The following is a 72,089-nucleotide window of genomic DNA, read 5'->3' as shown; positions in this document are numbered from 1 at the left end:
GGTAACACTTTTCTGTGTAGCTTTCCGTTTTTTTAAACAGCTTTTGTCCCCCCTCAAGATTTGCCATTGACAATGAACGGAGAAATGACGTCAGAAAATAAATAAATATGACGTAAATTAAACATTAAACGCCGTTGACGTTGAAGGGAAAATGTACGTCATGTGTAAAAGCAAATCAGCAAACCAATCACAGGCAACAGGCATTTTGATTGGCCAGTATGAGATGATGCATCATGATGTACGATGATAAGAGCGCCCCTCACTTCACACGGGTGTGATTATTTTTTTTATTTTTAACCAGAGACTGTAAGAACAATACGTCACTGAGGGGCGTGGCTTCTCTCAGCACAGCCAATAGGAGCCCTAGAGAGGGGCGGTGCTTCTCTCACTACAGCCAATAGGAGCCCTAGAACTTTATCATCAATTTAAACATTTGTGGGACCATAATTTACAAAACCACATATCTTAACCCTTTACATATTAAAACACATTCATCGCCTGGGGGGTATTAAGGACTACAAAATCAGAGGAGGTAGGGTTAAGGACTACTAAATCAGAGCGCCCAGCGATTTACAGAACGGAGCACATTTAGCGACGCACCAGGCGCTATCCCAGATGAAGCTGAAGTAGCTAGATGTAGCCAAAATACACCCGAGGCGATCGACAACAACGGGAGATATGAATCATTGTACTGCGACTAGCAACTGGACCGCGGTGGGCCACATAATCTTTGCTTAGAATTGGACGGAATGATTTAGATCAAGAGTTATTCACGTTTTAAGATTTTCGATCTCGTCGGCTAAAATGGGTGGAACATTTGCGATGATGTCCCAACTGGAAAATAACATTGAATGTTGTGCAACAGACACTCCCAGCCTGTGGAACGATGCGATCGGTTTTGATATCAATAAATCTTCGTCCTTTTATTAATCTCCGTCCTGAGCACTGGGCGTTACTAATTGAGATAACGGAGAACTCCGTCCTTGCGACCATGAGACCAGTTTCTGAAACGGTCTATACTGATATGGTATTTCTAGGGTTAAGGTTTCATATACAGGGTTACATTTCTACGACATTCTGAACACACCGCTGGGCAAAATGCTAGCATTCTGAACACATCGCTGGGCAAAACGCTAGCATTCCGCATGTGTAGCTTTTTTCGTACTTTTCACACATTTATACGTGAAACATGTCAGTTGTATATTTAATATGTGAATATCAGGCATTGTATTGTGCATTGTTTGCATAACTTTTCAGAATGAAAATTGGATAAAGCCAGAAGTCATCATTCTTTATCTATAGTACAGATATATTATAGATACAATAATCATTCTTATTTCATTTTGTTCATGTTTAAAACGAGGAAATATTCAATATCTATAGGCTATGTCAGGGGTCGGCAACCCAAGATGTTGAATGAGCCATTTTCGACCAAAAAAATTAATTCAAAATCTATCTGGAGCCGCAAAAAAATGTAAGCCTTAAAATGCTTATATAATGAAGACAACAGGGCTGCAAGTGGATATTAGCCTATCTATCAAAATAAAAAGTGCGCTATGGTTCAAGCCCGTTCGGAAATAGCGCACTGTGCAATGCAAACTAATAGGCGAGTGCGCTCCCGGTGCGCATTTCCGAACGCAGTCAACGCACCCTCCATTATTATGCCATGTTTTTTGCATTGTGTTCTTACCCGTTTAATGTGATTTCTGTGTGTGGACATCGCTGGAGAGCTTCTCAACATTGGGCATGTAAAATGTCACTTTAATCTTCACACACGACTGCAAGCTCTCATCGGTGAGGCGTGTGCGGTATTTGGATTTAATGTAGTTCATGTTTGAGAATATCTGCTCACAAAAGTACGTTGATCCAAAGATGGATAATACTCCAAATGCGAGTTTCTTCATGTTCACATAATTGTCTGGAAGAGCATTCCATGTTTTCCACACAAGTGTGTGGGAAGGCAGAAGGGAGCAAACTTTTAAGAAGTGGATCGCAGCTTTAAACTCCACCACTGCTGGCTGCTGCTTTGCTGTTTCGTTGCAACCCGGGAGATAATAAAACGTCTATATGACTCCTTCATATAGTCACCGTCTGTGAATGGCTTGCCACGTTTTATTTATTGTTTGATAGTTTGTCACTGCAGATTTAGCCATGGTGCGTCATGGCAACTGCAGCCTGTTTTACGCAATCGCTACATTTACATTGTAAACATGTACATAAACATTCAGATTCCAAATATAAAGTCCTCGCCACATGTGCCACGGGTGTTAGAATGTTGCTGGTACAGCGATTAGCATTGCTGCATCCCGCGTTGTTTAATAAAAAGCATTTTTATCCGAGCAGTTATTTACTGGCCATTGGCTTTCAACTACGCGCCCCCACCCGGTGTGCAACTGTTTCCCAACCCCGTTTGAGAAAAGGGGCGCTCGGATAAAAATGCTTTTTATTAAACAACGCGGGAGGCAGCAATGCTAATCGCTGTACCAGCACATTTCTAACTCCCGTGGCACATGTGGCGAGGACTTTATATTTTAAATCGGAATGTTTATATACACGTTTGGACTGCGATTGCGTAAAACAGGCTGCTGTTGCGTCATGACTGACAGTCATGTTTCAGGGCTATACTGCAGATTAAGCATACAGGCAATCCATCATAATATTTATTCTACACACTTTTTCCAAAATTGGGAAACTTAAGAATGTTTCTGTCACGTTTGGCCTCCTACAGAAACCATAAATGAAAAATAAAAATGTGAAAAAATAAACATTATACATTTTCATAGATTCTTTTGTAATGCTACAGGGAGCCACTAGGGGAGTGCTCAAGAGCCGCAAGCGGCTCTTGAGCTCAAGAGCCGCAAGCGGCTCTTGAGCCGCCGGTTGCCGACCCCTGGGCTATGTGAACACGTTTTAAATGCCAAATTCTGGTTTTATTTTTTATTTGTTGTACCTTTTGTTGGGGGTCCCCCAGGTCAAATATGATCATTTTGGGGGTCCCCAGGTCAAATATGATCATTTTGAGCCATAGAGTCAATGTGGGGGTCCATATGCTGATTAGAGTCGATGTGGGGGTCCATATGCTGATTAGAGTCAATGTGGGGGTCCATATGCTGATTAGAGTCGATGTGGGGGTCCATAGAGCCGATTAGAGTCGATGTGGGGGTCCATATGCTGATTAGAGTCGATGTGGGGGTCCATATGCTGATTAGAGTCAATGTGGGGGTCCATAGAGCCGATTAGAGTCGATGTGGGGGTCCATATGCTGATTAGAGTCAATGTGGGGGTCCATATGCCGATTAGAGTCAATGTGGGGGTCCATAGAGCCGATTAGAGTCGATGTGGGGGTCCATATGCTGATTAGAGTCGATGTGGGGGTCCATAGAGCCGATTAGAGTCAATGTGGGGGTCCATATGCTGATTAGAGTCAATGTGGGGGTCCATAGGGCTGATTAGAGTCGATGTGGGGGTCCATATGCTGATTAGAGTCAATGTGGGGGTCCATATGCTGATTAGAGTCGATGTGGGGGTCCATATGCTGATTAGAGTCGATGTGGGGGTCCATATGCTGATTAGAGTCGATGTGGGGGTCCATAGAGCTGATTAGAGTCAATGTGGGGGTCCATATGCTGATTAGAGTCGATGTGGGGGTCCATAGGGCTGATTAGAGTCAATGTGGGGGTCCATATGCTGATTAGAGTCAATGTGGGGGTCCATAGAGCCGATTAGAGTCAATGTAGGGGTCCATAGAGCCGATTAGAGTCAATGTGGGGGTCCATATGCTGATTAGAGTCAATGTGGGGGTCCATAGGGCTGATTAGAGTCAATGTGGGGGTCCATAGGGCTGATTAGAGTCAATGTGGGGGTCCATATGCTGATTAGAGTCAATGTGGGGGTCCATATGCTGATTAGAGTCAATGTGGGGGTCCATATGCTGATTAGAGTCAATGTGGGGGTCCATAGAGCCGATTAGAGTCGATGTGGGGGTCCATAGAGCTGATTAGAGTCGATGTGGGGGTCCATAGGGCTGATTAGAGTCGATGTGGGGGTCCATATGCTGATTAGAGTCGATGTGGGGGTCCATATGCTGATTAGAGTCGATGTGGGGGTCCATATGCTGATTAGAGTCGATGTGGGGGTCCATAGGGCTGATTAGAGTCGATGTGGGGGTCCATATGGCTGATTAGAGTCGATGTGGGGGTCCATATGCTGATTAGAGTCAATGTGGGGGTCCATAGAGCTGATTAGAGTCGATGTGGGGGTCCATAGGGCTGATTAGAGTCGATGTGGGGGTCCATAGGGCTGATTAGAGTCGATGTGGGGGTCCATATGCTGATTAGAGTCGATGTGGGGGTCCATAGGGCTGATTAGAGTCGATGTGGGGGTCCATAGGGCTGATTAGAGTCGATGTGGGGGTCCTTGACATGAAACAGTTTGAGCCTCCGAGTCTAACTAACATAAATTACATAATGTCATGTAATGTAAGAGCTGGGACTCGATTAATTTTTTTTATCTAATTAATCAGAGGCTTTGTAGTTAATTAATCTAGATTAATCGCATTTTAATCGCATATCAATATTTAACCCGAGAACAGTGAGAAACCTTTTTTTTTCAAATGTTTTGTGTATCCCAGTGAATAGTGACTACGGGATTCCACTAATTTTCAACATTTTACTGTCATTAATATACCTTAGAGTTGTTGTGTGGACATAATAAGAAAGTCCCCCCATTCTGTGTTGCCTAGAACTGGAGGTCTGAAATAGAATCAGTAACATTATGAAGTACATCTCAGTGATGAGTCAATCTCCAAGACATTGGAGTAGGAACTGATCTGTTTAAAGTGTTTCCGTCTGGTCCTCTTTTAAACGTTGCACACCCGGATGCTGATGCTGATGTTGTTGTGGAAAAAACTTTAGCAAAGACAGTGATTTTGCTGCTCATAATAAATGATACAGTAGCAGGAATTATGTTACATATATTGAACCGAGCCGTCTTGTCTGAACGAGCGGGTTCATTTGGTTCCATTGCCAAAGTTAAAATACGTCACGTGTCTCTACAGCCATAAGAGCCATTAAAGCAGCGAAACTAAAGGGACTTTTTATTTAATTTTTACCAACCGACAAACCAACCTGTTCTGAGACTGGAACAGTCTTAAGGTCAGTTTACACCTTTTTGATGAATTGAACATGGTGGACCCTCTTGTAAACAAGTGTATAGCGGCTATACATACGCGAGTCAGAACCCAATGGTAGTAAAGTTTCTGACATGTTTAAGACTTTGGGTCGGCAGATAGAATGAGCTGACCCGGGGGGGAGGGGGGGGGGGGGGGGGCTTTATGGTGTCGTCCACTCACAGTTAACAGTTTCTGTATTGAGTTGTGATTGGAATGTACTGTAATTCTGCAAACTGTTAATAAATACTATTGCTGAATCAATCAAAAAAAAACCGTCATTCACACACACACACACACACACACACACACACACACACACACACACACACACTGATTGATTGATTGAAATATTTATTAACAGTTTGCAGAATTACAGTACATTTCAAGCACAAACTCAATACAAAGACTGTTAACTGTGAGTGGACGACCCAATTAAGCATTACGCTTGGGTCCACATTGTTCAATTCATCAAAACATACATACAAATAGACACTTCTATGTAGCTCACACTCACACACACACACACACACACACACACACACACACACACACACACACACAGAGAGAGAGACCGTTCCATTAAGGTCAGTTTACACCTCATTCACACACAGAGAGAGAGAGATAGAGAGAGATATTCACAGAGAGAGAGAGAGAGACCATTCCATTCAGGTCAGTTTACAATTTACAATTTAGGCATTTAGCAGACGCTCTTAATCCAGAGCGACTTACATTAAGCAAGAACAAAAAAGCATGGGAATACATCACATAAAAAGCATTTATCATGAAACATGCGTAAGCTAAAAAGTAACAGTGGAATATCTATATAATGAAACTATACATATAAACTATACATATATACTATACTATGCTATGCTATACATATGTACTATGACGTGCTATGACTACATACAATGCAATTATAGTGCTGTCTTCAAAACATGCTATAAGTCTGTATCAAATGCTACCCAAGTCTACAGAAATGCTATCTAAGGGGGTGGGGTAAGTGCTATGGGCCATGATGGAGTCTGAAAAGGTGGGTTTACCTCAAAATACTCCACTTTATCTCTGAATGAGTCACATGTTCAGTCAGTGACTGAATGAACAGTGAATTAATTATCTATCATTTCTGAGTGTGAAATGAATACAGTATGTTCTGTCAACAATGAGTAGTAGCCTATGAATGATTATACAGACTGTGTGTGTGTGTGTGTGTGTGTGTGTGTGTCACTCCCAATCTTCCGCCGTAGCCTGAAAACCCACCTTTTCAGACTCCATCATGGCCCATAGCACTTACCCTAACCCCTTAGATAGCATTTCTGTTGGCTTAGATAGCATTTGACACAGACTTATAGCATGTTATGTAGACAGCACTATAATTGTATTGTATATAGTCATAGCATGCCATAGTACATATGTATAGCATAGTACTGAATATGTATAGTTTATTATGTATAGTGTATGTATAGTTTCATCATATAGATATTCCACTGTTACCTTCTTAGCTTACGCATGTTTCATGATAAATGCTTTTATGTGATGTATTCCCATGCTTTTGTTCTTGCTTAAATGTAAGTCGCTCTGGATTAAGAGCGTCTGCTAAATGCCTAAATTGTAAATTGTAAATTGTGTGTGTGTGTGTGTGTGTGTGTGTGTGTGTGTGTGTGTGTGTGTGTGTGTGTGTGTGTGTGTGTGTGTGTGTGTGTGACTGTGTGTGTGTGTTACCCTTTTACAGTCTATGGTTACCTCAGTCTGAGCAAGTAGGCAAGGCAATTTTATTTATATACCACCTTTCATACACGTTCAAACATTCAAAGTACATTACAGCTCATTTAAAGCCCAGATTATATCAGGCTATCTATCAAGCCTAGTTGATACTAGACTAGCAGCAATTTGCAACTCTAGATTTTTTTATAATGGGATGAATCTAGAGTTGCAATACCCTCCATTGACTCCCCATTTATCCAATTTGCGTTTGCGATCTGCTTGTATTAAACGACATTAAACTCACCAACATTGCAGCTCTAGGCCAAGCTTGAATTATCCTCTTTCAATCTGCCGAGCTTGTGTGTCATAAAAATCCACCATAGACATGTTGTTATGAGACATTCTGTGCAGGTGATTCTTTTTCCAAGTGTTGCAGTTTGGAAGCACTCGTTTTTATTAACGGGTTGCGCTGCTGCCTCCTGCATTATGTGCAAATTCGAAACAGGTGGTACGCAGGGTGACTTTGACGTGCGCTTCCAAACTCCTGCACAGAATTTCTTGAGTATTATTGTACAAGTACACTGTCTTACTGTCCTGCTGTCTCTCCTCCTGCAGATAAACCAAGATGCGAGCGTAGTCAGCGTACAAATACATGCAGGAGTTGTGGCGCAAGAAGCAGTCGGACGTGATGCGTTTCCTGCTGCAGTACCGCCAGCTGTCCAATCTCTACAGAGCTCCCCGACCCACCAGGCCCGACAAGGACCGCAGGCTGGCATACAAGGCCTAGCAGGGTGAGTGTTTACTGGGTCTGTAGGCTGGGATACAAGGCCTAGCAGGGTGAGTGTTTACTGGGTCTGTAGGCTGGGATACAAGGCCTAGCAGGGTGAGTGTTTACTGGGTCTGTAGGCTGGGATACAAGGCCTAGCAGGGTGAGTGTTTACTGGGTCTGTAGGCTGGGATACAAGGCCTAGCAGGGTGAGTGTTTACTGGGTCTGTAGGCTGGACTACAAGGCCTAGCAGGGTGAGTATTTACTGGGTCTGTAGGCTGGCATACAAGGCCTAGCAGAGTGAGTGTTTACTGGGTCTGTAGGCTGGGCTACAAGGCCTAGCAGGGTGAGTGTTTACTGGGTCTGTAGGCTGGGATACAAGGCCTAGCAGGATGAGTGTTTACTGGGTCTGTAGGCTGGGATACAAGGCCTAGCAGGGTGAGTGTTTACTGGGTCTGTAGGCTGGGATACAAGGCCTAGCAGGGTGAGTGTTTACTGGGTCTGTAGGCTGGGATACAAGGCCTAGCAGGGTGAGTGTTTACTGGGTCTGTAGGCTGGGATACAAGGCCTAGCAGGGTGAGTGTTTACTGGGTACTTAACCCATTCTGACCGGGCACCCATTTTGGTGTTGGCATCATGTTATGCTTTAGCTATTGAAAAATAGCAGATCTACAAGCTCATAGCGCGCCACCGAGTGGCGCGATACGAGCTTGTAGGTCTGCTATTTTTTGAAAAATCGAAGAACGACTGACATTTTTAGAATCTGATCTCAGGTCAGAATGGGTTCATCAGACCAGTGTGTGTCCGGCGGAAACCTCGTATGAATCTGATCTCAGGTCAGAATGGGTTAAGGACTGTAGGCTGGACAATTACAGCTCCTTTTAACCCATTCATGACGGGAACCTCTTTTGGTGTTTTAAGGATTATATTATAATTTAGCTATTGAAAAATTGCAGATCTACAAGCTCATAGTGCGACACCGCGCTATGAGGTTGGGGTTCCTGGAGCGACATATTTTCAGATAGGGGTCTGAAAGACTCACCGCTGAGGTGAGTCTGACCCTAACCTGGGATAGTGTACAGTAGTAGTGTGGACGTACACACAGCCTGCAGTCCACCGCTGAGGTGAGTCGGATCAAAGTTAAATCTGTACATTGAAATGGGAAAGAGACTTTGGACACTCCCACTGCAAGCTTTGGCCATTAAAACATTTTTCTCATACTCTGGTTTTGTGAGGAAACTAGACAAGACAAACTGAAGGTTTTATTATAGTTATTTTATCAGTATGTGACGTATCAATGATTACATCTATCTAGAACACTCTAATAGAGGGTGTGCCCAGCTCCATGCCAAAGCTTTTTCCTGCAGTAAACACTGATAGTATAGTATAGTATAGTATAGTATAATATAGTATAGCTCAGCTCTAATGCCTTCATTAGAGCTATGGGTGGGTCTTCCTGCGCTCGCATGAAATGCAGACCAGCCTCTCCTCTGTTGCGGAAATATAAATACGTACCTATACTTACCAATACAAAGGCGGCTTGTGTTATTACTAGAAAGCCTACTTTCCACTCTGAGCTGTATAAAATGCATTCTTTTTGGCCAGAAAGGGATTCTTTTTTATATCTGCAGGGGCGCAATGGAGTAACAAAGTATTTTTAATCTTTTTCCGGTAGGAAAAAGATTCCTTTCTGGCCAAAACATGCATTTTCTACGTGTGATGAGGGGCTGATCCAAACGATATCCTCTCCCTAAAGACGGGGAGGAACTGTGATCATCTCCGTGCAATCAGTACATTGGCCCCCTTCAGTCTGCATACCAGGTGGACATTGGGTTTGATGATGTCATCTATTCTACATGCTAAACAATGCATTCACACACTTTGACACCCAGGGCAATACAGTTAGAATCATGCTTTTTTTAAACTTCTCCAGTGTCTTCAAAACTATCCGGTCACAACTGCTTGCAGAAGCTTGTGTTGAAGGGGGGGGGCATGGTTTGGTGGCATGGATCTAAGAATCTCTGGGGCAGACTGCAGTATGTGAGACTGCAGGGTTGTCTGTTCGGAGGTGCTGGACGTGTACATCACAGGCACTCCCCAGGGCTCAGTGCTGTCACCTTTCCTGCTCACCCTATAGACATCTGACATCCACTTCAACTACAAGACATGCAGTGGTCAGCTGCATCTCTCCATCTCAGGGCACAGCACTGTGTGTATGTTTCAGTGTGCTGGGTGCCATTTACGTTAGTTGAAGCGTTTTCTTTTTTACAAATGTGCTACATTTCATGATCTAGAATAGATTAACGTATGAGTAAACTAAGGCACCAGTACTTGTTTTAGATGTTAGGTATATGTATTTATGACATTGAGAAATATTTTGTGGTGCCGAAATCAATAACAAATTTTACAAGCAAAAACAGCAGCACTGTGTTCCATTCCAACAGGCTACCTCATTAGCGTATGTTTACGTCATTAGCATATATTTTTTTGTTTCAACAGGCTACGTCATCTATCGTATCCGTGTGTGCCGTGATGGTCGTGAACGCCCCGTACCGAAGGGAGCCACCTACGGCAAGCCCACAGAGTCAACCAGATCAAGTTCGCCCTGCAGCCTGCAGTCCACCGCTGAGGTGAGTCTGACCCTAACCTGGGATAGTGTACAGTAGTAGTGTGGACGTACACACAGCCTGCAGTCCACCGCTGAGGTGAGTCTGACCCTAACCTGGGATAGTGTACAGTAGTAGTGTGGACGTACACACAGCCTGCAGTCCACCGCTGAGGTGAGTCTGACCCTAACCTGGGATAGTGTACAGTAGTAGTGTGGACGTACACACAGCCTGCAGTCCACCGCTGAGGTGAGTCGGATCAAAGTTAAATCTGTACATCGAAATGGGAAAGAGACTTTGGACACTCCCACTGCAAGCTTTGGTCATTAAAACATTTTTCTCATACTCTGTTTTGTGAGGAAACTAGACAAGACAAACTGAAAGTTTTATTATGGTTATTTTATCAGTATGTGACATAAAGCCTGTTGTAGTCGATTCAATGTTAATGTTGTGCATGGGAAGGTGTTGTAGGGCACAGCCTGTTGTTTCACCTGGGCATAGGCAGGGAATCGGGGCACAGCCTATTTGGGGATACCACTCTGTCTCAGGTGCACAGCTGCAGGGAAATGGGGACGCCAAGGGAAGCCAACTCTATAACATTGGAAGGATTAGACCCTTCCTCACCCAGGAGTCAGCCCAGCTCCTCATCCAGACATCAGTCAGGTCAAAACCTGACTATTGTAACGCCCTCCTTACTGGCCTACCGGCATGCACACTTAAGCCTCTCCAATTGATCCAGAATGCCACAACACGCTTGGTCTTCAACGAGCCAGAATTCTCACATGTCACTCCCTTTCTCCGCTCCCTCCATTGGCTCCCGGTCGCTGCCCCTCCCCCTTCTCCGCTCCCTCCATTGGCTCCCGGTCGCTGCCCCTCCCCCTTCTCCTCTCCCTCCATTGGCTCCCGGTCGCTGCCATCAACATAATGCATAATGTGATTTCTAGGTTGTCCATCATGGGAACGGACCAGATCCCTGCGAGGATCAGATAGCTGAGAGAGGAAGGTAACTATTACCCTAAACACTAACCCCTAAACCTAACCCTAACCTCTTTTTATTGAATCTTTCACTGATGGACATCTCAGGGGTAGGTACTGTAGACACAGTAATGATCATCATCTCAGATCCCATTCCTTAAGTAACATGACATATTAAAGCTAATACAAAAGATTCTATTTTTGAGGGGCGCTGGCCCCTCCTATGTTTAATTTAATTAAGTTTGTCTTGTCTAGACAAACATTCAAAACGCCATTGACAATGGACAGAGTTTAATGTTTGTCTTGTCCATTGACAATGGACAGAGTTTAATGTTTGTTTTGTCACTAACACAAACATTAAATGCCATTAACACCCGAGCGGCAAGAGTTCTCCGTCCTATCAATTAGTAACACTCGTCGCCCAGGACTGAGATTAATAAAAGGACGGTGATGTATTGATATCAAAACCGATCGCATCGCTCCACAGGCTGGCGTGAATATAAATCTAAATAATTCCGTCCAATTCTAAGCAAAGATTATGTGTTAGACGGCCCACCGCTAGTCGCGTTAGAATTAATCATACCTCCCGTTGTTGTCGATCTACAGTATGTCAATGGTGCTCAACTTTTTTCATGTCAAGGACCTCCAGAATTATCTGTATTTGGCCGCGGGACCCCTATCTGTTCCAAAGACCCTCCAGAAGCAAAGATTGAAGTTAAAAACGTCCACTGGGAAAGAATATATATTGAAAGATTCACGCCACATTTTCACGATTTTTCTACAAGCTCGTATTGCGGCACTTGCCGCACTATGAGCTTGTAGATCTGCTATTTTTCAATAGCTAAAGTATAACATAATCCCAAAAGGGGTTCCCGTCCTGAATGGGTTAATGGAATAAATACCCCCGGGCGTTTAACTTAACAATGAACAGTGTGTGTTTTGTCTGTCACTGAGCAAATCGGCATATACATGTTATGTTATGATATCGTCATGATGTGAGATGATAAGGTTTGGTAAAAAGCCCCTCACTTCACACGGGAGTGATTTATTTCAAACAATGCGATGCTGCCTCATCAGAGTTGGTGTTGTGACTTTATATATTGTCAGTTACTTGCATTAGAGGGGGAGAGGTGGAGTTAGCTGCTTTAGCAGACAGTTTGAGATAGGGAGAGGTGGAGTTAGCTGCTTTAGCAGACAGTTTGAGAGGGGGAGAGGTGGAGCTAACTTTCTGTTTCTATATCTCAGACACGAGGAGCTGCCATGTGGATGAAACAGCAGACGCAGGACATCGACTCTGCTTCGGACACACAGAGCAAAGACCTGCAGTCTGCGTCTGTGAGCCATCACCAACACCACTGAGGGGAGGAGATTGTGTTTTCAGCCAGGTTGGCATTTAATGCTCCTCCCACCTCCGGTGAACTCACATTTCTGACGATAAGGCACAAGAACACTTTGTTCACTATATGAGTATATTTATTGGTTTTACACTTGGGTGACTTTGTGAGTGTGTGTTGGTGTTTCTCGCTTATCAAATCAAGGAGACAACAAGAGAAACAAGACTACAGATGTAGTAATGCCCCATTTAGACTGCAGTCACATCCAGTCAAATCTGATTCAAATCTGATCGACCGTTCACACTGCATCTGCAAGTGACCAGATGGGATCTGTCACAGATCTGTGTTCAGATTGGCAGCTGAATCCAGTCTGAATCAGATCTGTGCCAGATTCAGATTGGAATGCGATCTGTTTAAATAAGTGACTCTAAACACAAACAAGTCACATGGAATCAGATTTATTTTGCGTTCAGACTGAGACTGATCTCCTGAATGAGATTTGAATCAGACCACCTCTGAATGTGGCTCAAGTCGCATTTGTAAAAATTGGATTCCACTTGTTTGTGTTTAGACTTAATGTAATCTAATCGGATTCCAGTCTGGATGTTTCACAGATCTGATTCAGATTTGTTTCTTCTCAAAAACGTTTGAAGCGCAATTTGAAGCGCCTCTTTGTTAGAGGTTTGGCTTGTGTTAACAACCTCATGATGTTAACTCCAAGTGTTGGTGAGATTCATACCTCCAAATATAGTTGCTCTGTAGATTTATTTTTTAATTCTCTCAGTGCTCAATATTTCATGTCAAGGACCCCCAGAATTATGAGTATTTGGCCGCCGACCCCCATCTGAAAATATGTTGTTCCAGAGACCTCCCCAGAATTGATTGATTGAAATATTTATTAACAGTTTGCAGAATTACAGTACATTTCAAGCACAAACTCAAGACAAAGACTGTTAACTGTGAGTGGATGACCCAATTAAGCATTACGCTTGTTTACAACAGGGTCCACCATGTTCAATTCATCAAAACATTTAGAGACGTACAAATAGACACTTCTATTTCAGCTATGAACATTTGTTATTTTAAATAATAAATGTTTTATTTATTTAAATTAAATAAATATTTTATTGTTGAATTAAAGAATATAACATTATTTAAATAAATAATGAGCATTTCTAAGCATAAGATAAATTGGGCTACAGTACCGTTCAGTGACAAGCACTTTGTTATTCTATTTTGCTTTCCATTCAGTCTTTTGTCGAAGCACTTCAATCTATATTTGCTTCATATTTAATATTGTAAGGCAGTGATGGTCCCCAGCTAACCCTAATGGGACTGATCGAGGGTAGCTACTGGGACGTAAGTCGGGACTTGATCACCCCGGCTGGGTCACCTGAGTGATGTGATCAAACTAGCAATATAATACTAGCAATAGAATCTCAGTTAAATGTAATAAAAGCAACCTTAATGCCTCAAATCTGTGATCTCTTCAGCTGGTCGGCCTAAAACATCATTACATCTTTAGATTTAGTTATGCTTTATTGAAACCCCAACTTCACTTCCTGCTGTCTTCTTCTGTGGTGTTAAATAAATGGTAAATGGTGCATTTATATAGTGCCTTTATCCAAGGCGCTTAAATATCCTGACCGTTGTTCTAATGCTCTATGTTGTGATTAGGGATGTCTCTAACGGATAATTTTCCATTCGGTTACCCCATAGCTAATTAACGATTTTATTTATTTTCTTTTAACCCAAAATGTATGTAATCTTATCTAGTGTTCTCTTGCACCTCCCTGAGTGTTTAGAATGATGACATCTCTCCATAACTAAATAACACCATCAGTAACATACATTTATTATTTTTAAAGTTAACCGTGAAGCCCATCATTATATTCAGATTTGTTTTAACTGCTATCCGGTTAGCCATTGACATCCCTAAGTGTGTATCGTCTATTTTCAGCATAGAGGGAAGAAAGAGCAGACCACGTACCAAACAATGCATTGCACTGTGAGCTTGTAGATCTGTTGTTTTGGCTGAATGTTTATCAGAGCTTGTAGCTCGGTTATTTTGGCAGAATGTTCACACTGAGGAGATGTTCTACACACTTCAGCCAGCCAGAGAAGAAGGCCTCGTCTGTGATCAACAGGTACAGCATTTATGATTGATTGATTGAAATGTTTATTTCACAGTATGTAGGTACATTTCAAACAAAAGTATACAGGTCAATACAAAATCTACTGCTACGACGATAAAACCAGAAAAAACACTTGTTTACATTAGTGTTGATTTCGTTGACTAAAACTAAGACGAAAAATGTTCGTCGACTACCTTTTTTCACTGATGGAAACTAAATGAAAACTAAGCTATGATTACTAAAACTGATGACTATATATACTAACAATTTTGTCAACAGATAAAAACTTTTAAATGCTATAGGAAGAGATCCAGTATAAGTCATTTTACACTTGATTGCATGCTGAAAATAGCTGAGATCTACAAACTCGTGTGTCGCAGCGCAACACGTGAGCTTGTAGATCAGCTATTTTCAGCAAGTGTAAAATCAGTCATTACGACGGCATCACGGCTCACCAAAGTACATTTTAGTCTACTAAATCAACTGTGGATTTAGTCGACTAAAATCTTATGATATTTAGTCAACTAAAACTAGACTAACACTAAAACATTCCAGGTGACTAAAATGTGCCTGAAACTAAATTAAAACTATTGAGAGAGTACGAGACTTTGACTAAAACTAAAATCAAAATTTGCTGCCAAAAACAACACTGGTTAACATCAGGGTCCATTGCAGCTGTCCGTAGGTGCTCTTTTTGAGAGCGGGTTTGAAGGAGTCTAGGGATTCACACCTAACTTTATATGGCATAGGAGTGAAATGCATCACAGTTTACAAGTAAAAAAAATGGGTGAAGTTTGTTTTTGTGCATAGTTCCAACATTGTCTGTCTGTCCACCTATCATTAATTCATTCATTTAAATTAAACAATTATGAATAATTCATATTATATTTGTAATGCTTATGAATATGGTCCTTGACTATTTCTAGGCTATGCATTTTATGTATTACAATGTGTTCTTGCATAATGTAAATCACTGGATAAAGCCTGATAAATGGATTAATGCCTGATAAATGCCTACATTGTAATATAAATACTAGTTTTGGTTTAAAGTTAAAGTAATATAAACTACTAGTTGTAGTTATATATAATTTAACATTATACTAATTTAATTCACAAACATTAATTTAAAGTTTGTAAATGCTGTCATTAAAATGCTTACTATAAAAAAAATACTAAAACAGCTAAAATACTAACATTCATGGTCATAAGCTCATAAAACATAATGCATAGTGATTCCATGATTCATAATAAAGTAACAGAGCAGGCTCTGAATGAGAAGAGCCGCCGGGCGAATCCCCGTCATTAAGAACGGACGCAGAACGGATCGTTCACGGAAGTGACCGGATCGGTTTCGTTCACCAAAAAGAACTAGTTCTTTTGATTCGTTCGTTCATGACCGACTCATATCTACGCTACACTGGACCATTGATTGATTGATTGATTGATTGAACACAGCTGGTGCAAACAATTCGTCTCACTCAGGACTCGGGAGTCTGTACACTACTATAATGTATTACTACATAGCCTACATAGTTACTGTACTATACTATAACTCTACACTTGCAGCTTATATTGTCAGTGTTTAGTTATTTATAATAATTATTATTATATATCGCGGTGCTGTAGTGTGGAGCCATGGAAGGACAGACGCTCCAACATTCTGAGAACTTCAACAACTCCAGAAGAACAGAACGGGGTTTTCCACAACAAGAAGTAAATGTAAAGAACGAGAGGCCAAACGGGTAATAATAATAATAATAACAATAGCGGTCAATGTAACGAGGTATTTTATTTCAGAGTTCTCTGTGTTGTGTTTACTCTGACGAGTTCAGCTGCGCATTTCTATTTTCTATTTACATGTATGTGTGTTTGGTCAGTCTAATATTGGACCGTTCAGCTGCGCGTTATTTCTACATGTTTTTCTACTGTATCATACAGTAGAAGAGCCTATTAGCCTAATATTACTGACATACATACAGTCTGTATGTATGTCAGTAATGTTGGGCGCGTTCTGAAATGAGCAACAATACAAACTAATAGGCGAGTTAATGCTTTAGCTCCGAGAGGAGGGTCCGTGTCAGGATATCCCTGAGCAGGTAGAAATGGAGTCGAGCCGTACTTAACCAGTGGGTTAAATATCGTTTCCCTCAAGTAAAGGTATCAGAACCGGGGATGAAACAACCTAACAAAGCTCATGAAGACAAACAGGACCATGTTTTCACAATGCAATCTTACGGAAGCAGAACTGCGCATGCGGACGAGGGTTGACTGGACTACATTTTCATTTAAGTCTGATTTAAGCGCTTGTTTCACCCCTGACTTAATATTTTACATTCCTGTGTGAAGTTTACCAACTCTATCTCTGTTCTGATATGTTTACTTTTAGATAACGATAATGTGAACCAGGTTTAATCCATTGTTTGTGGACGGCTCGACTACAGGAACCTCATCTCGGCTCGACTGTGTGTGTGTGTGTGTGTGTGTGTGTGTGTGTGTGTGTGTGTGTGTGTTTGCGCGTGCCTACACGTGCGCAGATGATAAGGTACAGTGTAAGAAAAGAGAGAAGTACTGTCACTTAATTTCAGCTCCATTTACAACATATAGAAGAAAATATAGGCTTTGCTGCCACCTAGTGGTGACAATGGACAATCACAGAATGATACATCAAGTGATGTATGCGGTCTGCAGATTGTGTGTATGGTCCTGAATAATTATGTTACATTTCAGCAATGAGAAATTCAGATCCTTCCTTCTTAGGATATCATCTTAAAGTGTACATTTTATCCTCAATAACAACACTCCCCCCACCTATCTCTCTCCCCAGCCCCGTGTGCCCCAGTGAGTGTTAGTGCCAGTCTGGTTTGTTCCAACTCAGCCAATGTGAACTGGCAAAGAAGTCCCAGTGCCACATCTTACAATGTGACTGCAGTGGGTCAGGATGGACACATACATGGCTGCTCCACCAACAGTACCAGCTGTCAGATACCCAACATGCACTGTGGCCAGAACTATACCATCACAGTGACACCATAATTATGCTGACTTATGTGCTGGGAATCCCAGCATTCCTCTTCACTTCAGTGCAGGTACACAGGGAGAACAAAATATGTACTAACTAGAAAGGTGTAATTTTGGGAAATTGAAAGTGTGGTTGCATTGACACAAGTCACGAGGAATCCACTGGGAACTGAATTCTGTCTTACCATTATATATTTAATACATAATATAATATTATATATTGCGATATCATGTGAAGCATGACAACAGTGACAACAGTCAGTGTGTGATACATGAAAAAGAATTCCGGACCGAGAACAATAGTGTGTTTCCTCTAGCAACCACACTAATGCGACTAAAGACTATGTATTAATATGAACAGTCTCCAACAGACTAATTTGATAGACTAATTTGTACTTTTGTTTGATCAATTGAAGCACAAATTAAAGAGAATAATCATTCTTTCTCTCCACTTCTTCCCTCCATCTCTCCAGGTCCCTGCGCCCCCAGTAATGTTTCTGTTTCTGCATCATGTGGGGCTAGCACAGTGTCCTGGTCCCCTGTTTCAGGGGCCAACATGCACATAGCAACAGCAACGGACACGAACACACCTGTAACTCAAGCACTGCAAACACCTGCTCTTTCACTGATTTACACTGTGGTGGAAACTACTCTGTCAGTGTTGTAGCTGTTGACAGAGGTTGTCACAGTGAACCAAGTTCAGCTGTGGAACTGAAATCAGGTGAGAAGATGTTCACGAAAAACACTAATGCTGCTTTTGACCTGTTAGGTTTATTCATGTTCTCTTCCGAAAGATTTATTTGGAATGAATGGATTCGAACCTAGGTTGGACTTAGTGACTTGATTGCTAAATGAATAAACAAATACATAATATAGTAGAACATTTTACTTGAAAACGTTTCTGAAAGTGTGTGATTTCCTTTCGAAATTAATTTAATTCCTTGAACATCATTATGATATAACAACATGTCAACATTGTGTTTTGCCTTTGTCTCTTCTCAGTTCCGTGTGCCCCAGTGAATGTTAATGCCAGTCTGGCGTGTCCCAACTCAGCCCATGTGACCTGGGTAGGAAGCTCCAGTGCCACATCTTACAATGTGACGGCAGTGGCTCAGGATGGACACATACATTACTGCTCCACTAACAGTACCGGCTGTCAGATACCCAACAACATGCACTGTGGCCAGAACTATACCATCACAGTGACACCATATACTGACTCATGTGCTGGGAATCCCAGCACTCATCATCACTTCATTGCAGGTATTCAGAGAGAACAAGATTTAAAATCTTAAAGCTATGCATCTGAACAGTCTTCAACAGACTTTTAGAACATTGTTTTTAATCAGTTTTTTCTCTCCACTTCTTCCCTCCATCTCTCCAGGTCCCTGCCCCCCCAGTAATGTTCATGTTTCTACAGAATGTGGGTTTAGCACAGTGTCCTGGTCCAATGTTTCAGGAGCAGATATGTACATAGCAACAGCAGCAGCACATAATGGACACGAACACACCTGTAACTCAAGCGTTGGAACCTCCTGCTCTTTCACTGATCTACACTGTGGTGAAAATTACTCTGTCAGTGTTGTAGCTGTTGACAGAGGTTGTCACACAGAACCAAGTTCAGCTGTGGAACTAAAAACAGGTTAGAAGATGTTCACCACAAAACACTGCAGTGCTGCTTTTTACCTGTTGGGTCGTTTTAATTAGGTGTCGATTACATTATATTAAATGGCTTCAAATCTAGATATAGATGAATGCATGAAATTAAATGATTAAGTGGAGGAAGTCAAAAATAAATTAACTACCACACAATGTAAATTAATTTAAAATTATGTTTCCACTCAGAAAACAATCTTTTATTTTATAACACATTGCCATGTTTCCCCTTAATAATTTGCAGGTTCAAATCTTAATTTACAATTGTCTTAATGGTAGTCTGGAGCCCTGCTACATTTATTTTCTTGTTACTTCATTATTAATGCTGCTGTACAATGTTTAACTCTGTATCCGTCCTCTCTTTGCAGTGCCATGTGTTCCTACCAGCGTCTCAGTAGCACCTGACTGTATCAGGAACACTGCTGTTGTGTCCTGGTCTGCCAGCAAGGGGGCAGTACAGTACTCTGTGTCTGCCTGGAGTAGTCAAGGCCATGCCTCGAATACCACCTGCATGTCCTCTGATCTCAACTGTACTCTTACAAACATCACCTGTGGCTCCAACTACACTGTAGATGTAAAGGCTATTGATGGAAACTGCTCCAGTGACCCGAGTCAGACCCTGACATTCAGCTCAGGTAAGACATGGAGAACATATACTGTATGTATGCACAACAAAGGCCAAAGGCAACGTAATGCTGCTTTTGGATAGTCTCCACTTAAGAAAGATTTAAGTCGAATCAATGGAAGTGAATGAATGAATGAATAATTATGTTACATTTCAGCAATGAGAAATTCAGATCCTTCCTCCTTAGGATATCATCTTAAAGTGTACATTTTATCCTCAATAACAACACTCCCCCCACCTATCTCTCTCCCCAGCCCTGTGTGCCCCAGTGAGTGTTAGTGCCAGTCTGGTTTGTTCCAACTCAGCCAATGTGAACTGGCAAAGAAGTCCCAGTGCCACATCTTACAATGTGACAGCAGTGGGTCAGGATGGACACATACATGGCTGCTCCACCAACAGTACCGGCTGTCAGATACCCAACATGCACTGTGGCCAGAACTATACCATCACAGTGACACCATATGCTGACTCATGTGCTGGGAATCCCAGCATTCCTCTTCACTTCAGTGCAGGTACACAGGGAGAACAAAATATGTACTAACTAGAAAGGTGTAATTTTGGGAAATTGAAAGTGTGGTTGCATTGACACAAGTCACGAGGAATCCACTGGGAACTGAATTCTGTCTTACCATTATATATTTAATACATAATATAATATTATATATTGCGATATCATGTGAAGCATGACAACAGTGACAACAGTCAGTGTGTGAAACATGAAAAAGAATTCCGGACCGAGAACAATAGTGTGTTTCCTCTAGCAACCACACTAATGCGACTAAAGACTATGTACTAATATGAACAGTCTCCAACAGACTAATTTGATAGACTAATTAAGATGCTCAGCATACGTTTTGTACTTTTGTTTGATCAATTGAAGCACAAATTAAAGAGAATAATCATTCTTTCTCTCCACTTCTTCCCTCCATCTCTCCAGGTCCCTGCGCCCCCGGTAATGTTTCTGTTTCTGCATCATGTGGGGCTAGCACAGTGTCCTGGTCCCCTGTTTCAGGGGCCAACATGCACATAGCAACAGCAACGGACACGAACACACCTGTAACTCAAGCACTGCAAACACCTGCTCTTTCACTGATTTACACTGTGGTGGAAACTACTCTGTCAGTGTTGTAGCTGTTGACAGAGGTTGTCACAGTGAACCAAGTTCAGCTGTGGAACTGAAATCAGGTGAGAAGATGTTCACGAAAAACACTAATGCTGCTTTTGACCTGTTAGGTTTATTCATGTTCTCTTCCGAAAGATTTATTTGGAATGAATGGATTCGAACCTAGGTTGGACTTAGTGACTTGATTGCTAAATGAATAAACAAATACATAATATAGTAGAACATTTTACTTGAAAACGTTTCTGAAAGTGTGTGATTTCCTTTCGAAATTAATTTAATTCCTTGAACATCATTATGATATAACAACATGTCAACATTGTTTTTTGCCTTTGTCTCTTCTCAGTTCCGTGTGCCCCAGTGAATGTTAATGCCAGTCTGGCGTGTCCCAACTCAGCCCATGTGACCTGGGTAGGAAGCTCCAGTGCCACATCTTACAATGTGACGGCAGTGGCTCAGGATGGACACATACATTACTGCTCCACTAACAGTACCGGCTGTCAGATACCCAACATGCACTGTGGCCAGAACTATACCATCACAGTGACACCATATACTGACTCATGTGCTGGGAATCCCAGCACTCATCATCACTTCATTGCAGGTATTCAGAGAGAACAAGATTTAAAATCTTAAAGCTATGCATCTGAACAGTCTTCAACAGACTTTTAGAACATTGTTTTTAATCAGTTTTTTCTCTCCACTTCTTCCCTCCATCTCTCCAGGTCCCTGCCCCCCCAGTAATGTTCATGTTTCTACAGAATGTGGGTTTAGCACAGTGTCCTGGTCCAATGTTTCAGGAGCAGATATGTACATAGCAACAGCAGCAGCACATAATGGACACGAACACACCTGTAACTCAAGTGTTGGAACCTCCTGCTCTTTCACTGATCTACACTGTGGTGAAAATTACTCTGTCAGTGTTGTAGCTGTTGACAGAGGTTGTCACACAGAACCAAGTTCAGCTGTGGAACTAAAAACAGGTTAGAAGATGTTCACCACAAAACACTGCAGTGCTGCTTTTTACCTGTTGGGTCGTTTTAATTAGGTGTCGATTACATTATATTAAATGGCTTCAAATCTAGATATAGATGAATGCATGAAATTAAATTATTAAGTGGAGGAAGTCAAAAATAAATTAACTACCACACAATGTAAATTCATTTAAAATTATGTTTCCACTCAGAAAACAATCTTTTATTTTATAACACATTGCCATGTTTCCCCTTAATAATTTGCAGGTTCAAATCTTAATTTACAATTGTCTTAATGGTAGTCTGGAGCCCTGCTACATTTATTTTCTTGTTACTTCATTATTAATGCTGCTGTACAATGTTTAACTCTGTATCCGTCCTCTCTTTGCAGTGCCATGTGTTCCTAACAACGTCTCAGTAGCACCTGACTGTATCAGGAACACTGCTGTTGTGTCCTGGTCTGCCAGCAAGGGGGCAGTACAGTACTCTGTGTCTGCCTGGAGTAGTCAAGGCCATGCCTCGAATACCACCTGCATGTCCTCTGATCTCAACTGTACTCTTACAAACATCACCTGTGGCTCCAACTACACTGTAGATGTAAAGGCTATTGATGGAAACTGCTCCAGTGACCCGAGTCAGACCCTGACATTCAGCTCAGGTAAGACATGGAGAACATATACTGTATGTATGCACAACAAAGGCCAAAGGCAACGTAATGCTGCTTTTGGATAGTCTCCACTTAAGAAAGATTTAAGTCGAATCAATGGAAGTGAATGAATGAATGAATAATTATGTTACATTTCAGCAATGAGAAATTCAGATCCTTCCTCCTTAGGATATCATCTTAAAGTGTACATTTTATCCTCAATAACAACACTCCCCCCACCTATCTCTCTCCCCAGCCCTGTGTGCCCCAGTGAGTGTTAGTGCCAGTCTGGTTTGTTCCAACTCAGCCAATGTGAACTGGCAAAGAAGTCCCAGTGCCACATCTTACAATGTGACAGCAGTGGGTCAGGATGGACACATACATGGCTGCTCCACCAACAGTACCGGCTGTCAGATACCCAACATGCACTGTGGCCAGAACTATACCATCACAGTGACACCATATGCTGACTCATGTGCTGGGAATCCCAGCATTCCTCTTCACTTCAGTGCAGGTACACAGGGAGAACAAAATATGTACTAACTAGAAAGGTGTAATTTTGGGAAATTGAAAGTGTGGTTGCATTGACACAAGTCACGAGGAATCCACTGGGAACTGAATTCTGTCTTACCATTATATATTTAATACATAATATAATATTATATATTGCGATATCATGTGAAGCATGACAACAGTGACAACAGTCAGTGTGTGAAACATGAAAAAGAATTCCGGACCGAGAACAATAGTGTGTTTCCTCTAGCAACCACACTAATGCGACTAAAGACTATGTACTAATATGAACAGTCTCCAACAGACTAATTTGATAGACTAATTAAGATGCTCAGCATACGTTTTGTACTTTTGTTTGATCAATTGAAGCACAAATTAAAGAGAATAATCATTCTTTCTCTCCACTTCTTCCCTCCATCTCTCCAGGTCCCTGCGCCCCCGGTAATGTTTCTGTTTCTGCATCATGTGGGGCTAGCACAGTGTCCTGGTCCCCTGTTTCAGGGGCCAACATGCACATAGCAACAGCAACGGACACGAACACACCTGTAACTCAAGCACTGCAAACACCTGCTCTTTCACTGATTTACACTGTGGTGGAAACTACTCTGTCAGTGTTGTAGCTGTTGACAGAGGTTGTCACAGTGAACCAAGTTCAGCTGTGGAACTGAAATCAGGTGAGAAGATGTTCACGAAAAACACTAATGCTGCTTTTGACCTGTTAGGTTTATTCATGTTCTCTTCCGAAAGATTTATTTGGAATGAATGGATTCGAACCTAGGTTGGACTTAGTGACTTGATTGCTAAATGAATAAACAAATACATAATATAGTAGAACATTTTACTTGAAAACGTTTCTGAAAGTGTGTGATTTCCTTTCGAAATTAATTTAATTCCTTGAACATCATTATGATATAACAACATGTCAACATTGTTTTTTGCCTTTGTCTCTTCTCAGTTCCGTGTGCCCCAGTGAATGTTAATGCCAGTCTGGCGTGTCCCAACTCAGCCCATGTGACCTGGGTAGGAAGCTCCAGTGCCACATCTTACAATGTGACGGCAGTGGCTCAGGATGGACACATACATTACTGCTCCACTAACAGTACCGGCTGTCAGATACCCAACATGCACTGTGGCCAGAACTATACCATCACAGTGACACCATATACTGACTCATGTGCTGGGAATCCCAGCACTCATCATCACTTCATTGCAGGTATTCAGAGAGAACAAGATTTAAAATCTTAAAGCTATGCATCTGAACAGTCTTCAACAGACTTTTAGAACATTGTTTTTAATCAGTTTTTTCTCTCCACTTCTTCCCTCCATCTCTCCAGGTCCCTGCCCCCCCAGTAATGTTCATGTTTCTACAGAATGTGGGTTTAGCACAGTGTCCTGGTCCAATGTTTCAGGAGCAGATATGTACATAGCAACAGCAGCAGCACATAATGGACACGAACACACCTGTAACTCAAGTGTTGGAACCTCCTGCTCTTTCACTGATCTACACTGTGGTGAAAATTACTCTGTCAGTGTTGTAGCTGTTGACAGAGGTTGTCACACAGAACCAAGTTCAGCTGTGGAACTAAAAACAGGTTAGAAGATGTTCACCACAAAACACTGCAGTGCTGCTTTTTACCTGTTGGGTCGTTTTAATTAGGTGTCGATTACATTATATTAAATGGCTTCAAATCTAGATATAGATGAATGCATGAAATTAAATGATTAAGTGGAGGAAGTCAAAAATAAATTAACTACCACACAATGTAAATTCATTTAAAATTACGTTTCCACTCAGAAAACAATCTTTTATTTTATAACACATTGCCATGTTTCCCCTTAATACTTTGCAGGTTCAAATCTTAATTTACAATTGTCTTAATGGTAGTCTGGAGCCCTGCTACATTTATTTTCTTGTTACTTCATTATTAATGCTGCTGTACAATGTTTAACTCTGTATCCGTCCTCTCTTTGCAGTGCCATGTGTTCCTAACAACGTCTCAGTAGCACCTGACTGTATCAGGAACACTGCTGTTGTGTCCTGGTCTGCCAGCAAGGGGGCAGTACAGTACTCTGTGTCTGCCTGGAGTAGTCAAGGCCATGCCTCGAATACCACCTGCATGTCCTCTGATCTCAACTGTACTCTTACAAACATCACCTGTGGCTCCAACTACACTGTAGATGTAAAGGCTATTGATGGAAACTGCTCCAGTGACCCGAGTCAGACCCTGACATTCAGCTCAGGTAAGACATGGAGAACATATACTGTATGTATGCACAACAAAGGCCAAAGGCAACGTAATGCTGCTTTTGGATAGTCTCCACTTAAGAAAGATTTAAGTCGAATCAATGGAAGTGAATGAATGAATGAATAATTATGTTACATTTCAGCAATGAGAAATTCAGATCCTTCCTCCTTAGGATATCATCTTAAAGTGTACATTTTATCCTCAATAACAACACTCCCCCCACCTATCTCTCTCCCCAGCCCTGTGTGCCCCAGTGAGTGTTAGTGCCAGTCTGGTTTGTTCCAACTCAGCCAATGTGAACTGGCAAAGAAGTCCCAGTGCCACATCTTACAATGTGACAGCAGTGGGTCAGGATGGACACATACATGGCTGCTCCACCAACAGTACCAGCTGTCAGATACCCAACATGCACTGTGGCCAGAATTGACACCATATGCTGACTCATGTGCTGGGAATCCCAGCATTCCTCTTCACTTCAGTGCAGGTACACAGGGAGAACAAAATATGTACTAACTAGAAAGGTGTAATTTTGGGAAATTGAAAGTGTGGTTGCATTGACACAAGTCACGAGGAATCCACTGGGAACTGAATTCTGTCTTACCATTATATATTTAATACATAATATTATATTATATATTGCGATATCATGTGAAGCATGACAACAGTGACAACAGTCAGTGTGTGAAACATGAAAAATTATTTCTATGTACTAATATGAACAGTCTCCAACACTAATTTGATAGACTAATTAAGATGCTCAGCATACGTTTTGTACTTTTGTTTGATCAATTGAAGCACAAATTAAAGAGAATAATCGTTCTTTCTCTCCACTTCTTCCCTCCATCTCTCCAGGTCCCTGCGCCCCCAGTAATGTTTCTGTTTCTGCATCATGTGGGGCTAGCACAGTGTCCTGGTCCCCTGTTTCAGGGGCCAACATGCACATAGCAACAGCAACGGACACGAATGATGGACACGAACACACCTGTAACTCAAGCACTGCAAACACCTGCTCTTTCACTGATCTACACTGTGGTGGAAACTACTCTGTCAGTGTTGTAGCTGTTGACAGAGGTTGTCACAGTGAACCAAGTTCAGCTGTGGAACTTAAATCAGGTGAGAAGATGTTCACGAAAAACACTAATGCTGCTTTTGACCTGTTAGGTTTATTCATGTTCTCTTCCGAAAGATTTATTTGGAATGAATGGATTCGAACCTAGGTTGGACTTAGTGACTTGATTGCTAAATTAATAAACAAATACATATTATAGTAGAACATTTGACTTGAAAACGTTTCTGAAAGTGTGTGATTTCCTTTCGAAATTCATTTAATTCCTTGAACATCATTATGATATAACAACATGTCAACATTGTGTTTTGCCTTTGTCTCTTTTCAGTTCCGTGTGCCCCAGTGAATGTTAGTGCCAGTCTGGTTTGTTCCAACTCAGCCAATGTGAACTGGCAAAGAAGTCCCAGTGCCACATCTTACAATGTGACAGCAGTGGGTCAGGATGGACACATACATGGCTGCTCCACCAACAGTACCAGCTGTCAGATACCCAACATGCACTGTGGCCAGAACTATACCATCACAGTGACACCATATGCTGACTCATGTGCTGGGAATCCCAGCATTCCTCTTCACTTCAGTGCAGGTACACAGGGAGAACAAAATATGTACTAACTTGAAAGGTGCAATTTTGGGAAATTGAAAGTGTGGTTGCATTGACACAAGTCACCAGGAATATATAATATAATATATATTATATTATATTATATATTGCAATATCGTGTGAAGCATGACAACAGTGTGTGAAACATGAAAAAGAATCTCGGACCGAGAACAATAGTGTGTTTCCTCTAGCAACCACACTAATGCGACTAAAGACTATGTACTAATATGAACAGTCTCCAACAGACTAATTTGCTAGACTAATTAAGATGCTCAGCATACGTTTTGTACTTTTGTTTGATCAATTGAAGCACAAATGAAAGAGAATAATCATTCTTTCTCTCCACTTCTTCCCTCCATCTCTCCAGGTCCCTGCGCCCCCAGTAATGTTTCTGTTTCTGCATCATGTGGGGCTAGCACAGTGTCCTGGTCCCCTGTTTCAGGGGCCAACATGCACATAGCAACAGCAACGGACACGAACACACCTGTAACTCAAGCACTGCAAACACCTGCTCTTTCACTGATTTACACTGTGGTGGAAACTACTCTGTCAGTGTTGTAGCTGTTGACAGAGGTTGTCACAGTGAACCAAGTTCAGCTGTGGAACTGAAATCAGGTGAGAAGATGTTCACGAAAAACACTAATGCTGCTTTTGACCTGTTAGGTTTATTCATGTTCTCTTCCGAAAGATTTATTTGGAATGAATGGATTCGAACCTAGGTTGGACTTAGTGACTTGATTGCTAAATGAATAAACAAATACATAATATAGTAGAACATTTTACTTGAAAACGTTTCTGAAAGTGTGTGATTTCCTTTCGAAATTAATTTAATTCCTTGAACATCATTATGATATAACAACATGTCAACATTGTGTTTTGCCTTTGTCTCTTCTCAGTTCCGTGTGCCCCAGTGAATGTTAATGCCAGTCTGGCGTGTCCCAACTCAGCCCATGTGACCTGGGTAGGAAGCTCCAGTGCCACATCTTACAATGTGACGGCAGTGGCTCAGGATGGACACATACATTACTGCTCCACTAACAGTACCGGCTGTCAGATACCCAACAACATGCACTGTGGCCAGAACTATACCATCACAGTGACACCATATACTGACTCATGTGCTGGGAATCCCAGCACTCATCATCACTTCATTGCAGGTATTCAGAGAGAACAAGATTTAAAATCTTAAAGCTATGCATCTGAACAGTCTTCAACAGACTTTTAGAACATTGTTTTTAATCAGTTTTTTCTCTCCACTTCTTCCCTCCATCTCTCCAGGTCCCTGCCCCCCCAGTAATGTTCATGTTTCTACAGAATGTGGGTTTAGCACAGTGTCCTGGTCCAATGTTTCAGGAGCAGATATGTACATAGCAACAGCAGCAGCACATAATGGACACGAACACACCTGTAACTCAAGCGTTGGAACCTCCTGCTCTTTCACTGATCTACACTGTGGTGAAAATTACTCTGTCAGTGTTGTAGCTGTTGACAGAGGTTGTCACACAGAACCAAGTTCAGCTGTGGAACTAAAAACAGGTTAGAAGATGTTCACCACAAAACACTGCAGTGCTGCTTTTTACCTGTTGGGTCGTTTTAATTAGGTGTCGATTACATTATATTAAATGGCTTCAAATCTAGATATAGATGAATGCATGAAATTAAATGATTAAGTGGAGGAAGTCAAAAATAAATTAACTACCACACAATGTAAATTAATTTAAAATTATGTTTCCACTCAGAAAACAATCTTTTATTTTATAACACATTGCCATGTTTCCCCTTAATAATTTGCAGGTTCAAATCTTAATTTACAATTGTCTTAATGGTAGTCTGGAGCCCTGCTACATTTATTTTCTTGTTACTTCATTATTAATGCTGCTGTACAATGTTTAACTCTGTATCCGTCCTCTCTTTGCAGTGCCATGTGTTCCTAACAACGTCTCAGTAGCACCTGACTGTATCAGGAACACTGCTGTTGTGTCCTGGTCTGCCAGCAAGGGGGCAGTACAGTACTCTGTGTCTGCCTGGAGTAGTCAAGGCCATGCCTCGAATACCACCTGCATGTCCTCTGATCTCAACTGTACTCTTACAAACATCACCTGTGGCTCCAACTACACTGTAGATGTAAAGGCTATTGATGGAAACTGCTCCAGTGACCCGAGTCAGACCCTGACATTCAGCTCAGGTAAGACATGGAGAACATATACTGTATGTATGCACAACAAAGGCCAAAGGCAACGTAATGCTGCTTTTGGATAGTCTCCACTTAAGAAAGATTTAAGTCGAATCAATGGAAGTGAATGAATGAATGAATAATTATGTTACATTTCAGCAATGAGAAATTCAGATCCTTCCTCCTTAGGATATCATCTTAAAGTGTACATTTTATCCTCAATAACAACACTCCCCCCACCTATCTCTCTCCCCAGCCCTGTGTGCCCCAGTGAGTGTTAGTGCCAGTCTGGTTTGTTCCAACTCAGCCAATGTGAACTGGCAAAGAAGTCCCAGTGCCACATCTTACAATGTGACAGCAGTGGGTCAGGATGGACACATACATGGCTGCTCCACCAACAGTACCGGCTGTCAGATACCCAACATGCACTGTGGCCAGAACTATACCATCACAGTGACACCATATGCTGACTCATGTGCTGGGAATCCCAGCATTCCTCTTCACTTCAGTGCAGGTACACAGGGAGAACAAAATATGTACTAACTAGAAAGGTGTAATTTTGGGAAATTGAAAGTGTGGTTGCATTGACACAAGTCACGAGGAATCCACTGGGAACTGAATTCTGTCTTACCATTATATATTTAATACATAATATAATATTATATATTGCGATATCATGTGAAGCATGACAACAGTGACAACAGTCAGTGTGTGAAACATGAAAAAGAATTCCGGACCGAGAACAATAGTGTGTTTCCTCTAGCAACCACACTAATGCGACTAAAGACTATGTACTAATATGAACAGTCTCCAACAGACTAATTTGATAGACTAATTAAGATGCTCAGCATACGTTTTGTACTTTTGTTTGATCAATTGAAGCACAAATTAAAGAGAATAATCATTCTTTCTCTCCACTTCTTCCCTCCATCTCTCCAGGTCCCTGCGCCCCCGGTAATGTTTCTGTTTCTGCATCATGTGGGGCTAGCACAGTGTCCTGGTCCCCTGTTTCAGGGGCCAACATGCACATAGCAACAGCAACGGACACGAACACACCTGTAACTCAAGCACTGCAAACACCTGCTCTTTCACTGATTTACACTGTGGTGGAAACTACTCTGTCAGTGTTGTAGCTGTTGACAGAGGTTGTCACAGTGAACCAAGTTCAGCTGTGGAACTGAAATCAGGTGAGAAGATGTTCACGAAAAACACTAATGCTGCTTTTGACCTGTTAGGTTTATTCATGTTCTCTTCCGAAAGATTTATTTGGAATGAATGGATTCGAACCTAGGTTGGACTTAGTGACTTGATTGCTAAATGAATAAACAAATACATAATATAGTAGAACATTTTACTTGAAAACGTTTCTGAAAGTGTGTGATTTCCTTTCGAAATTAATTTAATTCCTTGAACATCATTATGATATAACAACATGTCAACATTGTGTTTTGCCTTTGTCTCTTCTCAGTTCCGTGTGCCCCAGTGAATGTTAATGCCAGTCTGGCGTGTCCCAACTCAGCCCATGTGACCTGGGTAGGAAGCTCCAGTGCCACATCTTACAATGTGACGGCAGTGGCTCAGGATGGACACATACATTACTGCTCCACTAACAGTACCGGCTGTCAGATACCCAACATGCACTGTGGCCAGAACTATACCATCACAGTGACACCATATACTGACTCATGTGCTGGGAATCCCAGCACTCATCATCACTTCATTGCAGGTATTCAGAGAGAACAAGATTTAAAATCTTAAAGCTATGCATCTGAACAGTCTTCAACAGACTTTTAGAACATTGTTTTTAATCAGTTTTTTCTCTCCACTTCTTCCCTCCATCTCTCCAGGTCCCTGCCCCCCCAGTAATGTTCATGTTTCTACAGAATGTGGGTTTAGCACAGTGTCCTGGTCCAATGTTTCAGGAGCAGATATGTACATAGCAACAGCAGCAGCACATAATGGACACGAACACACCTGTAACTCAAGCGTTGGAACCTCCTGCTCTTTCACTGATCTACACTGTGGTGAAAATTACTCTGTCAGTGTTGTAGCTGTTGACAGAGGTTGTCACACAGAACCAAGTTCAGCTGTGGAACTAAAAACAGGTTAGAAGATGTTCACCACAAAACACTGCAGTGCTGCTTTTTACCTGTTGGGTCGTTTTAATTAGGTGTCGATTACATTATATTAAATGGCTTCAAATCTAGATATAGATGAATGCATGAAATTAAATGATTAAGTGGAGGAAGTCAAAAATAAATTAACTACCACACAATGTAAATTCATTTAAAATTATGTTTCCACTCAGAAAACAATCTTTTATTTTATAACACATTGCCATGTTTCCCCTTAATAATTTGCAGGTTCAAATCTTAATTTACAATTGTCTTAATGGTAGTCTGGAGCCCTGCTACATTTATTTTCTTGTTACTTCATTATTAATGCTGCTGTACAATGTTTAACTCTGTATCCGTCCTCTCTTTGCAGTGCCATGTGTTCCTACCAGCGTCTCAGTAGCACCTGACTGTATCAGGAACACTGCTGTTGTGTCCTGGTCTGCCAGCAAGGGGGCAGTACAGTACTCTGTGTCTGCCTGGAGTAGTCAAGGCCATGCCTCGAATACCACCTGCATGTCCTCTGATCTCAACTGTACTCTTACAAACATCACCTGTGGCTCCAACTACACTGTAGATGTAAAGGCTATTGATGGAAACTGCTCCAGTGACCCGAGTCAGACCCTGACATTCAGCTCAGGTAAGACATGGAGAACATATACTGTATGTATGCACAACAAAGGCCAAAGGCAACGTAATGCTGCTTTTGGATAGTCTCCACTTAAGAAAGATTTAAGTCGAATCAATGGAAGTGAATGAATGAATGAATAATTATGTTACATTTCAGCAATGAGAAATTCAGATCCTTCCTCCTTAGGATATCATCTTAAAGTGTACATTTTATCCTCAATAACAACACTCCCCCCACCTATCTCTCTCCCCAGCCCTGTGTGCCCCAGTGAGTGTTAGTGCCAGTCTGGTTTGTTCCAACTCAGCCAATGTGAACTGGCAAAGAAGTCCCAGTGCCACATCTTACAATGTGACAGCAGTGGGTCAGGATGGACACATACATGGCTGCTCCACCAACAGTACCGGCTGTCAGATACCCAACATGCACTGTGGCCAGAACTATACCATCACAGTGACACCATATGCTGACTCATGTGCTGGGAATCCCAGCATTCCTCTTCACTTCAGTGCAGGTACACAGGGAGAACAAAATATGTACTAACTAGAAAGGTGTAATTTTGGGAAATTGAAAGTGTGGTTGCATTGACACAAGTCACGAGGAATCCACTGGGAACTGAATTCTGTCTTACCATTATATATTTAATACATAATATAATATTATATATTGCGATATCATGTGAAGCATGACAACAGTGACAACAGTCAGTGTGTGAAACATGAAAAAGAATTCCGGACCGAGAACAATAGTGTGTTTCCTCTAGCAACCACACTAATGCGACTAAAGACTATGTACTAATATGAACAGTCTCCAACAGACTAATTTGATAGACTAATTAAGATGCTCAGCATACGTTTTGTACTTTTGTTTGATCAATTGAAGCACAAATTAAAGAGAATAATCATTCTTTCTCTCCACTTCTTCCCTCCATCTCTCCAGGTCCCTGCGCCCCCGGTAATGTTTCTGTTTCTGCATCATGTGGGGCTAGCACAGTGTCCTGGTCCCCTGTTTCAGGGGCCAACATGCACATAGCAACAGCAACGGACACGAACACACCTGTAACTCAAGCACTGCAAACACCTGCTCTTTCACTGATTTACACTGTGGTGGAAACTACTCTGTCAGTGTTGTAGCTGTTGACAGAGGTTGTCACAGTGAACCAAGTTCAGCTGTGGAACTGAAATCAGGTGAGAAGATGTTCACGAAAAACACTAATGCTGCTTTTGACCTGTTAGGTTTATTCATGTTCTCTTCCGAAAGATTTATTTGGAATGAATGGATTCGAACCTAGGTTGGACTTAGTGACTTGATTGCTAAATGAATAAACAAATACATAATATAGTAGAACATTTTACTTGAAAACGTTTCTGAAAGTGTGTGATTTCCTTTCGAAATTAATTTAATTCCTTGAACATCATTATGATATAACAACATGTCAACATTGTTTTTTGCCTTTGTCTCTTCTCAGTTCCGTGTGCCCCAGTGAATGTTAATGCCAGTCTGGCGTGTCCCAACTCAGCCCATGTGACCTGGGTAGGAAGCTCCAGTGCCACATCTTACAATGTGACGGCAGTGGCTCAGGATGGACACATACATTACTGCTCCACTAACAGTACCGGCTGTCAGATACCCAACATGCACTGTGGCCAGAACTATACCATCACAGTGACACCATATACTGACTCATGTGCTGGGAATCCCAGCACTCATCATCACTTCATTGCAGGTATTCAGAGAGAACAAGATTTAAAATCTTAAAGCTATGCATCTGAACAGTCTTCAACAGACTTTTAGAACATTGTTTTTAATCAGTTTTTTCTCTCCACTTCTTCCCTCCATCTCTCCAGGTCCCTGCCCCCCCAGTAATGTTCATGTTTCTACAGAATGTGGGTTTAGCACAGTGTCCTGGTCCAATGTTTCAGGAGCAGATATGTACATAGCAACAGCAGCAGCACATAATGGACACGAACACACCTGTAACTCAAGCGTTGGAACCTCCTGCTCTTTCACTGATCTACACTGTGGTGAAAATTACTCTGTCAGTGTTGTAGCTGTTGACAGAGGTTGTCACACAGAACCAAGTTCAGCTGTGGAACTAAAAACAGGTTAGAAGATGTTCACCACAAAACACTGCAGTGCTGCTTTTTACCTGTTGGGTCGTTTTAATTAGGTGTCGATTACATTATATTAAATGGCTTCAAATCTAGATATAGATGAATGCATGAAATTAAATGATTAAGTGGAGGAAGTCAAAAATAAATTAACTACCACACAATGTAAATTCATTTAAAATTATGTTTCCACTCAGAAAACAATCTTTTATTTTATAACACATTGCCATGTTTCCCCTTAATAATTTGCAGGTTCAAATCTTAATTTACAATTGTCTTAATGGTAGTCTGGAGCCCTGCTACATTTATTTTCTTGTTACTTCATTATTAATGCTGCTGTACAATGTTTAACTCTGTATCCGTCCTCTCTTTGCAGTGCCATGTGTTCCTACCAGCGTCTCAGTAGCACCTGACTGTATCAGGAACACTGCTGTTGTGTCCTGGTCTGCCAGCAAGGGGGCAGTACAGTACTCTGTGTCTGCCTGGAGTAGTCAAGGCCATGCCTCGAATACCACCTGCATGTCCTCTGATCTCAACTGTACTCTTACAAACATCACCTGTGGCTCCAACTACACTGTAGATGTAAAGGCTATTGATGGAAACTGCTCCAGTGACCCGAGTCAGACCCTGACATTCAGCTCAGGTAAGACATGGAGAACATATACTGTATGTATGCACAACAAAGGCCAAAGGCAACGTAATGCTGCTTTTGGATAGTCTCCACTTAAGAAAGATTTAAGTCGAATCAATGGAAGTGAATGAATGAATGAATAATTATGTTACATTTCAGCAATGAGAAATTCAGATCCTTCCTCCTTAGGATATCATCTTAAAGTGTACATTTTATCCTCAATAACAACACTCCCCCCACCTATCTCTCTCCCCAGCCCTGTGTGCCCCAGTGAGTGTTAGTGCCAGTCTGGTTTGTTCCAACTCAGCCAATGTGAACTGGCAAAGAAGTCCCAGTGCCACATCTTACAATGTGACAGCAGTGGGTCAGGATGGACACATACATGGCTGCTCCACCAACAGTACCGGCTGTCAGATACCCAACATGCACTGTGGCCAGAACTATACCATCACAGTGACACCATATGCTGACTCATGTGCTGGGAATCCCAGCATTCCTCTTCACTTCAGTGCAGGTACACAGGGAGAACAAAATATGTACTAACTAGAAAGGTGTAATTTTGGGAAATTGAAAGTGTGGTTGCATTGACACAAGTCACGAGGAATCCACTGGGAACTGAATTCTGTCTTACCATTATATATTTAATACATAATATAATATTATATATTGCGATATCATGTGAAGCATGACAACAGTGACAACAGTCAGTGTGTGAAACATGAAAAAGAATTCCGGACCGAGAACAATAGTGTGTTTCCTCTAGCAACCACACTAATGCGACTAAAGACTATGTACTAATATGAACAGTCTCCAACAGACTAATTTGATAGACTAATTAAGATGCTCAGCATACGTTTTGTACTTTTGTTTGATCAATTGAAGCACAAATTAAAGAGAATAATCATTCTTTCTCTCCACTTCTTCCCTCCATCTCTCCAGGTCCCTGCGCCCCCGGTAATGTTTCTGTTTCTGCATCATGTGGGGCTAGCACAGTGTCCTGGTCCCCTGTTTCAGGGGCCAACATGCACATAGCAACAGCAACGGACACGAACACACCTGTAACTCAAGCACTGCAAACACCTGCTCTTTCACTGATTTACACTGTGGTGGAAACTACTCTGTCAGTGTTGTAGCTGTTGACAGAGGTTGTCACAGTGAACCAAGTTCAGCTGTGGAACTGAAATCAGGTGAGAAGATGTTCACGAAAAACACTAATGCTGCTTTTGACCTGTTAGGTTTATTCATGTTCTCTTCCGAAAGATTTATTTGGAATGAATGGATTCGAACCTAGGTTGGACTTAGTGACTTGATTGCTAAATGAATAAACAAATACATAATATAGTAGAACATTTTACTTGAAAACGTTTCTGAAAGTGTGTGATTTCCTTTCGAAATTAATTTAATTCCTTGAACATCATTATGATATAACAACATGTCAACATTGTGTTTTGCCTTTGTCTCTTCTCAGTTCCGTGTGCCCCAGTGAATGTTAATGCCAGTCTGGCGTGTCCCAACTCAGCCCATGTGACCTGGGTAGGAAGCTCCAGTGCCACATCTTACAATGTGACGGCAGTGGCTCAGGATGGACACATACATTACTGCTCCACTAACAGTACCGGCTGTCAGATACCCAACATGCACTGTGGCCAGAACTATACCATCACAGTGACACCATATACTGACTCATGTGCTGGGAATCCCAGCACTCATCATCACTTCATTGCAGGTATTCAGAGAGAACAAGATTTAAAATCTTAAAGCTATGCATCTGAACAGTCTTCAACAGACTTTTAGAACATTGTTTTTAATCAGTTTTTTCTCTCCACTTCTTCCCTCCATCTCTCCAGGTCCCTGCCCCCCCAGTAATGTTCATGTTTCTACAGAATGTGGGTTTAGCACAGTGTCCTGGTCCAATGTTTCAGGAGCAGATATGTACATAGCAACAGCAGCAGCACATAATGGACACGAACACACCTGTAACTCAAGCGTTGGAACCTCCTGCTCTTTCACTGATCTACACTGTGGTGAAAATTACTCTGTCAGTGTTGTAGCTGTTGACAGAGGTTGTCACACAGAACCAAGTTCAGCTGTGGAACTAAAAACAGGTTAGAAGATGTTCACCACAAAACACTGCAGTGCTGCTTTTTACCTGTTGGGTCGTTTTAATTAGGTGTCGATTACATTATATTAAATGGCTTCAAATCTAGATATAGATGAATGCATGAAATTAAATGATTAAGTGGAGGAAGTCAAAAATAAATTAACTACCACACAATGTAAATTCATTTAAAATTATGTTTCCACTCAGAAAACAATCTTTTATTTTATAACACATTGCCATGTTTCCCCTTAATAATTTGCAGGTTCAAATCTTAATTTACAATTGTCTTAATGGTAGTCTGGAGCCCTGCTACATTTATTTTCTTGTTACTTCATTATTAATGCTGCTGTACAATGTTTAACTCTGTATCCGTCCTCTCTTTGCAGTGCCATGTGTTCCTACCAGCGTCTCAGTAGCACCTGACTGTATCAGGAACACTGCTGTTGTGTCCTGGTCTGCCAGCAAGGGGGCAGTACAGTACTCTGTGTCTGCCTGGAGTAGTCAAGGCCATGCCTCGAATACCACCTGCATGTCCTCTGATCTCAACTGTACTCTTACAAACATCACCTGTGGCTCCAACTACACTGTAGATGTAAAGGCTATTGATGGAAACTGCTCCAGTGACCCGAGTCAGACCCTGACATTCAGCTCAGGTAAGACATGGAGAACATATACTGTATGTATGCACAACAAAGGCCAAAGGCAACGTAATGCTGCTTTTGGATAGTCTCCACTTAAGAAAGATTTAAGTCGAATCAATGGAAGTGAATGAATGAATGAATAATTATGTTACATTTCAGCAATGAGAAATTCAGATCCTTCCTCCTTAGGATATCATCTTAAAGTGTACATTTTATCCTCAATAACAACACTCCCCCCACCTATCTCTCTCCCCAGCCCTGTGTGCCCCAGTGAGTGTTAGTGCCAGTCTGGTTTGTTCCAACTCAGCCAATGTGAACTGGCAAAGAAGTCCCAGTGCCACATCTTACAATGTGACAGCAGTGGGTCAGGATGGACACATACATGGCTGCTCCACCAACAGTACCGGCTGTCAGATACCCAACATGCACTGTGGCCAGAACTATACCATCACAGTGACACCATATGCTGACTCATGTGCTGGGAATCCCAGCATTCCTCTTCACTTCAGTGCAGGTACACAGGGAGAACAAAATATGTACTAACTAGAAAGGTGTAATTTTGGGAAATTGAAAGTGTGGTTGCATTGACACAAGTCACGAGGAATCCACTGGGAACTGAATTCTGTCTTACCATTATATATTTAATACATAATATAATATTATATATTGCGATATCATGTGAAGCATGACAACAGTGACAACAGTCAGTGTGTGAAACATGAAAAAGAATTCCGGACCGAGAACAATAGTGTGTTTCCTCTAGCAACCACACTAATGCGACTAAAGACTATGTACTAATATGAACAGTCTCCAACAGACTAATTTGATAGACTAATTAAGATGCTCAGCATACGTTTTGTACTTTTGTTTGATCAATTGAAGCACAAATTAAAGAGAATAATCATTCTTTCTCTCCACTTCTTCCCTCCATCTCTCCAGGTCCCTGCGCCCCCGGTAATGTTTCTGTTTCTGCATCATGTGGGGCTAGCACAGTGTCCTGGTCCCCTGTTTCAGGGGCCAACATGCACATAGCAACAGCAACGGACACGAACACACCTGTAACTCAAGCACTGCAAACACCTGCTCTTTCACTGATTTACACTGTGGTGGAAACTACTCTGTCAGTGTTGTAGCTGTTGACAGAGGTTGTCACAGTGAACCAAGTTCAGCTGTGGAACTGAAATCAGGTGAGAAGATGTTCACGAAAAACACTAATGCTGCTTTTGACCTGTTAGGTTTATTCATGTTCTCTTCCGAAAGATTTATTTGGAATGAATGGATTCGAACCTAGGTTGGACTTAGTGACTTGATTGCTAAATGAATAAACAAATACATAATATAGTAGAACATTTTACTTGAAAACGTTTCTGAAAGTGTGTGATTTCCTTTCGAAATTAATTTAATTCCTTGAACATCATTATGATATAACAACATGTCAACATTGTTTTTTGCCTTTGTCTCTTCTCAGTTCCGTGTGCCCCAGTGAATGTTAATGCCAGTCTGGCGTGTCCCAACTCAGCCCATGTGACCTGGGTAGGAAGCTCCAGTGCCACATCTTACAATGTGACGGCAGTGGCTCAGGATGGACACATACATTACTGCTCCACTAACAGTACCGGCTGTCAGATACCCAACATGCACTGTGGCCAGAACTATACCATCACAGTGACACCATATACTGACTCATGTGCTGGGAATCCCAGCACTCATCATCACTTCATTGCAGGTATTCAGAGAGAACAAGATTTAAAATCTTAAAGCTATGCATCTGAACAGTCTTCAACAGACTTTTAGAACATTGTTTTTAATCAGTTTTTTCTCTCCACTTCTTCCCTCCATCTCTCCAGGTCCCTGCCCCCCCAGTAATGTTCATGTTTCTACAGAATGTGGGTTTAGCACAGTGTCCTGGTCCAATGTTTCAGGAGCAGATATGTACATAGCAACAGCAGCAGCACATAATGGACACGAACACACCTGTAACTCAAGCGTTGGAACCTCCTGCTCTTTCACTGATCTACACTGTGGTGAAAATTACTCTGTCAGTGTTGTAGCTGTTGACAGAGGTTGTCACACAGAACCAAGTTCAGCTGTGGAACTAAAAACAGGTTAGAAGATGTTCACCACAAAACACTGCAGTGCTGCTTTTTACCTGTTGGGTCGTTTTAATTAGGTGTCGATTACATTATATTAAATGGCTTCAAATCTAGATATAGATGAATGCATGAAATTAAATGATTAAGTGGAGGAAGTCAAAAATAAATTAACTACCACACAATGTAAATTCATTTAAAATTATGTTTCCACTCAGAAAACAATCTTTTATTTTATAACACATTGCCATGTTTCCCCTTAATAATTTGCAGGTTCAAATCTTAATTTACAATTGTCTTAATGGTAGTCTGGAGCCCTGCTACATTTATTTTCTTGTTACTTCATTATTAATGCTGCTGTACAATGTTTAACTCTGTATCCGTCCTCTCTTTGCAGTGCCATGTGTTCCTACCAGCGTCTCAGTAGCACCTGACTGTATCAGGAACACTGCTGTTGTGTCCTGGTCTGCCAGCAAGGGGGCAGTACAGTACTCTGTGTCTGCCTGGAGTAGTCAAGGCCATGCCTCGAATACCACCTGCATGTCCTCTGATCTCAACTGTACTCTTACAAACATCACCTGTGGCTCCAACTACACTGTAGATGTAAAGGCTATTGATGGAAACTGCTCCAGTGACCCGAGTCAGACCCTGACATTCAGCTCAGGTAAGACATGGAGAACATATACTGTATGTATGCACAACAAAGGCCAAAGGCAACGTAATGCTGCTTTTGGATAGTCTCCACTTAAGAAAGATTTAAGTCGAATCAATGGAAGTGAATGAATGAATGAATAATTATGTTACATTTCAGCAATGAGAAATTCAGATCCTTCCTCCTTAGGATATCATCTTAAAGTGTACATTTTATCCTCAATAACAACACTCCCCCCACCTATCTCTCTCCCCAGCCCTGTGTGCCCCAGTGAGTGTTAGTGCCAGTCTGGTTTGTTCCAACTCAGCCAATGTGAACTGGCAAAGAAGTCCCAGTGCCACATCTTACAATGTGACAGCAGTGGGTCAGGATGGACACATACATGGCTGCTCCACCAACAGTACCGGCTGTCAGATACCCAACATGCACTGTGGCCAGAACTATACCATCACAGTGACACCATATGCTGACTCATGTGCTGGGAATCCCAGCATTCCTCTTCACTTCAGTGCAGGTACACAGGGAGAACAAAATATGTACTAACTAGAAAGGTGTAATTTTGGGAAATTGAAAGTGTGGTTGCATTGACACAAGTCACGAGGAATCCACTGGGAACTGAATTCTGTCTTACCATTATATATTTAATACATAATATAATATTATATATTGCGATATCATGTGAAGCATGACAACAGTGACAACAGTCAGTGTGTGAAACATGAAAAAGAATTCCGGACCGAGAACAATAGTGTGTTTCCTCTAGCAACCACACTAATGCGACTAAAGACTATGTACTAATATGAACAGTCTCCAACAGACTAATTTGATAGACTAATTAAGATGCTCAGCATACGTTTTGTACTTTTGTTTGATCAATTGAAGCACAAATTAAAGAGAATAATCATTCTTTCTCTCCACTTCTTCCCTCCATCTCTCCAGGTCCCTGCGCCCCCGGTAATGTTTCTGTTTCTGCATCATGTGGGGCTAGCACAGTGTCCTGGTCCCCTGTTTCAGGGGCCAACATGCACATAGCAACAGCAACGGACACGAACACACCTGTAACTCAAGCACTGCAAACACCTGCTCTTTCACTGATTTACACTGTGGTGGAAACTACTCTGTCAGTGTTGTAGCTGTTGACAGAGGTTGTCACAGTGAACCAAGTTCAGCTGTGGAACTGAAATCAGGTGAGAAGATGTTCACGAAAAACACTAATGCTGCTTTTGACCTGTTAGGTTTATTCATGTTCTCTTCCGAAAGATTTATTTGGAATGAATGGATTCGAACCTAGGTTGGACTTAGTGACTTGATTGCTAAATGAATAAACAAATACATAATATAGTAGAACATTTTACTTGAAAACGTTTCTGAAAGTGTGTGATTTCCTTTCGAAATTAATTTAATTCCTTGAACATCATTATGATATAACAACATGTCAACATTGTTTTTTGCCTTTGTCTCTTCTCAGTTCCGTGTGCCCCAGTGAATGTTAATGCCAGTCTGGCGTGTCCCAACTCAGCCCATGTGACCTGGGTAGGAAGCTCCAGTGCCACATCTTACAATGTGACGGCAGTGGCTCAGGATGGACACATACATTACTGCTCCACTAACAGTACCGGCTGTCAGATACCCAACATGCACTGTGGCCAGAACTATACCATCACAGTGACACCATATACTGACTCATGTGCTGGGAATCCCAGCACTCATCATCACTTCATTGCAGGTATTCAGAGAGAACAAGATTTAAAATCTTAAAGCTATGCATCTGAACAGTCTTCAACAGACTTTTAGAACATTGTTTTTAATCAGTTTTTTCTCTCCACTTCTTCCCTCCATCTCTCCAGGTCCCTGCCCCCCCAGTAATGTTCATGTTTCTACAGAATGTGGGTTTAGCACAGTGTCCTGGTCCAATGTTTCAGGAGCAGATATGTACATAGCAACAGCAGCAGCACATAATGGACACGAACACACCTGTAACTCAAGTGTTGGAACCTCCTGCTCTTTCACTGATCTACACTGTGGTGAAAATTACTCTGTCAGTGTTGTAGCTGTTGACAGAGGTTGTCACACAGAACCAAGTTCAGCTGTGGAACTAAAAACAGGTTAGAAGATGTTCACCACAAAACACTGCAGTGCTGCTTTTTACCTGTTGGGTCGTTTTAATTAGGTGTCGATTACATTATATTAAATGGCTTCAAATCTAGATATAGATGAATGCATGAAATTAAATGATTAAGTGGAGGAAGTCAAAAATAAATTAACTACCACACAATGTAAATTCATTTAAAATTACGTTTCCACTCAGAAAACAATCTTTTATTTTATAACACATTGCCATGTTTCCCCTTAATACTTTGCAGGTTCAAATCTTAATTTACAATTGTCTTAATGGTAGTCTGGAGCCCTGCTACATTTATTTTCTTGTTACTTCATTATTAATGCTGCTGTACAATGTTTAACTCTGTATCCGTCCTCTCTTTGCAGTGCCATGTGTTCCTAACAACGTCTCAGTAGCACCTGACTGTATCAGGAACACTGCTGTTGTGTCCTGGTCTGCCAGCAAGGGGGCAGTACAGTACTCTGTGTCTGCCTGGAGTAGTCAAGGCCATGCCTCGAATACCACCTGCATGTCCTCTGATCTCAACTGTACTCTTACAAACATCACCTGTGGCTCCAACTACACTGTAGATGTAAAGGCTATTGATGGAAACTGCTCCAGTGACCCGAGTCAGACCCTGACATTCAGCTCAGGTAAGACATGGAGAACATATACTGTATGTATGCACAACAAAGGCCAAAGGCAACGTAATGCTGCTTTTGGATAGTCTCCACTTAAGAAAGATTTAAGTCGAATCAATGGAAGTGAATGAATGAATGAATAATTATGTTACATTTCAGCAATGAGAAATTCAGATCCTTCCTCCTTAGGATATCATCTTAAAGTGTACATTTTATCCTCAATAACAACACTCCCCCCACCTATCTCTCTCCCCAGCCCTGTGTGCCCCAGTGAGTGTTAGTGCCAGTCTGGTTTGTTCCAACTCAGCCAATGTGAACTGGCAAAGAAGTCCCAGTGCCACATCTTACAATGTGACAGCAGTGGGTCAGGATGGACACATACATGGCTGCTCCACCAACAGTACCAGCTGTCAGATACCCAACATGCACTGTGGCCAGAATTGACACCATATGCTGACTCATGTGCTGGGAATCCCAGCATTCCTCTTCACTTCAGTGCAGGTACACAGGGAGAACAAAATATGTACTAACTAGAAAGGTGTAATTTTGGGAAATTGAAAGTGTGGTTGCATTGACACAAGTCACGAGGAATCCACTGGGAACTGAATTCTGTCTTACCATTATATATTTAATACATAATATTATATTATATATTGCGATATCATGTGAAGCATGACAACAGTGACAACAGTCAGTGTGTGAAACATGAAAAATTATTTCTATGTACTAATATGAACAGTCTCCAACACTAATTTGATAGACTAATTAAGATGCTCAGCATACGTTTTGTACTTTTGTTTGATCAATTGAAGCACAAATTAAAGAGAATAATCGTTCTTTCTCTCCACTTCTTCCCTCCATCTCTCCAGGTCCCTGCGCCCCCAGTAATGTTTCTGTTTCTGCATCATGTGGGGCTAGCACAGTGTCCTGGTCCCCTGTTTCAGGGGCCAACATGCACATAGCAACAGCAACGGACACGAATGATGGACACGAACACACCTGTAACTCAAGCACTGCAAACACCTGCTCTTTCACTGATCTACACTGTGGTGGAAACTACTCTGTCAGTGTTGTAGCTGTTGACAGAGGTTGTCACAGTGAACCAAGTTCAGCTGTGGAACTTAAATCAGGTGAGAAGATGTTCACGAAAAACACTAATGCTGCTTTTGACCTGTTAGGTTTATTCATGTTCTCTTCCGAAAGATTTATTTGGAATGAATGGATTCGAACCTAGGTTGGACTTAGTGACTTGATTGCTAAATTAATAAACAAATACATATTATAGTAGAACATTTGACTTGAAAACGTTTCTGAAAGTGTGTGATTTCCTTTCGAAATTCATTTAATTCCTTGAACATCATTATGATATAACAACATGTCAACATTGTGTTTTGCCTTTGTCTCTTTTCAGTTCCGTGTGCCCCAGTGAATGTTAGTGCCAGTCTGGTTTGTTCCAACTCAGCCAATGTGAACTGGCAAAGAAGTCCCAGTGCCACATCTTACAATGTGACAGCAGTGGGTCAGGATGGACACATACATGGCTGCTCCACCAACAGTACCAGCTGTCAGATACCCAACATGCACTGTGGCCAGAACTATACCATCACAGTGACACCATATGCTGACTCATGTGCTGGGAATCCCAGCATTCCTCTTCACTTCAGTGCAGGTACACAGGGAGAACAAAATATGTACTAACTTGAAAGGTGCAATTTTGGGAAATTGAAAGTGTGGTTGCATTGACACAAGTCACCAGGAATATATAATATAATATATATTATATTATATTATATATTGCAATATCGTGTGAAGCATGACAACAGTGTGTGAAACATGAAAAAGAATCTCGGACCGAGAACAATAGTGTGTTTCCTCTAGCAACCACACTAATGCGACTAAAGACTATGTACTAATATGAACAGTCTCCAACAGACTAATTTGCTAGACTAATTAAGATGCTCAGCATACGTTTTGTACTTTTGTTTGATCAATTGAAGCACAAATGAAAGAGAATAATCATTCTTTCTCTCCACTTCTTCCCTCCATCTCTCCAGGTCCCTGCGCCCCCAGTAATGTTTCTGTTTCTGCATCATGTGGGGCTAGCACAGTGTCCTGGTCCCCTGTTTCAGGGGCCAACATGCACATAGCAACAGCAACGGACACGAATGATGGACACGAACACACCTGTAACTCAAGCACTGCAAACACCTGCTCTTTCACTGATCTACACTGTGGTGGAAACTACTCTGTCAGTGTTGTAGCTGTTGACAGAGGTTGTCACAGTGAACCAAGTTCAGCTGTGGAACTTGAAACAGGTGAGACACTCACCAAAGACACTGATATTTAGCATATATCTCTGGGAGATTACTTGGGCTACAATCTAGACATGGATGAGTGTAAGAAACGAGTAAAGGGGGAGGAATGAATCATTTAGCCACCCCACAATGCAATCTCATGAGAACTAAAAATAAACAACATACTGTACGTATAGCATGTCCACTCATCATAATACTGATTTTAGATCTTAATTGTTACAATTAGTTACATTTCTTTCTTGTTCCGATCAGTTCTAATCATTTACTATACAGAATATCTTTGAGCCCAGTTATATTGTGTAATGTTTAACGCTGTATTCCATCGTCTCTTTGCAGTGCCATGTGTTCCTACCAGCGTCTCGGTAGCTCCTGACTGTATCAGGAACACTGCTGTTGTGTCCTGGTCTGCCAGCAGGGGGCAGTACAGTACTCTGTGTCTGCCTGGAGTAGTCCTATGAATGCCACCTGCCTGTCCTCTGAACTCAACTGTACCCTTAGAAACTTCACGTGTGGCACCAACTACACTGTAGCTGTCAAGGCTATTAACGGCAACTCCTCCAGTGATCCGAGTCAGACCCTGACATTCAGCTCGGGTAAGAGATGGAGAATTTACGTGCACGAGAACACTTTTACTCTATACACTGACTGACTGCATGCTGCCACCTGTAGATTATTCATCTAATTAAAACAATCCATCATTTTCCCCAGTCCCTTGCCCGCCCCAGAATATAAGCGCCAGGGTCAACTGTTCCTCTAACACCGCGGCCATCTCCTGGAATCCCAGCACCGATGCCCTCAACTACACAGCTTTCGTCACTGGTGGTGACGGAACAGTTTTCCCGTGCACGTCTTCCGACAATACGTGTTCCGTCGAGGGTCTGCCCTGCGGAATTACCTTCTCTGTTCAAGTCAGGGCTCACAAAGCATACTGTGACAGCCAGCTCAGTCCACCAGTCAACATCTCATCAGGTACTGTATGGGTGGCCAACAACAACAACTTGCATTTCTTAAACCCTCGATCATCCGACCAACCAAATTCCCTCTCATGTGTATTCTCCAGCTCCATGCGAACCCCAAGGCATCAACGGCTCCTTGGACTGTCTGTCCAATGAAGCAACCATATCGTGGAACGCAACGTTAGGGGCAGAGATGTACACGGTGACGGCGGTGGGTGGAGGCCACGCGACAAACTGCACTGCTTCCACCAGCACCACGTGTATGGTGGATGACCTTGCCTGTGGCGTCCTCTATACGTTCTCTGTCACCGCCGCCAACAGCCTGTGTGACAGTCGTCCCAGCGCCACCATCCATTTGCAAACAGGTAATTCATGTTTAAAAACGCAGCTCAGAGACACAGAAACACATGTCCTGGACTCCCGCCAGTGGTGCAGTGGAATACTTCGGCTGCGCCCAGGACGACAGTGGCGCCAGGCTGTGCTGTGACAGCTTGGACACAAACTGCACCATAGAGGGCCTTCGGTGTGGAGTCCAGTACAACGTCACTGTACTGGCCTCAGATGGGACATGCAACAGTTCTGTCAGTGACACAGTACGCATTGGAGCTGGTAAGAAATCTCACAGTTGTTACAAGAAACGGATGTTTTGCGATTATTTAAAACCTATTCTATACGATAGTTTCTGTATACACGTCGCACCACGATGACAGTTGATGTATTAATGACCAGTCCAACTCTCTCCTTTTAGCTCCCTGTGCTCCAGACAACGTGCAGGTTCGGCTGTTGCCGCAACACACAACACGCAACACAACACGCCAGGTGTTGCGTTTCAGCTGGACACAGGTCCCCTGTTCACATGTCCAGTACATGCTGACCATGACGGGTAGTCTCCTCGGGGACAACCAGACCTTGTTCGACCTCTCGTCCTCTTGGACAAACTCGACTGCCTACGAGATGCCCCTGCCCTGTGGTTCATCTTACGTCGCCAGTGTGGAAAGCAGGAACTGTGGTGGAACCAGTGGCCAATCAGTGGCTCGCAGTGGAAATACAGGTACACTGAGACTGAGACTGATACATATTGTTCAAAAGTCACGTTGGTGCATGTATGTGATTGTGCCGCTCGGGCAGTTCTTATCACAATCAATACTAACGATAAACCCTCCCCTCCACCTCCACAGCTCCTCGTCCTCCAACAGGAGTGACATACAGCGGTGTCTTCTCCTCGGCCACAGGCAATCAAGCAAATGTGATACTTAATATTTATAACAAATAACACAAGCAGCTGTTCATTTTACTTTTATAACCAGTAATTTGAGCTGCACTGCAGGGCAGATTGGGTTGGGTGGTGGTTTTATCAGTTATGATCAGGGCAACAGGTTTGTGTTCCATTGGTATTCGTTGTAGAGTAATACATAGACAAGTTAAATTGCTCATATAGATCATCAGACAGTATCAATCAGCCCCAGAGACCCCTCCTGTGTGACAGCTTGCTTGACATGACTCATGTTGTGTTAACTATAGCTTCCTTACAACAAATAAAATAACATGTGGAGGACCACAATCTCTGCATTTACACCGTTAAGCTGCTAAATTGGGCAGTGCATGTCAATTTCTTACTCATTGGAGATGAGAACCTGGCATAATATTTGTAGGAAAGGGAAGGCAAAAGTAAGTATTAATTAATTCAAAGAATTAAGTCTACTTACAGGACGTTAATATCTCATTTGTGTGCCTGTCAGCATTCTCTAAATCCCTGTCTCTCAGCTGGTACGCAAATGGCTATAGAGGCTGTGGCAATCATTTTGTAAAAAAATTATAATAATTAAAAAAACAATGAACTACCGTAAACATTACATAAGTCAGTGCACTTGTTTTTTTTCAACAGCTAACTAATAGATGCTATTTCATTGCATTAACAATATCTTTGGGGTGGGGAAAAGAAAAGTCAAATATGATTATTTTGGGGGGTCACAGCCTGAAAAAGTTGAGAACCACTTATTATTATTTTGGTTAAATGATCATTAATTCATGAATTTGATTTTTTATATGTATTTTGCATACATATACCATATTGTCTATAGAGAGAACTCATGATATTGATTTAAACCAAAAAGTAGTGTCCATGTAGCTAGCTACTTTTGCCATGTAGCTTATAGTGTAGCTTGCTACAATTATCTGGGGATAGCTTCGTTGTAGTTGAGCTATATTTAATAGAGAGTAACTGGTAGTGTAGCTTACTACATTTTCCAAGTAGCTTGCCCATCACTGTATGGACACTAGTTGGACAGGATCATTTCTTTCAGTTTTGCACTGTCTCTGTCAAACATGGCATGGCACTGAACAGCGGGTCTGTAATATGATATAAACTGCTTTTATTTTATATTCTTTGAGAAAACAGATGTCAACGACGCATTTGTTACTCTGAACATTCACTGCGTGTCAGTTGATTTTAATCTTTATCAATGCATAAACGAAAGCACACAACACTACATCTTCACTTGGTAGTGACTACGTATGTGTTGTGATCTAATTGTTTAAGTATGTATAGGCAGGCCAATTAATTTGTTATTAAAAATGATAAGTCAACAACCTTTTTATGGTTACAAATAAATGCTTCTACATAATATTTCATATTGCCTTTTGAATGCAGACGTGAGCCGATGCTGATTTAAAAAATGCCAGTTATCTCTCTCTTAGTCCATCTCTGTCTTATCTTATCTCTATTAGTCCATCTCTGTCTTATCTTATCTCTCTATTAGTCATCTTAGTATATATATATACATATATCATACATTAGTCTCTATTAGTCCATCTCTGTCTTATCTTGAATTAATCTTCTTATGTTGTTTTGTTTGTTTTTCCCCCAATAAGACGGGGAAGACATCAATCAGCGACATGTTTTCTGACCTGAGGGACGGACGCAAGCTGGAGGGACTAACAGGCAGCACCCTGGTAAGAGAGAGTGTGTGTGTGCGCATGTGCGTTAGGCATGTGGAAAATAATCGATACGTATCGATTCATCGATTATGACGTGCGCGATGCGAGTGAATTGGTCCATTCACTGTGTATCGGTAAAATTGACAGGTGAAATCTCGATGCATCGTTCGCGGAGTGCTTGCATCGGTAAAATCCGTGGTTGCACCGTTTTTTCATGGTAAATTTCACCCTATCCTGTGTTTCCGAGGCGCATTGAACGTACCATCAGAAAAGGAAGAAAAAAAAAGGTCTCTCGCAGCCATAGCTCGCAGCGCACACACAGGGCACGTTCGGAAGTAGCGCACTGAGCCCACTGTGCAATGCAAACTAATAGGAGACTGTGCTCCGGTGTGGTATTTCCGAACGCGCCCACAGTCAGTGAACAGAAGCTACCGTACGACGGTGCAGTCAGAGTAGACACGTTGAGGCAACAAACAGACTCAGACTATAAAGAGCACCCGCGACTAACAGAAGTGAGCCCCACGCATTAAACAAGAAGCACCACCTTTACTCTTTAGCTTTATAAAATAGCTGTCCGAGGAGCTTTGTCCGTCGATCAGTTGACTTTTCACTGTAGCGCTGCGTGCTGGACTGCTCGTAATGAATCTGATCCACACTCCACAGCTTTGCTTGCTGATTATCCGACGCAAATCTGCGTCGCAATCCTCATCAATTTGTAATTAAAGAAAGCTTCTGCAGTCTGCACACACGTGTAAAACAACAACAACGCCACAGCAGGGTGTAGTAGTACTGCTTGCGTCGTTTACAACTTTCCACTGTCCAGCCTGCTGTTCTCTGGGATAGAAGCCTTATTTATATTCTGCAGCAAGACGGTGTCGCACGCCTACAATTGCAGATCCACAAGCTCACAGCGGGGCGTGGATGAGATGCGTTGTGAGCTTGTACATCTGCTATGTATTTATAACGTTAATAATACATGCAGGCCAGGGTCTTCAATGTTTTTCAGGTCAAGCCAAGGACCACTTAGCTGAGAGTGAGAGATCAAGTGGGGACCCCCACTATACATAGGCAATTATATTATAAAACTGTTGCAGATTAAACTAGACATAGACTTGTTTGACCTGTAATTTTTGTTTTGTTTATTTGTTTCTTTTCTATTTATATGTTGGTAACATTAATTGATGAACGATAGGCTATTACATTTTAATCTCTTGAACCCTCTATACTCAAAACCTCAAATTGACCTTTGAGATATAATAATTATACTATAGCCTATGATTATTAGTAATCTAACAATTCCACAATAACCAGCAGAGAGCAGACCCTTTGTTTCCTTACATAATTCTATAAGTTGGGTTGTTTGAGATGCAGAGCTATAATACTAACCTACAGTAAAACAATAAATTGCTTTGAATTTAAATGTAATGCTTTTTTACATGTTTTGGGAAATTAATAGAGCTTTAATATAAATCCTTTCTATTGTGATGAATCGCCATCAAATCGCATCGTATCGGTAGAGGGGTGAATCGCATCGTATCGCATTGATTTGAACTAAATGGTTATCGCATCGCATCGGGAAGAGGGAGAATCGTATCGCATCGTATCGCCAGGGGATTCCATGTATTTTTAATGTATCGTATTGCTGGCAGTGCATCGAGATGCGTATCGAATCGTGAGATGAGACGAGATTCACATGCCTAGTGTGCGTGCGTGCGTGTATTATTTCATAATACATTTTGATTTCAGCTCTGACATTACTTTTATATTCAGACATGCTCTAGAATGTGAATAGTCTGCCTGTGCTATTAACTCATTTTGGCTTAAAGAAATCATGAAAATGTGTGCAAATCATTGAATATATATTTTCTTTGACACCGAACGCTTTTAACTTAAATCTTTGCTTCTGGAGTTCCCTGGAATAAAATATTTTCGGCGGCCACTAAATCGAAACATAGGTTTCTCAGAAAACTCATGATTTAGTAGGCATTTTGTAAAATCAAAACAACGTGAGTGCACTGATCACATCTCTGGCCTGTTTGTTTCATCGTCTGTCTCATTTCATTCAGTCAACAGATGCTGTAATCTAATTTATATGTTAACATATGCTGGATTAAGCACGCACGCATGCACACACACATTTACTTTGTAGATTTTGATTATTATTGCAAAACATACATTTACCACTTCAGCACTATACACATTTTGGCCATTTGCAAATAGCCGATCTACAAGTTCACAATGCATCGCGATGCGACGCTTTCTCCACCAGCGATATTGGGCTGCTGGTGTTTAAGAGGGAAGAGTATTATTTTGGGTTAGGGTTATTTAGGGTTTTTAAATCACACCTGTGTGAAGTGAGGGGCGCTCTTATCATACGTCATCATACATCATCTCATTCTGACCAATCACAATTTGCGTCCTCAGTTTTGTCAGGTTTTTGTTGAGTACACAAGGGTTAGGTTACACACACAGGCTGTGTGTGTGTGTGTGTGCGTGTGTGTGTGTGCGTGCGTGCGTGCGTGTCTATGCCTCAGAATATTTTGATAGTACTTTGGAATGTATCAGTGTCACTTGCACTATACTTGCCGTGTTCTTGTTCAGTCTACAGTACACCAAGTCGCTTCAACAAATATAGCAAATCCACAAGCTCACAACGCGTCAGAATTTGTTATTTTTGGTGATTGTTCCTCCCAAAATAGTGACTGTTTACTGCTGTAGGCCTAGTTTATGACTTTCAGCACCAGAGACAGCTCCCCCATGGCTGTGGGACTAGTTTATGATTTTCAGCACCAGAGACAGATCCCCCATGGCTGTGGGACTACTAGATTATGCAGACTGTGAGACTAGTTTATGACTTCAGGACCACAGACAGCTCCCCTCACTGCTGTGGCATTAGGCTCTATTTGTAAATAACTCTTCATACTTATCCGGGCCTCTTCCGACTTCCTTCACAGGCCAGATTAACCCTTTGTGGTGCCCGGTATTACGACCAGGGCTTGGCGCTTAGCATTTTTCCAAGTAGCACGTGTGCGACTAAGTTGAAAAATCTAGTAGCACACAAATTATTTTAGGAGCACGATGAAAAGTTATCAAATAATGTGTTTTTGAGGGGCGCTAGCCCCTCCTATGTATACCGGTATACCTAGCTTTAGTCCCCACACATCTCATGATTTGCCATTGACGATAAACGAAATTTGGTCAAATTTCCACTAAATATGACGTAAATTAAACATCAAAACATTAAATGCCATTGACATTGAAAGGAAAATGTCATATGTACATAATATGCAAACCAGCTATTAAACGAATCACAGCTAGGTATTCTGATGTACGAGATGATTCATGATGATGTATGATGATAAAGAGTGTCCCTCACTTCACCCAGGTGTGATTTTTCTTTAATAAAGTGATATGAGGTAGGGACGGGCAATATTAGCCTGGTTAATAAACCAGACCGAATCAGCCGTTGGCAAAAAGAAATTGCCTACCGGCGGATTTCGGTCTGGAGAGGCTCAATTGTACGCCCATTTTCTACACACGAGAACGTGTGCGCCCAATAGGGACACGGTATGCAATATGGGCGGGCTTTGGTACAGTGACGTTCAATGCTTGAGACCTTTGACTGACAGTAGCTCTGACCAATTGCGTCAAAGAGAAAATGTTTCCCTGGAAATGAAATCCAAGCTGAGCCTCCCCAGACTAATATCCCGCGGATCCGTGCGATATTAGTCTGGTTTATTAACCAGGCTAGGGCAATATGGCAAAATATTATATCACAATATCTTTTCAGCAATTATCAAAATATTGATATTCATCAGGATATAATTTTTATGTTTATTTTTATATAATCTATATAACCAATTTGTTTTTATGCTGATAGACTTTTGGTTTTTTTATGCAGATAGATAGATAGATAGATATTCGATGCTGGGCAAGATGATCGATTGTGAATTAAATTGTAACATTCTCCTTGGCTTTGACTGCTTCAGACAGAACATCTGACACACAGCTACGGTAGACTATTAATTTACAAGCTGGTAACTTACTCGGCTGCCTACCGCTGCTCGTTAAGCAGGTCACACAATGGATGGACCACTGATATTTATCCAGCCAGGTCGGTGATTACTAATATCATTCATGCTGTGCAACACATGCTTTTGTAAGCGACGCTAAGGATTGTTTTGACCGATAATAATCCGTCATGTGCGTGCGCACGTGCACTCTTTATTTGTGCGTGCAGCCGTGAACAGTGTTTCTCCCGCGTTTGGTTAAAAGTTGGCGTTCGAACTTTACAAATAAGTTTAGTATTCAACGTGTCGGGGACGCTATCATGCTGCGTTCACTCTGACGCTCTAGTCTGTGCTGCCTGCGAGGGAACAACAGACACACAGACTGTGCTGCCTGCGAGGGAACAACAGACACACAGCACAGAGTGCTAAAAGGGGGAGGGCCGAGGGCGGTGCGGTGGAAGCAAGGGGAACAGATCTTCAAGCTAAAATGCATCGAGCCTCGACACGTTGTTAGCTTGTAGATCTGCTCTTTTTGGCGAACGACACCGCCGTACTAGAAATATAAATGTAGGTATAGAAATGAACCAGCTCAGTGGCCTTGTGGTTAGAGTGTCCGTCCTGAGACTGGGAGGTCGGGGTTTAATCCCCGGACAGGTCATACCAAAGACTCTAAAAATGGGACCCAGTGCCTCCCTGCTTGACACTCAAGGGTCTGATTGGGGGGGGTTAGTCCCTGCTTGACACTCAAGGGTTGGATTGGGGGGTCAGTCCCTGCTTGACACTCAAGGGTTGGATTGGGGGGTCAGTCCCTGCTTGACACTCAAGGGTTGGATTGGGGGGTCAGTCCCTGCTTGACGCTCAGCATCAAGGGTTGGATTGGGGGGTCAGTCCCTGCTTGACACTCAGCATCAAGGGTTGGATTGGGGGGTCAGTCCCTGCGACATACTAGCGTCATGTCCAGAAGGTAAGCAAGAACACCATATACCAACTGTGTGTGTGTGTGTGTGTGTGTGTGTGTGTGTGTGTGTGTGTGTGTGTGTGTGTGTGTGTGTGTGTGTGTGTGTGTGTGTGTGTGTGTGTGTGTGTGTGTGTGTGTGTGTGTGTGTGTGTGTGTGTGTGTGTGTGTGTGTGTGTGTGTGTGTGTGTGTGTGTGTGTGTGTGTGTGTGTGTGTGTGTGTGTGTGTGTGTGTGTGTACGCGTCTGGCGTGACATGTAGGGCAGGCTACCACGATGACTCAGCTGGCTGCTACCAGCCACCTGTGGAGTGGAGTCAGAGGGGCAGGCTGGATAAACGTGGTCGTAAGTGGTGGTTTGTTCAAAACCTACAATCCACTAAATGATCACTCCCGTTCAGAACGGCAACGCTGAGTGCAGAAAACCCAGCTCGCAGCAACACAGTCGGCAGCATTCTGTACCCACATGTTTGGGAGTTTAAGCCATTTTGGGGCGGGAACCCCTTTTGGTGTTTATAGCATTATGTGATGCTTTAGCTATTGAAAAAAATAGCAGATCTACAAGCTTGTAGTTCTGCTATTTTTTAAAAATCTTGAAAACGTGGAACAAATCTTTGAATATATATTCTTTCAGGGCGAATGTTTTTAACTCAAATCTTTGCTTCTGGTGGGGGGGGGGGGGGTGTCCCTGGAACTACATGTTTTCAGATGGGGCGTCATAACCATAACCACATCATTCTGTATTCTGTATCTTCCTCCTCCAGGGAGCCGGGTCGTACCTCCTCAACTACTTCCTGTACATCCTGTGGGCTCTGCTGTTCTCCTTCCTGGCCGTGTCCTTAGTGAGAGTGTTCGCTCCGTACGCCTGTGGCTCCGGGATCCCTGAGGTGAGCAGAGGTCCAGACGGGTCACTGGTGGACTGGGTTTCTGACCTGCCCACAGCCCTCCTATGAGACACAGACTGGTTTCTGACCTGCCCACAGCCCTCCTATGAGACACAGACTGGTTTCTGACCTGCCCACAGCCCTCCTATGAGACACAGACTGGTTTCTGACCTGCCCACAGCCCTCCTATGAGACACAGACTGGTTTCTGAACCGCCCACAGCCCTCCTATGAGACACAGACTGGTTTCTGAACTGCCCACAGCCCTCCTATGAGACACAGACTGGTTTCTGACCTGCCCACAGCCCTCCTATGAGACACAGACTGGTTTCTGAACTGCCCACAGCCCTCCTATGAGACACAGACTGGTTTCTGACCTGCCCACAGCCCTCCTATGAGACACAGACTGGTTTCTGTCCTGCCCACAGCCCTCCTATGAGACACAGACTGGTTTCTGACCTGCCCACAGCCCTCCTATGAGACACAGACTGGTTTCTGACCTGCCCACAGCCCTCCTATGAGACACAGACTGGTTTCTGAACCGCCCACAGCCCTCCTATGAGACACAGACTGGTTTCTGAACTGCCCACAACCCTCCTATGAGACACACACTGGTTTCTGACCTGCCCACAGCCCTCCTATGAGACACAGACTGGTTTCTGACCTGCCCACAGCCCTCCTATGAGACACAGACTGGTTTCTGAACTGCCCACTGTCAGTCAGCCAGTCAGCCAGTTGAACCTGACTGTCATTAACCGAGACGTATTATTCTTCTATGTTCTGCCACACAGATCAAGACCATGACGCGAGCAGGACGCGACGGAAATGCAACGCGCCTGGTGGAGCCATGGCGTTAGCCTTGTTTGTATTTGTTGACAAAATTGTCAATATATTTAGCCTCAGTTTTAGTCATCATACAATTTACAATTTAGGCATTTAGCAGAGACTCTTAATCCAGAGCGACTTACATTAATGATGGGGAATACAAGCTAATAAAAACTGCAGGCCTTCTAGTCCTGGAAAGTTGCAATGCGAAAATGGAAGCCATCGTTCTCACGATAATGAAAATCTAAACATTTTTGTAAACAAATCTTTAAAAAAAAGCTCAGTTTTGATTCAGCTTTCCTCAGTGAAGAACAGTAGTCAACGTACGTTGACTGCGTTTTATGCAAATGTGTAAAATAGGTGTGATGGAAGATGGAGGAATGCACATTATTAATAAAAGTGTTCGGGCGAGTGTTGTAACCAAACATGAACGGTGTATGTGTCTCTGACCAGGTCCAATCATTAAGGGTGCATGTTTCTCTGACCAGGTCCAATCATTAAGGGTGTATGTGTCTCTGACCAGGTCCAATCATTAAGGGTGTATGTGTCTCTGACCAGGTCCAATCATTAAGGGTGTATGTGTCTCTGACCAGGTCCAATCATTAAGGGTGTATGTGTCTCTGAACAGGTCCTATCATTAAGGGTGTATGTGTCTCTGACCAGGTCCAATCATTAAGGGTGCATGTTTCTCTGACCAGGTCCAATCATTAAGGGTGTATGTGTCTCTGACCAGGTCCAATCATTAAGGGTGCATGTTTCTCTGACCAGGTCCAATCATTAAGGGTGTATGTGTCTCTGACCAGGTCCAATCATTAAGGGTGCATGTGTCTCTGACCAGGTCCAATCATTAAGGGTGTATGTGTCTCTGACCAGGTCCAATCATTAAGGGTGTATGTTTCTCTGACCAGGTCCAATCATTAAGGGTGCATGTTTCTCTGACCAGGTCCAATCATTAAGGGTGTATGTGTCTCTGACCAGGTCCAATCATTAAGGGTGTATGTTTCTCTGACCAGGTCCAATCATTAAGGGTGCATGTTTCTCTGACCAGGTCCAATCATTAAGGGTGTATGTGTCTCTGACCAGGTCCAATCATTAAGGGTGCATGTTTCTCTGACCAGGTCCAATCATTAAGGGTGTATGTGTCTCTGACCAGGTCCAATCATTAAGGGTGTATGTGTCTCTGACCAGGTCCAATCATTAAGGGTGCATGTTTCTCTGACCAGGTCCAATCATTAAGGGTGCATGTTTCTCTGACCAGGTCCAATCATTAAGGGTGCATGTTTCTCTGACCAGGTCCAATCATTAAGGGTGCATGTTTCTCTGACCAGGTCCAATCATTAAGGGTGCATGTTTCTCTGACCAGGTCCAATCATTAAGGGTGTATGTGTCTCTGACCAGGTCCAATCATTAAGGGTGCATGTTTCTCTGACCAGGTCCAATCATTAAGGGTGTATGTGTCTCTGACCAGGTCCAATCATTAAGGGTGCATGTTTCTCTGAACAGGTCCTATCATTAAGGGTGTATGTGTCTCTGACCAGGTCCAATCAGAAGCAGCCAAAACGTTAAACCGCTGTATGCGTCTCTGACCAGGTCCTATCAGCAGCAGCGGCCGCTGGGGTGTCGGTGGCGTTCGGAGCTCCTATTGGAGGAGTTCTCTTCAGTCTGGAAGAGGTGGGTTCAAATTAACAGTTTGACTGCCCTAATTTATCCCAGTCATTCTTCTCATTTGCCGGAAATTGAACTTTGAAGACCCATTGCATATTATTTCATAATGTGACAATATCATCTCAAATGAAAGAGGAATCTTTCCTCTTTACTCAGAATTTTTTGTTATGTTTGTAGCATGTTGCGTTCTTTACAGGCAGTTTTATACAGCTCGGTTTCACCCTAAACAGGCCTCTCGGAAAATGCTTTGGTATTTCGTTTCATTTGTTTGCAGAACACTTCTATTATGCCCATAACATATTCCCTATTATAGTGACAGAGACATACCATATATCAAATGAAAGCTGTAACACTCTACTTTCACCAGGAACAGACATACAATTTATATCATGTTTACTTTTCAAAATGTAGCCATTTGAATGAGTCTAGCACTTTTCAGTCTAGCACTTTTCAGTATCTCGTTTTTGATCATTCATATTACAAGACACATATCATTATGCTGTGTTATATAATGCAATACCATGTCAGACATCAAATGAAAGCTAGAATCCTCTACTTTCACCAGGAAAAGAGATACATTTTCTATCGTTTTCAGTTTTCAAAATATAGGCTTTTGAATGAGTCCAACACTTTAGAAAAACATCTCAAAGTTTTGACCAGTCACATTTATATACCCATAGCATATTTTTGTAATAATGTGAACATGTCACGGAATATACCAATTGAAAGAGGAGCATTTCCTCTTTACCCAGAAAAAACAATTATGTTTGTAGCATGTTGCATTCTTTAGATACAGGCAGTTTTATACAGCTCGGTTTCACCCTAAACAGGCCTCTGGGAAAATCCTTTGGTAGTTATCTTCATTTGTTTGTACACAGCACACTTCTATTATGCCCATAACATATTCTCTATTATAGTGACAGAGACATACCATATATATAACGCTCTACTTTCACCAGGAACAGACATACAATTTCTATTTCTATTTAATAGAAATACAATATATGTATTTACAATAGGCCTACATGTACTTAGATAAAATGCAATACTGTTGTGAGTGACATCTGGTGGAGTACAGATAAGCGGTCTACACATGCCTACATGTATTTAGAATAAATAAGTAAAATAAATAATGTGCTGATGTATCCACACAGAAAACATTTAGGCAAACATAACGAACGTGTAGTCCCATGAACAACCACTAGATGGCAATGATGCTCTTATGCTGGCAATTCTGATGAATAAAGTCACATGTGATGTGTAAAAGTTTTAGAAATAAAGCAAAACAAATGTATTTTCTCTTACCCTTGCCTTTGGCTTTTCCAGGCCTTGCTGGACTGGATCTGGGGGGTGAGGGTTGAGGCTGGCTGATCTCAGCACCTAGAAACATCAAATAAATAGATATATTTATTTATATGATGTGCAAAAGAAATACATTTACACAGTACGCCAACTTGAATGTAACAAGTCTCACCAATTACAACAGGCCTAATGTATTTAGAATAATACAAGTAAATAATACAAGTAAAATAAATAATCTTACCTCCAGACACAACACCTGCACCAGCGTCGTCCTAAATGCAAAAATATGATTTATTGACGTATAATCACACACACACACACAACCACAAAATAAGCTTTATTGACATATAATCGTTCAACATGCGTGTATAGAAACATACTCATTCAATGATTAGCTTTATCACACACACACACACACTCCCGTTCTCTCTGTGTGGCGGTGGCGAGTGACACGACTTTATGATGATCCTCGTTCCACTGCGTCGTGGTTCCCTCGCTCGAGCAGTTTTGGTTTGGGGGCCGCTCGGCCCCCAAACGGTGAGAGAACTACCCATTATCACAAATTCCACACGCACTCCAGAGGGCCACTATAGTTCCACACTCACTCCAGAGGGCCACTATAGTTCCACACTCACTCCAGAGGGCCACTATAGTTCCACGCTCACTCCAGAGGGCCACTATAGTTCCACGCTCACTCCAGAGGGCCACTATAGTTCCACACTCACTCCAGAGGGCCACTATAGTTCCACGCTCACTCCAGAGGGCCACTATAGTTCCACACTCACTCCAGAGGGCCACTATAGTTCCACACTCACTCCAGAGGGCCACTATAGTTCCACACTCACTCCACACTCACTGTAAATATAGAATGAGTTTATCAAATAACATTTCTTGGAGTGATACTAGACCACAAAATCAGCTGGAAACCCCATATTTCATATGTACGAGCTAAGATGGCAAGAATTGTCTCTATACTGGGGAAATCAAAACTAATTCTAAATCAAGGGGCACTGTACATTCCGTATTATTCCAGGTTTTACCATATCTTAATTATTGTGTGGAGATCTGGGGTAATACCTATAAAAGTAACTTAAAACATTGGTCATATTACAAAAGAGAGCAATAAGGATTGTGAAAAATGTCACATCACGGCCACTATAGTTCCACGCTCACTCCAGAGGGCCACTATAGTTCCACACTCACTCCAGAGGGCCACTATAGTTCCACACTCACTCCGAAGGGCCACTATAGTTCCACACTCACTCCGGAGGGCCACTATAGTTCCACACTCACTCCGGAGGGCCACATTGCATATTACTTTCATAGCAAAAATAGCAGATCTACAAGCTTGTAGATCAGCTATTTTTGGAATCCTGAAAAGTTACATTTTAATTTAATTTCAAATGCCTTCAATTATAGTTACTCTATGAACTAAATATACATACATCGGACATAAAAAAGGTCAATAACAATTTTATACTATTCATTAAGCTACTAATTTAGACTGAAGTAATTAAACTCCGATATTAACCTGAGGGCCACACAGAGCATATCAACAGTGGGACTACTTACTTAGTAGTTGTCCATCCTCTTAACAGTTTGACGGACACATTTTCACGGATCTAAAGCACAAATTATTTCCGCGTATGCTGCAAAGGTAATAAAACAATCTCGCCAGCGTAGAATATTTGATTAAAATGTGGGTAAAGCGTTTTATGGAGTCAAACTGTGAAGATGAATATCCTTAAATAAAGATTATTATTAAACCCTGTCTTTTCCTCCTCAGGTGAGCTACTACTTCCCTCTGAAGACGTTGTGGCGGTCCTTCTTCGCCGCCCTGGTGGCGGCGTTCACCCTGCGCTCCATCAACCCGTTCGGGAACAGCCGTCTGGTGCTGTTCTACGTGGAGTACCACACGCCCTGGTAGGAATAATAACGGTTCCATTTGTACCCTCTCAGAGTTAAATTAACATTGACTTTACATGGTTACATGGTTCTGTCCAATATAAACAGGTACATGGCAGAGCTGGTTCCGTTCATCCTGCTGGGCGTGTTCGGCGGGCTGTGGGGGACCCTCTTCATCCGCGCCAACATCGCCTGGTGCCGACGGCGCAAGACCACCCAGCTGGGCAGGTAGGAACCTCTAAGACCACCTCTAAGACCGCCTCTAAGACCACCTCTAAGACCACCTCTAAGACCACCTCTAAGACCACCCAGCTGGGCAGGTAGGAACCTCTAAGACCGCCTCTAAGACCACCTCTAAGACCACCTCTAAGACCACCTCTAAGACCACCTCTAAGACCACCTCTAAACCCACCTCTAAGACCACCTCTAAGACCACCTCTAAGACCACCCAGCTGGGCAGGTAACCACCGTTAACCTGTTCAAAACAGGAACCCCTTTTGGTGTTCCAAGCATTATGTTATACTTTAACTGTTGAAAAATAGCAGATCTACAAGCTATTTTTTTTAAAGTCGTGAAACTGTGCCTCAAATCTTTGTTATATGTATTTGGTCCGCAACCACCAGGTACCCGGTTCTGGAGGTGGTTCTGGAGGTGGTTCTGGAGGTGACACTAAACCCTGTTCCCTCCCCCAGGTACCCGGTTCTGGAGGTGATGGCGGTGACTTGCATCACGGCCCTGGTGGCGTTCCCTAACCCGTACACGTGGCGCAGCACGTCGGAGCTGATCTCGGAGCTGTTCAACGACTGCGGCGCCCTGGAGTCCTCGCAGCTGTGCGACTACGTCAACAACCCCAACATGTCGCGGCCCGTGGACGACATCCCCGACAGGCCCGCGGGCTCCGGGGTCTACAGCGCCCTCTGGCAGCTGGCGCTGGCGCTGGTCTTCAAGATCGTCATCACCATCTTCACGTTCGGCATGAAGGTATATTAATAATAATAATATTATTATATTATTATTATTATTATTATTCACGTTCGGCATGAAGGTATATTAATAATAAATATTATTATATTATTATTATATTATTATTATTATTATTATTATTCACGTTCGGCATGAAGGTATATTAATAATAAATATTATTATATTATTATTATTATTCACGTTCGGCATGAAGGTATACCGTCTCTTAAACCCCATTTAGGCCTCAGAATTAGACCTCAAAATTAAAAACAAATATTCTAAATCCTCTTCACTATTTTTGAAAGTTCATAGCGCGCCACTCGGTGGCGTGCTATGAGCTTGTAGATCTGCTATTTTTCAATAGCTAAATAATAACATATTTACAATAATAATATTTAAAACACCAAAAGGGGTTCCTGCGGTTAAATTAGGGTTAAATAACTAAGCCCATTTAAAAAGAAAAAAGGCTTCTAAACAGTTTCTACAGCTCCATCTCAATGAATTAGAATATTTTGTAAAAGTTCATTTTCACCTGTAATATAATTAAAAAAGTGAAACTTCCATTCCATTATTCTCAACTCATAAAGTGAAGTATTTAAAACATTTTTTTGTTTTAATCTTGATGAGCTACAGAGTACAGCTCATGAAAATAAAATCATCATCATCATCTCAATGAATTAGAATATTTTACGAGACCACTAAAACAAATGATTTTTTTTAAACGAGAAATGTCGACCATCTGAAAAGTATATTAATGTATGCAGTTACTACTTGGTCTGGGCTACTTTTGAACACATTATTTCACACATTTTCACACCCCCCTTTTCCCCTCACTGTATATTCTGTTTCTTTTCCCTTTTTGCTTCCTTTATGATGAATTCCTGTTCTGTTCTTTAACTATATAGAAGTGTCTATTTGTACGTCTCTAAATGTTTTGATGAATTGAACATGGACCCTGTTGTATTAGTGTAATGCTTAATTGGGTCGTCCACTCACAGTTAACAGTCTTTGTATTGAGTTTGTGCTTGAAATGTACTGTAATTCTGCAAACTGTTAATAAATATTTCAATCAATCAATCAATCAATGTGGCGTGGCATGGAGGTGATCAGCCTGTGGCACTGTTGAGGTGTTCTGGATGCCCAGGTCTGCTTTGATAACAGCCGTAAATTAATTTTAGTCAGTCAGTGTGTGTCCAGTGGAAACCTCTATGAATCTGATCTCAGGTCAGAATGGGTTAATTGTTCAGTCTCATGTCTCACATGTCTCCCCCTCCCCCAGATCCCGTCGGGCCTGTTCATCCCCAGCATGGCGGTGGGCGCCATCGCCGGGCGCATGGTGGGCATCGCCGTGGAGCAGATGGCGTTCCACCACCACGACTGGATCATCTTCAAGAACTGGTGCCGCCCGGGAGCCGACTGCGTCACCCCCGGATTCTACGCCATGGTGGGGGGGGGGGGCCTGTCTGGGTGAGTGTTAGACTCTACACCATGGTGGGGGGGGGGGGGGGGGGGGCTGTCTGGGTGAGTGTTAAGGCTGGATTTACGGGGGTGGGGTGACCACCGAACTACAACATGACGTCACTGAGCCGCGGTGAAGAGCAAACCACCGCCACCGCTCCTGCCCTTCTCTCTGTTTTTACTCACCACCGCTCAACGTTATTTCAGCTCCGGTGGTCAGCTCACCACCGGAGCGGTGCTCACCTCACCACCGGAGCGGTGCTCACCTCACCACCGGAGCGGTGGTCAGCTCACCACCGCCGCTCGCCGTGCTCACGCAGGTGAGAGAGAGGGAGACAGACGCCGTCGGTTGGTTTTGGTCGCAGGAAAATTAACCCATTCTGACCTGAGATCAGATTCTAAAATATGTCTTCTACATCCTGACAGTTTCATTATTAACCCATTCTGACCTGAGATCAGATTCTAAAATATGTCTTCTACATCCTGACAGTTTCATTATTAACCCATTCTGACCTGAGATCAGATTCTAAAAGTGTCTTCGATTTTTCAAAAATAGCAGACCTACAAGCTCGTAGCGCGCCACTGCTATTTTTCAATAGCTAAAGCACGACATGATGCTAACACCAAAAGTGGGTCAAAAAATGGGTTAACCCGTTTTGACCTGAGATCAGATTCTAAAAACGTCGTCTACATCCTGACAGTTTTCTGAAAAAGCTATGTTTCTATGTCAGTCGTTCTTCGATTTTTTTCAAAAATAGCAGACCTACAAGCTCGTAGCGCGCCACTCGGTGTCGCGCTATGAGCTTGTAGATCTGCTATTTTTCAATAGCTAAAGCATAACATAATGCTAACGCCAAAAGGGGTTCCCGCCCCAAAATGGGTTAAATGATTTTTAGTTTTAGACGTTTTTTGTCTCTCGAATGTATAGTTTTCGTTTAGTTTTTAGTCGACCCGGAATGTCTTGGTGTTAAGTCTAGTTTTAGTCGACTAAATGTCATAAGATTTCAGTCGACTAAATCTATGGTTGATTTAGTCGACTAAAATGTATTTTGGCGGGCCTTGATGCCGTCGTAATGGCTGATTTTACACTCAAAAAAATTGTTTAATAACTGTCCTCCTGTAGGACAGCGCCACCTAGAGGGTTAGGCTCTTCATCTGGTCAAACTCAATATGTCAGTGATCCACCCACTTAAATAGACACCCACGGCCACGGGTTTGATTGATTGATTGAAATATTTATTAACAGTTTGTAGAATTACAGTACATTTCAAGTACAAACTCAATACAAAGACTGTTAACTGTGAGTGGACGACCCAATTAAGCATTACACTTGTTTACAACAGGGTCCACATTGTTCAATTCATCAAAACATTAAGAGACATACAAATAGACATTTCTATGTAGTTAAAGAACAGAACAGGAATTCATCATATAGGAAGCAAAAGGGAAAAGATACATATACAGTGAGGGGAAAGGGGGGGGGGGGGTAGGGGGATTCAGATTTTACAGAGGCCAGTTTCGAATTGCAGCCATCCGTAGGTGCCCTTTGAGAGCGGTTTTGAAGGAGTCAAGGGATTCACATGTCTTAATGACTGTTGGTAGGGCGTTTCACATTTTGGTGGCATAGGAGCGAAAAGAATTTAGTCCCTTGTTTGTGCCGAATCTGGGTTGTACATGGTTTGTTGCACTCCCTCTGGTGTTGTGGGTGTGGACTTCGTTTACATTAAGGAAGTATTTAGACAGGTACATGGGTATCTTGGTGGTGTATCGAATCTTGTGGACCAGACCCATTGCAAGATGCTGTACTCACGTTAGTAGTCAGTGGGTGGAACCAACACAACATGGTCATTAGATCAATTAATGAAATATCATTAAATACAGTACAAATACACATTTCTCAAATCCACAACAGTGGAATAAGCAAAAGGACATTGTGAAGTTGCCCGAGGGCCAAGGCTCCAAAAACGTCAGCGATGCTTTTTGTGGATTTTATTTCTCCCAACTTCAGCTCCGGTGCAGATATTCACAATGAAAGAATATCAAACTGCAAAAACAATACTGGCCAAAAGTACAAAATGAAGAACTCAAGAATACCTAATGCAAAACTTAGGACAAAGGAAAAATAACCAAACTGCACTAGGCTATGCCCCTGGACTGGGCCCTAGCAGCTCTCTCACTGGGCTGTCAGCATGATGCCTGCCCGAGCATCACTGACTAGCTCTGCCTGCAGTCTCCCCTTTATAGGGGAGGATCCTACCACCCACAGAGAAGCAATTAACCATACACAGCTTACCTTAATCAGTGTGTGTGTGTGTATAGGGCACGGGCTGCCCCGTGGAATGCACTTCCCATTGCAGTCAGAACTGCAGCATCACTCCCAGTCTTTGATACAGACTTATAGCATGTTATGTAGACAGCACTATAATTGCATTGTATGTAGTCATAGCACGGCATAGTACATATGTATAGCATAGTACGGTAGTATATATGTATAGTTTATATGTATAGTTTCATTATATAGATATTTTACCGTCCCCGGGACGTCGGGACGCCGTTAATCTCGAGCCCTGATATGTATAGTTTATATGTAATGTTTCATTATATAGATATTCCACCGTTACTTTCATAGCTTACGCATGTTTCTTGATAAATGTTTTTATGTGATGTATTCCCATGCTTTTTTTGTTCTTGCTTAATGTAAGTCACTCTGGATTAAGAGAGTCTGCTAAATGCCTAAATTGTAAAATGTGACAGACATCATGATTATTATAGAATCTAAGACCGTGATTCACATAATCAGGTATTATTACTTAGGCAACAATTCAAATATATACAGCATACGATAAAGAAATTATTTAAAAAAATGGCTGATGGGGAAGTCCTCGTTCATTCCCTTTGGGGACATTGTATTTAAAGTGTAAATCCAAAAGGATTCACGTTGTAGCAACAATCTATTCAGATCCCCTCCTCGCCTGCATGGGGGGGGTGTGTGTGTGTGTGTGTGTGTGTGAGCGCGCGTGTGCGTGTGCGCGCGTGTGTCGTGCGCACATGCAACCATTCGGGTGTGATTGACCATGAACATGTTTACTACACCCCCGGCTTCTAAAGGTCACAGCCTTTGGATACATAATAACCCATGAGTGTGTGTCTCTGGGTGCGCTCAACTGCTCTGAAGAAGATTAGTAGTAAACAGAGAGCAGCCACAGATGTGCAACGCTCGCTCACTCACACACACACACACACACACACACAAACCTGTCCTCTCCTCAGAGGCTCAGGTGTGTAGCCTGAAGCCCAATCTCAAAGACAGTTGATCAACAAGGTTAAATCAGGCTCTCTCATTTTAACCTCCTCTCTCTGTCTCTCTCTCCCCCCATGCAGTCCACGGCTTCGTCGTCCCTGCTCTCCATGAGGCCCCAGACCCCCCGCGGGGACGACGACGAGGAGGACGGCGTGGACGTGCCTGACGGACAGGCGGCGTGGAAAAAGGCCCCGCCCCCCCTGCCCACCCCGGAGGAGAAGATGAGGCAGGTGGCCAAGAACGTGCCCACAGACATTGTTCCTATCAACGTCACAGGTAGGACACCACCAACCGCCCTCCTCCAGTCATCTGATTAGCTCTTTTGGACATCTAGTTTTCCTTTCGCCCTTTGGACATCTAGTGACCAGACCCTGTGAGCGGTGCCGTCATTCATCATAAAATATATTAGTTCCGTGTCATGTTCTAGCGCCGCCCCACACCACCCACCTAGTCTCATTAGCGTGACCTTCCTATTTGAGGCTGGTTTGGCCTCATCCAATCTAATGTTCTCACCTACTACTACTACATTATTAACCTTTTCACTGTCCGTTGATGTTTCTGTGCTTTGAGTGGATACATTGTATCTGCCCAGCCACAGTGAATGAAGCTGTATGTCTGCCAGCCTCGTCTCCTTTACTATTCCGTTTTTATCTCCCCTCCCACAAACTGACTGTGTGTGTGTGTGTGTGTGTGTGTGTGTGTGTGTGTGTGTGTGTGTGTGTGTGTGTGTGTGTGTGTGTGTGTGTGTGTGTGTGTGTGTGTGTGTGATGCGGATCCTGAAAAGGTTTCCTCTCAGCCGCCCCCTCCCCGAGGCTCTGAGTCAATCTACCGCTGCGGAATGGATCGAGGGGCAATTGTGTTACGTACGTGACATAATTCAGCCCCAGCTCAGCTCCAGTACAACCCGGGTGCGCCACAAACGTGTGAGTAGGAACAAACTTTCCTTCTTGTGGCAGCACAGACGATCGAAAGCGATTCAGATCATTCTAAATGACAGCGAGTACCCCGACCCGCCTCCCTGCCCCAGTGACGCCACGATGGTTAAAAACCACTATGAAAATAAATGTCGCAGCCAGACAATGATCAGTGATCCACTCCCATTACCACCGTGGGAAAATAGCCTACAACCAGTACGGCCCGCTGCCTTTCCCATCACCTCCCACTTTACACCTGATGAAGTAGGGTCTGTTTTGCACAGCCTACCAAATGACAGGGCTAGTGGCATAGATGGGGTAACCTATGAAAGTCTTAAGACTGCACAGTCATGTGAGAAATTAACATCCATCTTTAATGTCTGCCTGGACAATAAGAGAGTGCCCGAATCCTGGAAAGGAGCCATGATTCACCGTATCCCAGAAAAAGACAATGTACCTGATGATCCATCTACATGGAGAGACATTTCCCTCCTCCCCACCATCTATAAAGTGTTCATGAAATGTATCCTGTCTCGTGTGCTTCCCTGGCTGACAGACAATAGGTGAATCCCAATTGGGAGTGTAGACACTGAGCAGTGCGTATTTCTGGGTATATGACGTCACAGCGCCGCGCCGGAGTGCTTCCCAATCCAAAGGGCTCTAAATACTCGTTCATCCAGTGCACTAGGGCCACGCACTATTTTTCCCCGCCCGAGCCCGCTTCCAAAGACCAGTGGGGATGTACCCAATGGCATCTTGTCACCTTAGAATCAATACATCTACCTGGGGTATTTATTGACATTATTAGGGATGTGTATGAAACATCATTCATACAAGTCATCTGTGGGAAACAGCTGACAGACCAAAACCTCTCCAAGTAGGCATTACAACAGGCTGCCCATGGAGTGCCATTAACTTTGTTCTTGCCATCAATGGGTGGATTAAGTGGTTGTGTGACTGTGCCCCACCCAATGTGCTGTCCCCAAACCCTGTCCAGGGTTATGAGGACCACGTACAGTTAGCCTCTCGGGAAGAGAGTGTTATTAAAAACATGCTCGCTAGAACAGATAGATTTCTGGACTGGTCCGGTCTAGAGGCAAAACACACTAAGTGTGCTGTTCTCTACCAGAGGCCTAGTGGTGGCAACCGCTGGTATAAGTCTAAGGCTGACAAAACCCCTGAGTTCACCATCAACTCACAGCCCATACGTGTGTATGACCTACATGAGTCATACAACTACCTAGGGCATAGATTTAATATTGCAGGGGAATGGAAAGAACAGGTTGAGTACATTACATCTGAGTTTACAGCTAGGCTGAACCTGATTGACGCTTCACCACTACCACTGCTGATGAAGTTGGAGGCTATCAGGCAGGTTGCCCTGACTAGAGTACAACACCTCTTCTCCAACGTTCATCTGGCATGTAAAACACTTAGTGATCTAAATTACAGTGTAGTTCACTCTGTGAGGAAGTGGTTCGGGCTCAACACCCACACCACCAGAGACATTATTTTCCAGTCCAAACAGGATGTTGGGTTTGGCGTGCCGAACGTGGAGTGGATATATAACGCCACAAGGCTGGCTCACTTGATAAACATGCTAAACAGTGATGACACGACTGTCAGGGAACTTTCTAGATCTTCTCTGTTTCTAGATATGAAACGGCGTAAAGTGCCGTCCTGGCAGCAGAGGGCGAGCCAAGTTTCCTGGGGCCCAACCTTAAAATGGACTCACATGCTACTGGGTTTGGGGTGTCGTCAGATTGGCCTGACCTCAATGACCTCTGTGTGAGAACTGGAGTATCTCTGTGCTGGGTTCGACCTGACTCTCAATCTGTAGCAGTTTCTGAGGACATTATTACCAGCTGTTCGATCTCAGTAAGGAGTACTGTATACTGTAATTGATACGGAACACCATGTATCACCAGTCAATGCACGGAGGTACCTTATAATGCTACAACAGCAAAAACAACAACAACACTGGACTGGTTTAAAACTACAGGGGAAGCTAGCTTGCCTTCCCGATGCAGACCACACCGTATCTCATACAATATTCAAGAATTATGCAGTCGATGAGGACATAGTCACCTTTACAGTCAAAGCCAGATTACAGGTCCTTCCAACCAGACTCAATCTCTCTCTGTGGTACCCTAACACGTTTCCTCCTCATTGTCTGCACCATGACCACACTCCACTTACAGAAACACTGTCACATATTCTTAATGGCTGCTATGTATATAAGGGGATGTACATTGCTCGGCACGACAGAATTGTTGACCTATTAGCTAAGGACATAAGTTCATATGTTTCATCATCTGCCAAAATGTATAAGTGTCTCAACTGCCGTGTTCATGCACAATAATGAAAATGATGCTTTTTCAGATGTCACAGCTAATACACCAGATATTGTTGTTGTTGATGAGGACAGTAGAGAAGTGACCATTTTGGAAGTGGCATGTACATTTGACCACAGTGTAGAAGCCATTTCACTGTGTTTTTTGTTTATTATTATTATTATTATTAGCCTAGAATATTCTGAAAATGATTGGCTAATTGATTTATTGTTTTGGGCATAGACGGGCACGCCTCCCAGGCCAAGGGTTTAATTATGGACAGGTGTGGGGGGAGAAGGCATGCACCTAGTGGATACAAGGTTTTTACCAGTAAACACGGAAGACATTTGTATTTTGTACTACTATGCTGTCTATACACTTTATGTGAATTAAACGCAAAGCAAAAGAAAGTAACAAGTGGACAATGAAGTTCTTCCTGTACTGCGTACACCTAAACCCATAGAATGGGTGCATCAGTGGGTTTGTTATGGACAAGGGTGAAAGCTGACAAACTAGCACTTACAACAGTAAAAACCCATCCATTCGAAGAGGACTCTAACCAGGAACTGGGCATCGTGATGATTCACAAAGAAATTTAATTTGAAGAGGCCCTACGGATCGAGGATTGGAGTCTGGAAGGAGTGCAACGACAAAAGACAAACTCAAAATGTTAACAAGTGGACGCGCAGCACGCAGCACAAACTAAGCCTCATCAATATCAAGCCCATGGTATGTAACAAAACACCGAAAAGGCTGTACAGGAAAACAGCAAATAACTACTGGAGTTATTTTATTTTTCGTGTGTCACTCACTGCTACCTTTTATTGGTGACACGTTGCTGACAATTGCTGCACTGCTGTGCATTGTTTTATTATTGATGTTTTGTCACCGTAGGACTTTTATTGGTGACAAGTTTTCTGCATTGCCGTCCGTTATTATTATTGATGTTTTGTCACTGCCGGACTTTTATTAGTGACACAAACGCCTGTTTTGCACTGCCTTTATTTATTTGGGCATTTGCTTTGCGATCTTTGCACCTGGACCGGACCCTGTGAACTGTCAACAGCGCGGCTGCGCTTCCTTTGAAGTTTACATTTGCACCGCACTTTATTGTGTGACAAAAGGGGAATTTGCAATATGTCCGATGTCATGGAGCCTGTGAGCAGCAATGGTGCGCAACTACTGGCAAAAAGGACCCCAAAGTTAACAGAAAAAGGCATGGCTTTACAAAAGGAAAACTGTCTGAAAACATTAAAAACAAAAAGCAACCACACCGGCCAGTACATTGAAAGAGTCAAAGTGCTTATGCAATCCAATGAGAATGTCACAAAAATGCAATCTGAGCTGAACACATTGAAAACATGTTTTGATGAAATGAGTAATACATATGATGCATTTTTGACGTTGCCTCTGACCGAGGAGGAGGTTAATGAGCAAAAGGAATGGTTTGAACGAAAAAAGAGAAAGTACTGTGAATTTGAGGAGGATGTGAAAAGGTGGCTTCATGAGGCTGGTCAATCACAAACCATTGCTGCTAGTGCCTGTGAAATTGGGACAGAAATTGATGATGACATAAGACCAGACGACAGTGTTTCCAATGTCCCAAGCAGGGCTAAGTCCCGCTCCAAGTCCCAAACCTCACGCACTTCTTCAACAGCATCATCTGCACTTCTCAAAGCTCAAGCTGAAAAGGCAGCCCTTCTGGAGCATGCTGCTGCCTTAAAGAAACAACATAATCTGCAGGCAGAGGAGGACATGTTAAGGAGACAGGAGGAGGATCTGAGGAGAAAAAGTGACAACTTGAGGAGACAAAGGGAACAATTAACACTCGATACAGAGTTGGCAGCATTTAATGCAAAAATCAATGTTTTAGAGGAAAATGGATCAAGGAGTGGCTCAAGAGCATCCAATGGAAGGCACTCTTATTATGACAATAATGTTCAAATCACGAAACAGCTCAATCCTAATGCAACAGTTTATAATCCTGCAAAGGTGAATTACAACATGACTCTAATAACTGACTCTGTAGCTACCCCACAGGTTGTCCGGCCCAAAGAAAGACCCAACATGCAAATTACAAATTCACAAACTGTTTATTCCCAGGCTCAAGAATCAATTCCAACCAATGACACTGAAAGGTTGCCCAGGGTTTCTACCCTGGTGCCAGGTTCTCAAGCCACAGTGCTGTATGACCACAGTCAGAATGACATGGTCAATATAATGCAAAAACAGAATGAAATAACCTCTTTATTAGTTCAACAGAATCTTTCATCTGCTCTTCCAGTTAGAATTATTCCTGTGTTTGATGGTGATCCTCTGCAATATTA

General features: G+C 42.5%; 1 long non-coding RNA gene across 1 annotated transcript; it reads left to right on the top strand.

The window, feature by feature from the left end:
* The first annotated feature begins 57,459 nt into the window (after window positions 1-57,459).
* LOC310871101 lies at window positions 57,460-61,020 on the top strand. The gene is made up of 3 exons (XR_014570298.1): window positions 57,460-57,592; window positions 60,675-60,811; window positions 60,902-61,020. It is a non-coding gene; the product is annotated as an uncharacterized lncRNA (long non-coding RNA).
* The last annotated feature ends 11,069 nt before the right edge of the window (window positions 61,021-72,089 follow it).

The sequence above is a fragment of the Protomyctophum parallelum genome (assembly GCF_964188405.1).
Source record: "Protomyctophum parallelum genome assembly, chromosome: 14".
NCBI lineage: Eukaryota > Metazoa > Chordata > Actinopteri > Myctophiformes > Myctophidae > Protomyctophum > Protomyctophum parallelum.
Note: the sequence above shows the minus strand (reverse complement) of the source record. Positions and strands in the feature narration are given on the sequence as shown.